Source organism: Pleuronectes platessa, chromosome 20 (assembly GCF_947347685.1).
Source record: "Pleuronectes platessa chromosome 20, fPlePla1.1, whole genome shotgun sequence".
NCBI lineage: Eukaryota > Metazoa > Chordata > Actinopteri > Pleuronectiformes > Pleuronectidae > Pleuronectes > Pleuronectes platessa.
Genome location: NC_070645.1, coordinates 5,260,721 through 5,332,809, shown reverse-complemented (window position 1 = coordinate 5,332,809; position 72,089 = coordinate 5,260,721). Strand labels below are relative to the sequence as shown.

General features: G+C 42.8%; 2 protein-coding genes, 1 long non-coding RNA gene, 3 other non-coding genes and 1 pseudogene across 6 annotated transcripts; 5 read left to right on the top strand and 2 right to left on the bottom strand.

The window, feature by feature from the left end:
• The first annotated feature begins 1,884 nt into the window (after positions 1 to 1,884).
• Positions 1,885 to 7,747, top strand: LOC128425724 (C-C chemokine receptor type 6). Its single transcript, XM_053412481.1, has 2 exons — positions 1,885 to 2,017; positions 6,301 to 7,747. The coding sequence occupies exons 1-2, from the start codon at positions 1,928 to 1,930 to the stop codon at positions 7,351 to 7,353; spliced, it is 1,143 nt and encodes a 380-aa protein (XP_053268456.1). The 5' UTR covers positions 1,885 to 1,927; the 3' UTR covers positions 7,354 to 7,747.
• Positions 7,748 to 15,549: 7,802 nt separating this feature from the next.
• LOC128425641 (C-C chemokine receptor type 6-like) lies at positions 15,550 to 18,517 on the top strand (annotated as a pseudogene).
• A 15,633-nt stretch (positions 18,518 to 34,150) lies between these two features.
• Positions 34,151 to 34,233, top strand: trnas-cga (transfer RNA serine (anticodon CGA)). Its single transcript has one exon. It is a non-coding gene; the product is annotated as a tRNA-Ser (tRNA).
• Positions 34,234 to 34,820: 587 nt separating this feature from the next.
• trnas-cga (transfer RNA serine (anticodon CGA)) lies at positions 34,821 to 34,903 on the top strand. Its single transcript has one exon. It is a non-coding gene; the product is annotated as a tRNA-Ser (tRNA).
• A 2,255-nt stretch (positions 34,904 to 37,158) lies between these two features.
• LOC128425795 (uncharacterized) lies at positions 37,159 to 39,882 on the top strand. Its single transcript, XR_008333176.1, has 6 exons — positions 37,159 to 37,189; positions 37,286 to 37,486; positions 37,920 to 38,011; positions 38,111 to 38,231; positions 38,744 to 38,824; positions 38,940 to 39,882. It is a non-coding gene; the product is annotated as an uncharacterized LOC128425795 (long non-coding RNA).
• Positions 39,438 to 39,509, bottom strand: trnag-ucc (transfer RNA glycine (anticodon UCC)). Its single transcript has one exon. It is a non-coding gene; the product is annotated as a tRNA-Gly (tRNA).
• A 2,046-nt stretch (positions 39,883 to 41,928) lies between the features above and the next one.
• On the bottom strand, positions 41,929 to 62,920 carry jcada (junctional cadherin 5 associated a). The gene is made up of 5 exons (XM_053412361.1): positions 62,820 to 62,920; positions 52,644 to 53,193; positions 49,671 to 50,600; positions 45,279 to 48,907; positions 41,929 to 44,218 (listed from the first exon to the last, which is right to left on the bottom strand). The coding sequence occupies exons 2-5, from the start codon at positions 53,024 to 53,026 to the stop codon at positions 44,184 to 44,186; spliced, it is 4,977 nt and encodes a 1,658-aa protein (XP_053268336.1). The 5' UTR covers positions 53,027 to 53,193; positions 62,820 to 62,920; the 3' UTR covers positions 41,929 to 44,183.
• Between the last annotated feature and the right edge of the window lie 9,169 nt (positions 62,921 to 72,089).

The window sequence follows — 72,089 nt, the reverse complement described above, 5'->3', positions numbered from 1 at the left end:
GACAGATGCATGGCTGGGAGGAAGAAGAGGAGGAGGAGGAGGAGGAGGAGGAGGAGGACTGGATGGACAGCAGCAGGTTGTCATAAGAACAACGTGGACTCAATAAGTGTTTCGGTCCCTGCTTCATGTGTCTGAGAAGAAAAAAACATTACCACCTTGACATTAAGCATCAGTTTAGCTCAGACGAGGAGATGGTGAAGGTGAAGAACTCATCGTCTATGGTCAAGTAATGAGGTCAGAAACAAGCTACCAGTTACACCAGCTGGTGGTAAGGTCAAACTTGAAGTGTTTAGGTGGTGATTTACGCATCACTAAATGATAAGTCCAGTGTGTAGGAATTAGTGGCATCTTGTGGTGAGGTTGCAGATTGCAAGTTACTGAATACCCTACGCCTCACCTCTCCCTTCCCAAACAAGTATCTATGGTTGCCTTCAAGTAATGTTAAAAAACATATAAGACTTTCTGGAGTGGTTGTTTTGTCTGGGCTATAAACTTGGCACTGCAACATGATGAACTCCCTGGAAACTAATGTATATTAGGGCTCATTCTTTGTTTCAGGTGGCTATACAGGAATGAAAACATAAATATAAACATTTCAATCCTAATTCTGCAAGTTAATCCCATAAATCTCCCACACAAAGTAATTCTTTATACCCAGAATAATCCGACAAGATGATAAAAAACTTTAGACTACCATAAATGCTCAATTAAAGACTGGTGAGATAGGTACTCTGCAATATGGTTCTGACACAACACTTAAAATACAACTCTTGAATGCATGAAACAAACATATTTGCATCTACAAAGAATGAGCAGCTACATTTTTTTATCATTTGTACCTTCATTTTGTCAACTGCTTTGAAGCATGGCAAACATAATGTTTCCTAATAAAGAATATATACACCATTTGTATCTACAATACTGTACATACACTGACACATTATCTTTTAAGTTGATATTTTGAAGCAAACAAAGCAAGTTTGCTTTATCCATTATGGTTGGTTAATAAAGGAACTCTTATCAGAACAATATTTATCTTTTACTTTCTGATTTGATACACTTTAGATATAAACCCAGTGTTATATTTGTCTTCTTTGCCATAAGAGACAGAACACGGTCAGCCAAGCTGTGTACTTCAGACTCGTCCGTCCCTAATAAAATGACAGGAAATATAAAAGTATGGCATTATTGTAGAGGAAGTGTTACTTATGAACAAAGTTTGTATGCTTATTTTCTGTGGATATTCAACTATGTATTTGAATATGGTTTTGGATTAAACAGTGCACTATACCAAGACAATTAATGTATAGTATTGAGTTCTTCCACATTAAAAGTATTGTATATATTATTTAATACATTATATATTATGTGCAAAACTTTGCTTTGATTTTTGGTAGTTATGAAAACAGGTCTGAAAACAGGTCTGTTCTTCAACACTGACCTGGAGTCAGTGTTGAAGTGATGACTCTCAGTGTTCAGTCTTGTTGGTTGTTCATCAAATCATAATCATTTCATCTTAGGAAATAGGTGGTGGACATCAGCCTCAGGTTCTCTATGTGACAGTCAATTCTAGTAAAGTTACACTTCCTATAATTTATTTATATATGACAAAAAAATACATTATTCAGCTAATTCCCATTGACTCCCATGTTAAAAAAGCCAGACTTTAAAGCAGAATTAAACCTGTTTACAGCCTGGTTAAAAAACGGTTTCAGTCTCAATCACTATGTTCTTCCTTCATGACAACTCTGAGGGATGAATTTTTTTCTAACTCACTTGTTTAAATTATATAGCAGTTGGATATTATGAATAATTATCACTTGATGGACAGGTGACGTCACAGTTATCTCGCGAATCCAGCTCCTAGGCCAGTTGTCTGCTCGACTTCACCTGAGCTAACCCCCGTCTCTGGACACGCCCTGAGTCCATGGAGAAGTTTCACTTTCATATCAGATTGAATAACACGGATTGCTCACCTGACGGAGAAACTACAGACGTCTTCGCTACCATTTCTGTGGTAAGTTAAGTTTAGTATTTTATTTTTGTGTTAGTAGTGATGAGCAGGAGTACGGGAGTTATTACCGACACACACCGACATAAAAAGACATGAGCCAGTGCACCCAGCAGAGAGAAGTGTTAGAGTTTATGAGGATGAATCTTTTAAACGGAGACAGGAGACTGTTTGTGTCTGGAGAATAAGCTCCACCACGTAAGATATCTAATGTTATGTGAAGTTGTTTCACTAACCAACTCATTTGACTTGACTACGTTATAGTGATGGGAAGTTCGGATCTTTTTACCGACTCGGTTCTTTGAATCTCGTTCAGTAAAATGAACGAATCTTTTTTCAAGTCATTCGTTCATTTCAACGGGGGGGGTGATGCAAATGATCCAAAGACTCGTACCCGGCAGATGAACGAATCGTTCACCCCCCGACCGTGTTTCCGGATCAATGATTCGTTCATCGTTCAGATTCTTCGGCTTGGACACACAGAGCGAGCTCATCTCGCTGCTGACCGCCGTGCGGGCGGCGGACCTGAAAATCGCTCCCCGGAAAAGCAAGCCGAGCTCCGGGGCGGCGGGGCTCGAGAGCCCCCCGGTCACCTACATGCACATCTGCGAGACGGAGGTGTTCAGCATGGGGGATGTTCCTGCTGAAGCCGCTGCACGACCACCCGCACATGAACGGGAATCTGCGGAGTTGCTGATCCGCAGGCTCCCTTCCAGCGCATCCAGCTGGCCCGCCGCATCCGCGCACACAGAGCTTAAACTGCTGCTGCTCCACTTACTATAACAACGCCGCATTACTACACTTATATGTAGCGCCCTTCTAATTTGATTAAATTAGGTTTTCCTACATGTACAGTTTATGCTAAATTGTCACTAATGTGGGCCTGAAATGGTAATGATGTTGTTGACATGTATCTGGTTAATTTGGGGACGTTTGTGTTAGATATAGAAACGTCCTATGTTTTAAAGAGCCCTTGAACCCCTCAGTTTATTTTTATGGTTTGGATTTGTTCAGGCAGGTGTCAATCATTGTATTTGTCATTGGGGATTAACCTGTCGGATGGTCAGGGGGGCGGGGAGAGAGAGAAGCTGCGGGAAGAAGCTGAAGAGACTATGTTATATGGAAGAAAACTTAAAGTTAACTTGAAGAACAGTTATACTATTAACCGTTTGCAACCGGGCGTTTGCGTGAGGGTTTGTTTATTTTGCTTAAGAGTGTAAACGAGCGTGCTTTAGAACTGTGGCTTTTTGCTAAGGGGCTAACGCAAGCTGACCACGAGTACGGGACTGTTTTGCTAGCGGTTAGCATAACCAACTGCGTGTACGGGAGAGGCCAGGATAAGGACGGACTTTGCCACGTGCTGCAGCAGAGGAGTTGGTGTTGGACCGAGCATCTAGACGGGTTCCTGATCGTGTTGCTGCCTCTTGGAAGAGGTTGCCTTTTCAAGGAGTTTACCGTGTCTCATTTTTTTTGAAGAGGATTTCTGTATGAGCTCCAACAAGCGCGCCAACACTGGTACCAGTAACTGAATCTTTCAAAAAAAAACCGGGGTATTAGTATAGGGTTATAAAGCTGTGTTTTCATGTGTTCATGGGTCAATCTAAGGTAAAATGAAAAAGAGAGCTGAGTTATATTGTTTAGAAATAAAACGGATTAATATTGCTCTCAAATCTTGTCTTTCCAATGTTTTTCATGTTGATTGTATTGTTTCATATTGAATAAGGGCTATAGTTACAGTTGAAATATACTGCATGGGAAATCAATGCTCATTGCCAGTATAGATACATTAATAGACTAACCAGGCCTCTTGGCATCTTAGCCAGAGTCATCTTTGAGTTGTGTTTAGTGTACACCATTCCAGAAAATATATTTCGTAGCTCTCACCATTTCACAACCCATGCAGTAACTTTTATATGTTAAAGGGACATTCTATAAAAGTAATTTAGTCAAACCAGATTTGAGTGAGAGGGCTACATATAAAATGCAATTCAATGTGGAAGTAATTCAAGTATTCAGAATACGTTACTCAGACTAGTTAATGTAACGGAATACGTTACAGATTACATTAAATATAATTTAAATGCCAATGTGATAATAAATGACAATTTAAAACCATACAAACTGTCATGTTTTACTGTATTTAATAGAGGTTTTCTTAAAAAAAATATGATCTGCCACACAAATGTGCAATTCAAGTAAAATGGTCTTATATTATATGGAAAATTCTGTGTACACAGTTCAGACAGTTTGTATGGTTTTAAATTGTCATTTATTATCACACTGGCATTTAATTATCAAGCCAAACAATTACACTGCACTTAACTGTAAGTGAAAGTTTAAAGTGAAAATAACAAAACCAGTCAGTATGACGAATATCATTCACGTCTTTCTAAAACAGCGGTCACGCGAAATGGAATGAGGTAGCTGTTCCTCTTCTGAGCCTATGCAGGTCACGTGGAAAATTATCCAAAGACTCGTACCCGGCAGATGAACGAATCCGTTCACGAGTGATTCGTTCTTCTGCCAACAGAGTCTTCAGATCAGTGATTCGTTCTTCTGCCAACAGAGTCTTCAGATCAGTGATTCGTTCTTCTGCCAACAGAGTCTTCAGATCGGTGATTCGTTCTTCTGCCAACAGAGTCTTCGGATCAGTGATTCGTTCATCTGCCGGATATGAGTCTTTGGATCCTTTTTCACGTGACCTGCATCAGCCTATGCAACAGTCCCGATGCGCGGCCACGAGAAAATGAACGAATCTCTCTTTGAGAGGACTCGTTACTCCCGAGTCCTTGTAAGGATTCGTTGAAATCGAACGAATCGTTCACGACCGACACAACACTACTACGTTACACAGGCCTCTGCCCATCTGACTCTGGTTCAAAACAATATGGTTGCAAGATTGTATCTTTTTCTCCAGTAGCCATATTTCTACAGAGGTAATGGATGTATCATATGTATCTATGTAAAGAGCCTTAAGATCAGTGTTGGGAGTAACGCAGTACAAAGTAACGCGTTACTGTAATTCCACTACTTTTAGCGGTAACGAGCATGTAACGAGGTATTTTTTTAAATCAAGTAACGCAGTTACAATTACTGAAATTTAAATGAGTTCGTTTCTCGCGTTCTACCGGTCGACCGCGAAGGAAGTGTGGGTCGATCGCACTGGACAAGAGGCAGTCATGAGGACGCTCCGGCGCACGTAAAAGCTCTCTTTCTTTTTTTCGCCCCCCCCCCCGCCACATGGTCGCGCGTTTAGATTTCTCATCTGCTCTCTGTATCGCTCACGGCGGAGTTCCATCCCGATGCGCACACACACAGGTGAGCACACTCCCACTAGCGGACAGAGAGCTTCCGCGGCTCCCCCCCCCCACCCAAAAAAAGCTGTAAACCTAGGGGAAACACTGACAGCGTTGGCGTGTCTATTAAATCTGTCCGCTCTGTGAGAGCTACAGGCAGGTACACTAGGTGAGCCTGATTCTCTCTCCAAAGAGGAAATAGGCTCTCAGATCATAAGTTTGAGAAGCTTCTCCTCACTTTTATTTCATTGGGCCTAATGTGATAAAAAAAACACTGTTAATTGACTGAGACAGTTATTTTGTATTAAGTTAAGTATTAAAAGGGATTTTTGTACTACTGCTTTATTTGAAGGCCTGTTGCCCTGTTGATTACAAAAAATATGTTTATTGTGTTTAACTGTTCAGTACTATTCATATTCATTACATTTAAAAAGCAGACATAAAAGTAACTTAAAATTTTCCCTAGTAACTAAATACTTTTGATATACAGTAACTGGTGAAGTAATTCAATTACTTTTAAAAGAAGTAACTAGTAACTGTAACTAATTACTAATTTTCAGTAACTTGCCCAACACTGCTTAAGATAATGTTTATTATGATTTGGCGCTATACTAATAAAACTGACACGTCTGTTCAACCACAACTGGAACCTGTTTACCAGATGTACACGCTCAGAACTTACAACGTGACACTTTTTCCACTTTCACCACATTTTAAATTTCAGATTTTCACATCTGACTTGAAAAGGTACGAATTTTATTGTCTGATTCACCGATGATAGTGAAAAAAAAATTAAGCTGAGACACAAACAAGCTCCGACCTTGTGTTCCTGCCCCACAGGAACACAAGGTTATGTGTTGCTTGATTAATAGGGCGTCACTGCCTCTCAAACGATGAAGTTAAGAAGCTAACAGGGGGTCTCAAGTGTCAATCAAGGGTCTCTGGGGTATTTCGCACCCAGAGTTTGACATTCTCTATTCTCTTTGTTCACAGCCGGAGAACAACAACATGGATTACCCTTTGTTCAACCAGTCAGATTACGATTACAATTACACAGATTACGACTACGAAGAGGTAGCACCTTGTACTTACCAGAACCACCACAGTGTGCAGCTGTTTGTGGGTCGGTACGTTCACTCCATCATCTGCATCCTGGGCTTTCTGGGGAACAGTCTGGTGATCGTTAACTACGCCTTCTACAAGAGGACTAAATCCGTGACAGACGTCTATCTGCTCAACGTCGCCATCGCTGACCTGCTGTTTGTGGTGTCGCTGCCTCTCATCATGTACAACGAGATATGGTCATGGTCAATGGGGCCGATAGCCTGCAATCTGCTGAGCGGCTCTTACAGTGTGAACCTTCACAGCGGCATGTTGCTGCTCGCCTGCATCAGCATCGACCGCTACCTCGCCATCGTCCAGGCTCGCCGCAGCTTCAGGCTGCGCACGCTGCCCCACAGCCGCCTCATCTGCGTCATCGTTTGGATCTTTGCTTTTCTTCTGTCCGTCCCAACTTTCTACTTTTACAACTGGTACGACCCGACCCCCGAGTCCTTCATGTTTGAGGAACACGAGAGGAATCTGACCACCAGATCTCCACAGTTTGTCTGTGAGTTCGGGTTCATGAATGAAAGCCTGGCCTGGACGACCAATGTAGCCGTCGTCAGCACCCAGCTGGCCCTGGGCTTCTTCCTGCCACTGCTTATCATGACCATCTGCTACACCGCCATTATCATGAAGCTGCTGAGTGTCCGAAATTTCCAGCGGCACAAGGCATTCTGGGTGCAACTGGCTGTGGTGGTGGGTTTCGTCGCCTGTCAACTACCTTACAATATTGTAATGTTTTACGACAAAACCATCATGTTCCAGATGACGACTTGTGAAGCGTCCGATGCCCTGCAGGTTGCCAAGACAGTAACGCAGACCATCGCCTACCTACACTGCTGCCTGAGCCCAGTGCTGTACGCCTTCGGTCGGAGTGTAGTGCAGGAACCACTTCAGAAGGATCATCCAGGACCCGGGCCACTTCTCCAGGATCCTGTCTGAGGTCTACGTGTCCACTCGCCGCTCGGTGGACGGATCCAGCAACAATGGCTCATCTCTCACCATTCGACGACAATTGTTGTGGACCTGACGTTACCGGTGGTTTCAGTCCAAGGCAGCAGGTCCAAACTCAAATCCCCATCTTCATTTTAATGAACAAAATTAAAGTTTTTAAAGGGTCCCTTTTTTTTTGAAGATTTATTTTGATGAGGCAAATAGTTTATCATAATCACACAGGAAACAAGTTCAGTTTAGATTCAGTAAAATCAGCACATTCATAGATTTTATAACAATAAGAGTTTTATTTACTTTCACTTTTCATAAGATCACAAGGTTTGAATTCAAATGAAATTAAATCATCATGTTTTCAAATAAAGTTGTCAAAATGAAAATAATCGTGGAGACTCTGACATGTTTTAATACTTTTTATTTTTACATGTAACAAAAGTGAAGGTGTCAGTTGGCCAGGATGATTTCATACTGTCGGCAATCAAACCAGCAACCGTTCACTTCTTTAGATGTTCTGGGACAGGAAGTCACTCCTAAATAATTATTAACGATGTTTTGTAATTAATTCATCTGATCCGTGTCGGATGAGTTGTCCCTGGTCAGATGGTTTGTCCCGGGTCAGATGTATTGTCCCGGGTCAGTGAGGTACTGAGATAGTTTAGAGACAGCGACAGTGAGACTGTTCAGGGCTAGAATTTTGCACCTTATAACTGTCTCGCCATTCTTTGTGAGGGAACTAACACAAAAGAGGGGGAAATGGCATCGTTGATCCGCCTTTAGAAGAAGCCAAGGCAGTTACTAAGCTGGATCGACATCTGTGTAAAAGCATAAAACAGCATTGGGCAATGCCGGTTGAATTTCTTAGTAAGAAATGGGAAGATACAAGACAGGGTAAACAGGATACGGTTCAAGCTGGAGGACCAGAGATTCTGCTGGAAAAGCAGAAAGGAGTAAAAACTGTGAATAAAGAGGGGGAAAAAATCAAACCGCCGTGGGATATGTCTACCGTCCCTCCAAGAGCTAACAATTGCTTCTTGTCAGGTGTTCCCGTTCATTACACAGTTACATCACACTGTGTAAACATTTAGTAACTAAATGCAACATGAGAACTGGTTTGTGTTGCAGGCATTTTTTACATTACATTACTTTACATTTTATTTAGCTGACGCTTTTATCCAAAGCGACTTACAATAAGTGCCTTCAACCATGAGGGTACAAACCACGAACAGCAAGAATCAAGAAAGTACAATTTCTTCAGAAAAGCAAAACTACAAAGTGCTATAAGTAAGTGCCATTTAAGTGCTACTAAATTGTTAGTTTGAAAATTGTATTCAAGGTAGAGTCGCAAGAGCTGTGTTTTTAGTTTGTGGCAGAAGATGTGTAAACTTTCTGCTGTCCGGATGTCCATGGGGAGCTCGTTCCAACATTTAGGAGCCAAGACAGCGGCAGAGCGGAGTAGTGAGTGAATTTAGGTTGGTTAAGACCAGTCGAGCTGCTGCATTCTGGATGAGCTGCAGAGGTCGGATGACACTAGCAGGTAGACCTGCCAGGAGGAAGTTACAATAGTCTAGGCGTGAGATGACCAGGGCATTTTTTTATTTGTAAAACTCCACGTAGTTAAGACTCACTTTAGTACAAGGCAGAGTTTGAACTTTCTTGATGCAACCGGCTCTGGTGCTAAAGTCATTACTATTATTATCCTTTATTTAATAATATCTATGCATTACTATGAGTTTATTAATATATTTATATAGAGGAGAAATGGTCTTCCATCCATTATACAGCATGGCAATGTTACTGATTTCAACCACTGAAACTTTAAATAGTGAACAAATAAATGCAAGGCCTGCTACCTGCTTTGATATTAAAAAGAGAGATAAAAGATTAAGAAGAGGTTTGTTTGAACTATATTTAAGTTTGAATTAGATATTTTATTTGCATTATAACATAGTTTTAGATCAAAAGCACTTGAGTCAGAAGTTAAATGTGTTTTTCCTTGCTCTTGTTGAGTAAGGGCAGAGGATGTCACACCATGTTAAAGCCCTGCACAAGACTCTGTCGCGGACTTTGATGTGTGATGGGAAGGTAAGAGAAAGATGGAGTAAACAGATGGTGGATAAAATACTAATTTTGCTGGAAGAGCAAAATTATATTCAGTATCTGGAGAACAGGAGCAGGGAGAAATGTGCAAACACATCAAAACTTCGGAATGTGGAGACAGGAAGTGAAATTGTTAAACAGGACAGAAATTTACAATGTTGAGACACTTCATGAAATACACACACACACACACAACCACATACTGACTGTGCAGCTTTTTTCTAATCTCTCTGCTACAGTATATACTGTGAGAGGGTAAAGTAAAACACAGAATGGAGTAACTCAAAGCCTTTTTATTTTAATGTATGCAGACGAAGAAAGAGTTCTCTCACATCCACACAACCAAATCCTAGATATACTACAGTGGGTACGGAAAGTATTCAGACCCCTTTACATTTTCCACTCTTTGTTTCATTGCAGCCATTTGCTAGAATCAAAAAAGTTCATTTTATTTCTCATTAATGTACACTCAGCACCCCATCTTGACAGAAAAAAAAAAAGAAATGTAGAAATTTTTGCAAATTTATTAAAAAAGAAAAACTGAAATATCACATGGTCATAAGTATTCAGACCCTTTGGTGTGACACTACATTGGAGTCCAGCTGTGTTAATTAAACTGATTGGAGTTGAAAGGCACACACCTGTCTATAAGACCTTACAGCTCACAGTGCATATCAGAGCAAATGAGAATCATGAGGTCGAAGGAGCTGCCCAAGGAGCTCAGAGACATAAGTGTGGCAAGGCCAGAGTTGTGCATGAACGAACGCAAAAGAACGCGTTCATTGAACACGTTCACTTTTGTGAGAACGGTGAAGTGAACGCAACTCAATGACAAATAATGAATTTGAATGGAGAGCACATATTTCAGCGTCCTCGCTTATAGACGACAGGAAACTCCTCTCTTTATGTGTAACTTTATTAAAGTCCAGCGAACACGACACACTTCTTGTTGTAACTCCGACACTCCTATCATCCACCACTGTGTTCTTCACTCCCCTTCCTCATTCACCATTGACATGCCAACTCATCAGCCAATGAGAGCCTGTCATGCCAGGTAACTCTCCAGCCATTGGTCTAGAACTGTCACTTGCCCCACCCCGACTGGTTCACTGACCCTCTGGAAATCCCAATACTTATTGACATGGTGTAGTTAGCTGAACATAAGTCATAACTACGGTGGCCCTGAAAGCTCAACGAACGGCAACTTAAGAAAACACATGCAAGTTGACAAAACACCAGCAAAGTAAAAAAACATCTAAATCAATTTCACAACACAACACAACACATTACAGCAACGAGCTGCAACTAGAGAAACGCGCAGCAAATACCGGAACGTGCTGCAAATACCGGAACGTGCTGCAAAAAGCCAAACGCGCAGCAAGAAGAGGCCACAACACAACGGAAGTGTTTCCAGTAAAGTGGCCGCCACACACACACACACACACACACACACACTCGCCCGCTCCTGGTATTTCATGATGGCCTGATACGGTGATGATTTAAAAAATGTACGTGACGTTCACTCACGTTCATCGTTACGTTCACGTTAATAATATGAAAACTGATTCGTTAAGTTCAGCGTTCGCGAAACATATGCACAACATTGTACTGTACAGCCACTGCAGAGGGGCCGAAGAGCCGCGGGTGGCCGAACCCTGTGTGGAACCGAATTTCTATGGTGTATTGGACGTTTTTGTGGCAGCAGTGTCCATCACTTTTAGCTGTCCCATGGAAACACTTCCGTTGTGTTGTGGCCTCTTCTTGCTGCGGATATACAGCAGGAGCAACACTCGCATCACCTCTAGGTGGTCCGTGATTTCTCGTTATAAACACACTTTTAACGTCTCTTCCCACAATACCCAGGTGCACTACGTCACACACTACAAACTTTCCTAAAAGGGGCAGACCATACCTGCAACACAACAGCTCTGGCCTCTTACAAAAATTGCTCACTTTCCACATTAAACTATGAAATGAACTGAACTATGAACTAGTTCAGAATTTAAATGGTGAACTATGAACGTGAACTATTCATATTTACTTCTGTGAACTGAACTTTGAACTAGTTCATGAGAGGTGTGAACTTGCACAACACTGGGCAAGGCACAGATCTGGCCAAGGTTACAAAAGAATTTCTACAGTACTCAAGGTTCCCAAGAGCACAGTCGCCTCCATAATCCTTAAATGGAAGAAGTTTGGGACGGCCAGAACTCTTCCTAGACCTGGCCATCCAGCCAAACTGAGCAATCGTGGGAGAAGAGCCTTGGTGAGAGAGGTAAAGAAGAACCCAAAGATCACTTTGGCTGAGCTCCAGAGATGCAGTAGGGAGATGGGAGAAAGTTCCACAAAGTCAACTATCACTCCAGCCCTCCACCAGTCGGGGCTTTATGGCAGAGTGGCCCGACGGAAGCCTCTCCTCAGTGCAAGACATATGAAAGCCTGCATAGAGTTTGCCAAAAAACACATGAAGGACTCCCAGACTATTAGAAATAAGATTCTCTGGTCTGATGAGACCAAGATTGAACTTTTTGGCGTTAATTCTTAGCGGTATATGTGGAGAAAACCAGCTCAATACAATCCCAACAGTGAAACATGGTGGTGGCAGCATCATGCTATGGGGGTGTTTTTCAGCTGCAGGGACAGGACGACTGGTTGCAATTGAAGGAAAGATGAATGCGGCCAAGTACAGAGATATCCTGGAAGAAAACCTCTTCCAGAGTGCTCTGGACCTCAGACTGGGCCGAAGGTTGACCTTTCAACAAGACAATGACCCCAAGCACACAGCTAAAATAACAAAGGAGTGGCTTCGGAACAACTCTGTGACCATTCTTGACTGGCCCAGCCAGAGCCCTGACCTAAACCCAATTGAGCATCTCTGGAGAGACCTGAAAATGGCTGTCCACCAACGTTCACCATCCAACCTGACGTAACTGGAAAGGATCTGCAAGGAAGAATGGCAGAGGATCCCCAAATCCAGGTGTGAAAAACTTGTTGCATCATTCCCAAGAAGACTCATGGCTGTACTAGCTCAAAAGGGTGCTTCTACTCAATACTGACCAAAGGGTCTGAATACTTATGACCATGTGATATTTCAGTTTTTCTTTTTTAATAAATTTGCAAAAATTTCAACATTTCAGTTTTTTTTCTGTCAAGATGAGGTGCTGAGTGTGCATTAATGAGAAATTGAATGAACTTTTTTGATTTTAGCAAATGGCTGCATGAAACAAAGAGTGAAATATTTGGAATGGAATGGAACTCGTGTTTTCATTTGGTACACACAGCCATATTTTCAAATGACACACACATACCATTCATTGGGAACACACAACTAAGCATTTGCTTGCACACTACCAAGCATTTACAGCACACTGAAGTGCAAAATTGTAAACACAATCATCAAAATGGAACACACCATATGAATGAATGAGCCATTTCTCCTTTTGTAAAATGTCTCAGTGTAGGCCTACTTTTTTCATAGTCAAACATAAAACAGCACACAAATATGCAGCATAAAAAGGTTTATTTCGGTACACACAGAGAACAGTACAGAACTGTAAACCGGCCTACTCAACCCCCGCCCACCCTTCACAAAAATTACAGTTTTTCACAATCGTTAACACACGTTTTTCAAAACAATAACGGCTTTCTCAAAACTGCACACAGAAAACTAAAAACCTCACACACACAATGCTGACAGGCCTCGACACTCACGTCGCCACAGGCCTCCTCCATGGCCTGGAGCAGTGGGACCCGGTCCTGTGGGTTCTGTTCATATACCTTCCACCTCCAAGCTGAAAATAATTCCTCAATGGGATTCAGGAAAGGAGAATAAGGTGGAAGGTATAGAATGGAAAAATGTGGGTGGTCCTGGAACCACTCCCGCACTTGAAAGCTCACATTGTCCCAGATGACTACGTGATTGATCCACTGTGGGTCATCTGTCTGGCCAGGTGGTACCAGCAGGTCATGCAGGCCATCCAGGAAGATGAGGAGACGGGCAGCGTTATAGGCCCCTAGGTGGGCATGACGGTGCAACATCCCATGGTGATTCATTGCAGCACACATTGTGATGTTCCCACCACGCTGGCCGGGGACCTCAATAATGGCCAGCTGGCCAATGACGTTTCTGCCCCGTCACCTCCTCTTCACCAGGTTGAATCCCACCTCTTCAATAAAGATGTACTGGTACAACACATGAGCTGTGTCATGCTCCTGGATCAGCATGAGAATGCAAGTTACAGTATGGACACAGAGAGGTCAACACAGTGGGCTACAGTGAGACACTGTAGAAAAGGAACAACATTGGATTACAGGTACAATACATGCATGTGTCAGTGCTGAATGTACGGTACTTACAAGCACAAACTCTCACCATAACTCCTTGATGGCTGTGTTCCGTTCAAATGGGACCCTGATCACTTGTTTCATCAGCATGGCATTCCTATGAAGAATATGGTCCAATGACGGTCTGGACGTTTCTAAATGTAGCATGGTCAGCTAGGATCCTAGTTTTTATCTGTCTGAGTGTGATAGAGTTGTTCTCACGAACCATATCTACAATGTCAGTGTCCTGTTCGGCTGTGTAAATGCTGTGAAATTGCTCAACAGACCTGAATGTTTAGAGATTTGAGTATTTGTGTGTTGTAGGTTGATGCTTTGAGATTTTACTTGAGAAGTGTGTGCAACAACTGAACATTGTGTGCAGTGTTTTGACAACAAGGTGATGTGTAATTGACATCAGAGTGTAAACAAGGAAAGTCAGTCTAATGCAGATAAGGGAGTGTGAAGTAGTGCCAAATTGGGTCGAGCGATTGGTACATGAAGTGAAGGTTGTGCAAATTGTGCCGAATTTTCGCTTTTTGTGTGTTAACAACTGAGAAAAACTGTAATCCGCATGGCAGTCCTATGAAGAATACGGTCCAATGTAGAGAGGCTGACGGTCTGGACGTTTCTAAATGTAGCATGGTCAGCCAGGATCCTAGTTTTTATTTGTCTGAGTGTGATAGAGTTGTTCTCACGAACCATATCTACAATTTCAGTCTCCTGTTCGGCTGTGTAAATGCGGTGAAATTGCTCAACAGAACTGAATGTTTAGAGATTTGAGTATTTGTGTGTTGTAGGTTGATGCTTTGAGTTTTACTTGAGAAGTGTGTGCAACAACTGAACATTGTGTGTAGTGTTTTGACAACAAGGTGATGTGTAATTGACATCAGAGTGTAAAGAAGGAAAGTCAGAGTCTAATGCAGATAAGGGAGTGTGAAGTAGTGCCATATTGGGTTGAGCGATTGGTACATTAAGTGAAGGTTGTGCAAATTATGCCGAATTTTAGCTTTTTGTGTGTAAACAACTGAGAAAAACTGTAAATAATATATACAATACTGTTAATGTGGAAGAACTGCATACTGTACATTCATTTTCTTGGTAGTGCACAGTTTAATCCAAAACCATATTCAAATACATAGTTGAATATCCACATAAAATAAGGATACAAACTTTGTTCATAAGTAACACTTCCTCTACAATAATGCCATACTTTTATATTTTCTGTCATTTTATTCGGGACAGACGAGCCTGAAGAACACAACTGGGCTGACCGTGTTCTGTCTCTTATGGCAAAGAAGACAAATAAAACACTTGGTTCTTATCTAAAGTGTATTACATCAGAAAGTAAAAGATAAATATTGTTCTGATAAGAGTTCATTTTTTTAACCAACCATAATGAATAACACAAACTTGCTTTGTTTGCTTAAAAATATCAACTTAAAAGATAATGTGTTACTGTATTTACAGTATTGTAGATACAAATGGTGTATATATTCTTTATTAGGAAAACATATTTTTGACATGCTTTAAAGCAGTTGACAAAATTAAGGTACAAATGATAAAAAATGTAGCTGCTGATTCTTTGTAGATGCAAATATGTTTGTTTCATGCATACAAGAGTTGTATGAAGTGTTGTGTCAGAAGTGTTGTGCCCTTGTTTGTCCAACACAAGACCCCCACCACCACCTTGAAGGCCCCCCAACAGCACCCTCAGGTGAACAAGGCAACCCGAGCCGACCCCTGCAGAGGCAGAGTTGAGGCACTCCATGCAAGGCGGTTACACTTCCCTTTCTGTCAGCAGTTTTCAGTGTGTTCACTGGCGCAGCTTTCTCCATTATCAGTCTTCACCCGAACGAGCGACAGCAGCCACATCCAAACTCAAACTACAAACTTGAAAGCTGTGAGTCCTGATTTCATTTTCGAATTGGATTTATTTTCTTAAAATTGTGTTTGTTCTTATTCAACATCTGCTCCGATTCATGTTTCCTGTTCATCTGGACGATGACTGATAATATCTAGAAGATTTAGAGTCTCAATCATAAACTCATTTAAATGAGACATACAGAATTAATAGTGAATGATTATAATTGGGATTATTACTAAACAGTTTATTATTATGCTCTCCACCCGTCAGGAGACGATGTCCACCTATGTTCAACAGGCAGAAATAGAGAAAGGGATGATGATGCATTTGAGGAACCGTGTTAGTTCAGGTGTGCCACCTTCTCGTGAATGAGAATAGAACCTGGGGAACGATCAGTACCTGTGTTTGTTTTATAATGAAAAACATAACATGCTTATCTTCCTTTGAATGTAACAAACAGGTTTTGCTCGAGGTTCATCAAGTTAAAGAGTTTTTACTCTCTCAGTTGTCATAGCTGCTTCTATGTAAAGAGCCTTGAGATAATGTTTATTATGATTTGGCGCTATACAAATAAAACTGACACGTCTGTTCAACCACAACTGGAACATGTTTACCAGAAGTACATCCTCAGATCCTACAATGTGAAACTTGTTCCACTTTCACCACATTTAAAATGTCTTATTTTTACATCTACCTTGAAAAGGTACGAATTTTATTGTCTGATTCACCGATGATAGTGGAAAAAATTAAGCTGAGACGCAAACAAGCTCAGACCTTGTTTTCCTGCCCCAGGGCATCATGGGTAGATCAGAGTAAGGAGGACAACAACAGATTTGTGTCATCGCAGCAGTGAACATTTCACATTTTTCCAGATGTTGGTTTTGACATTTGTCAGATTTTCTGCCCCTGAAATTTTCATAATTTTCCTGACGTGTCGTCACTAAATTAAAATGTTTAAATATTTTCTGAACTGATTTGATGTCTTTCTTTCGGGGGGTTAGGGTTAGTAATGTCACAAAGCTCATTAGTTTAGCTAGTGTGCGTAATATCCAGTGACACTCGGATCCTAGTGCTCCAGTGTTATGTTTATGTTAAGCCCCCCTTCAGATCGTAATTTGACCCCCGAAAAAAGATTTGATGAACAAATTAAATTGATTAATTAATTGATTAATAGGGATTATTTTATTGGGATTATTTGGGTTTGTATGGTGAAAAACTCTGTTTATAGACTTAAACAAATCCAGGCGGCGCCTCTGATGTTTTCTAATCAATGAGACATAGAACTCATTTTTATAAAAACCTGTTGAATTCAAGTTTCTGTGTTGCTTGATTAATAGGGCGTCACTGCCTCTCAAACAATGAAGTTAAGAAGCTAACAGGGGGTCTCAAGTGTCAATCAAGGGTCTATTGGGTATTTCGCACCCAGGGTTTGACGTTCTCTATTCTCTTTGTTCACAGCCGGAGAACAACAACATGGAGATGTCTTTGTTCAACCAATCAGAATACTATTACAATTACGTAGATTATGACTACGATGTTGTAGCACCTTGTACTTACCAGAACCACCACAGTGTGCAGCTGTTTGTGGGTCGGTACGTTCACTCCATCATCTGCATCCTGGGCTTTCTGGGGAACAGTCTGGTGATCGTTAACTACGCCTTCTACAAGAGGACTAAGTCCGTGACAGACGTCTATCTGCTCAACGTCGCCATCGCTGACCTGCTGTTTGTGGTGTCGCTGCCTCTCATCATCTACAACGAGATGTGGTCATGGTCAATGGGGCCGGTAGCCTGCAAGCTGCTGAGCGGCTCTTACAGTGTGAACCTTTACAGCGGCATGTTGCTGCTCGCCTGCATCAGCATCGACCGCTACCTCGCCATCGTCCAGGCTCACCGCAGCTTCAGGCTGCGCACGCTGCCCCACAGCCGCCTCATCTGCGTCATCGTTTGGATCTTTGCTTTTCTTCTGTCCGTCCCAACTTTCTACTTTTACAACTGGTACGACCCGACCCCCGAGTCCTTCATGTTTGAGGAACACGAGAGGAATCTGACCACCAGATCTCCACAGTTTGTCTGTAAGTTCGGGTTCATGTATGAAAGCCCGGCCTGGACGACCAATGTAGCCGTCGTCAGCACCCAGCTGGCCCTGGGCTTCTTCCTGCCACTGCTTATCATGACCATCTGCTACACCGCCATTATCATGAAGCTGCTGAGTGTCCGAAATTTCCAGCGGCACAAGGCATTCTGGGTGTTACTGGCTGTGGTGGTGGTGTTCGTCACCTGTCAACTACCTTACAATATTGTATTGAATTACGACAAAACCATCATGTTCCAGCTGGAGACTTGTGAAGCATCCAAGGCCCTGCAGGTTGCCAAGACAGTAACGCAGACCATCGCCTACCTACACTGCTGCCTGAGCCCGGTGCTGTACGCCTTCTGTCGGAGTGAAGTGCAGGAACCACTTCAGAAGGATCATCCAGGACCTCTGCCGCTTCTCCAGGATCCTGTCTGAGGTCTACGTGTCCACTCGCCGCCCGGTGGACGGATCCAGCAACAATGGCTCGTCTCTCACCATTCGACGACAATTGTTGTGGACCTGACGTTACCGGTGGTTTCAGTCCAAGGCAGCAGGTCCAAACTCAAATCCCCATCTTCATTTTAATGAACAAAATTTTTTCTTTTGATGAGGGAAAGAGTTTATCATAATCACACAGGAAACAAGTTCTGTTTAGATTTAATAAAATCAGAACATTCACTGATTTTATCACATTAAGAGTTTTATTTACTTTCACATTTCATATGATCACAAGGTTTGAATTCAAATGAAATTAAATCATCATGTTTTAAAATAAAGTTGTCAAAATGAAAATAATTGTGGCGACTCTGACATGTTTTAATACTTTTTATTTTTACATGTAAAAAAAGTGAAGGTGTCAGGATGACTTCATACTGTCGGCAATCAAACCAGCAACCATTCACTTCTTCAAATGTTCTGGGACAGGAAGTCACTCCTAAATAATTATTAACGATGTTTAGTAATTAATTCATCTGATCCGTGTCAGATGGTTTGTCCCTGGTCAGTTACTAAGCTGGATCGACATCTGTGTGGGCAATGCCAGTTGAATTTCTTAGTAAGGGTGTGTTATGGGAAGATACCAGACAGGATAAACAGGTTAGGTTCAAGCTGGAGGACCACAGATTGTGCTGGAAAAGCAGAACGGAGTAAAAACAGTGAATAAAGAGGGGGGGGAAATCAAGCCGACATTGGATATGTCTACTGTCCCTCCGTTCCTTACACATCAGACTGTGTAAACATTTAGTAACTAAATGCAACATGAGAACTGGTTTGTGTTGCAGGCATTTTTTACATTACATTACTTTACATTTTATTTAGCTGACGCTTTTATCCAAAGCGACTTACAATAAGTGCCTTCAACCATGAGGGTACAAACCACGAACAGCAAGAATCAAGAAAGTACAATATCTTCAGAAAAGCAAAACTACAAAGTGCTATAAGTAAGTGCCATTTAAGTGCTACTAAATTGTTAGTTTGAAAATTGTATTCAAGGTAGAGTCGCAAGAGGTGTTTTTTTAGTTTGTGGCGAAAGATGTGTAAACTTTCTGCTGTCCGGATGTCCATGGGGAGCTCGCTCCAACATTTAGGAGCCAAGACAGCGGCAGAGCGGAGTAGTGAGTGAATTTAGGTTGGTTAAAGACCAGTCGAGCTGCTGCTTTCTGAATGAGCTGCAGAGGTCAGATGGCACTAGCAGGTAGACCTGCCAGGAGGAAGTTACAATAGTCTAGGCGTGAGATGACCAGGGCATTTTTTTATTTGTAAAACTCCACGTAGTTAAGACTCACTTTAGTACAAGGCAGAGTTTGAACTTTGTTGATGCAACCGGCTCTGGTGCTAAAGTCATTACTATTATTATCCTTTATTTAATAATATCTATGCATTACTATTGTTACGGTTTGAAGGAGGAGATGGACCCAGGATGCAGAGGTTATAACAAAAAGGGGATTTAATATATAAAAACGTCTTTAACAAGACAAAAACAAAACAAGAGCACTAACAAAAGTAACACTGGCGACAAGGCGCACTGAGAACAAGGAAGGAGGAAGCAGGAGAAGCTGGACGAAACAGCAGGAACAAACAAACCATCTCTCACGACGTGTAGAGAAAACAACGAGTACAACCCGACACCAGACAAAGGGAAACAGAGGCTTAAATACAAAGCAGGAAGGCCGGGGCAATTACACCAGGTGAAACACATGAGGATTGGAGATCACAATCACAGACAGGAAGTGAGACACCGAGAAGCTGAAACAAGACAGTGAGAGCAAGGCTACAAAATAAAACAGGAAATAGAAAACACAAGACAGAAAACCAGAAACCTAAATGACTGAGCGTCACAACTATGAGTTTATTAATACATTTATATAGAGGAGAAATGGTCTTCCATCAATTATACAGCATGGCAATGTTACTGATTTCAACCACTGAAACTTTAAATAGTGAACAAATAAATGCAAGGCCTGCTACCTGCTTTGATATTAAAAAGAGCGATAAAAGATTAAGAAGAGGTTTGTTTGAACTATATTTAAGTTTGAATTAGATGTTTTATTTTCATAATAACAGTTTTAGATCAAAAGCACTTGAGTCAGAAGTAAAATGTGTTTTTCCTTACTCTTGTTGAGTAAGGGCAGAGGAAGTCACACCATGTTAAAGCCCTGCACAAGACGCTGTTGCGGTCTTTGATGTGTGATGGGAAGGTAAGAGAAAGATGGAGTAAACAGACAGTGGATAAAATACTAATTTTGCTGGAAGAGCAAAAATATATTCAGTATCTGGAGAACAGGAGCAGGGAGAAATGTGCAAAAAACATCAAAACTTCGGAATGGGTGGTCACGTGGGACCGCAGGGAAGATGGCAGCACAGTAGGAGAGCTCCCCATGACCGTCAGTTAATTAAGTAAATTTGGAGACACACACTTCGTTTTAAGTCTGGAAAGTGAGGGGTTGTGTTAAAGATAAGAAGTACTACCAGTTTCTGACCAAAAATCTGTTCGTTCTCCGTCGAAATGGCAAACAACGGCAAAGCTAACTTTTTCAAAGGTGCGGCGACGAGAAGTAAGCTAACCTCAAAGACCAGCCCGACACCTGAACCCACCTCGCCGACAACGTCAGGTGACAGCGACCCTAAACCTGGAGTGTCTGACGATACACCTATGTTTGAGGAAATACGGAAAATGAGTGCCACTCTTCAGGTGGTGGCGACAGATGTTGTCTCAATCAAGGAGACAACAAAGAGCTTAAAGACGCGGTGGAGAGCATACAGATGAGGCTGGGAGAGGAAGAACAGCGGATAGCGGACGTGGAAGACGTAAATACACGGATGGAGGAAAACATGGAGAAGTGTCACAAACGACTGGAAACACTGTGGATGCGTGTGGAAGACCTGGAAAACCGCAGCAGGAGAAATAATGTAAGAGTGGTGGGACTGAAAGAGGGCAAGGAGGAGACCGGGAAAGTTAATCAGTATGTGGAAAAGATCCTATCTCAGGGGCTCGGGCTATCTGGCAGCGAGTTTGAAATTGAACGTGCCCATCGCTCTATGGCACCCGTACCGGGCCCGAATATGTGTTTAGCTGTTGTTGAAACCATGGTGAGAGAACTGAGGTCAAAGAGTATTTACAGGTCTAGAAATGACGGCTAACAGGTACATTAATATAGTATCATGGAACATAAATGGATGTGGGAATCCCATTAAAAGGAGGAAGGCTCTGACATATTTGAAATCCAAGAATACAGATGTAGCGTTTATTCAGGAGTCTCATATGATGGGGGACGAAGAGGCAGGGAAATTTAAAAGAGGCTGGGTAGGGAAGGTTTTCCATAGCTCATACTCTAGTAAGCAGAATGGGGTGATGATACTCATTAATAAAAATCTGAGTTTTGTTATGATAAAACAACACAATGATAAGGAGGGTAGGATTATTTGTATTGAAGCATTGATAAATGGAATCCGGACAGTGCTATGTAATATATACGCCCCAAACAAGGAGGAACCTGACTTCTTTCATGAGGTGAACAGAGTGATAGGAAACATGCAGGGCCGGGTGATACTGGCAGGGGATTTTAACCAGGTAATGGACGGGATAGTTGATAAGAGTAAGCCCAGTGCTAAATCTTCACCCAGGGACAGAGATGCAATTCATATGCTGACAGAGGACTTGAGTTTGGTGGACATATGGAGATTGGTGAACCCACGTGAGAGGGAATACACCTTTTACTCCCACTGTCACAAATCTCATTCAAGGATTGATTTTTTTCTGGTATCTAACTCATTAATAGACTCAATAGTGGACTGTGAGATAGGAGCTATTGCCCTTAGTGACTACGCCACGGTGGAGTTACAGGTTGACCTGAACACAGATAATGTGAAAAGAGGACGTTGGAGGCTCAACACTGTGTTGCTACAGGATGGGTCATTTAGTAATATGTTAGCAAAAGATCTTAAATCTTTTTTTGAAATTAATATTGACTCTACAGAAACAATATCCCCGGTTTGGGAAGCATCTAAGGCTTATATAAGGGGGAAAATTATTGCCCACACCTCAAAAATGAAGAAGGCGAATGCGAAGAAAGAAAACACATTAGACAAAGAGATCCGTAAGCTAGAGAAAGAACTGGCAAGTCACTATTCAGATGATTTATACAAAACAATTTGTAAGATGAAATATCAACTACATGACAAAAAGGCTGAGTATGCCTTATTTAGGCTAAAGACTAGTTTCTACGAAGGGGGCGAAAAGAATGGCAGACTGTTAGCGAGACAATTGAGACAACAGGATAATTCCAACAAAATTCCAATAATTAAGAAGGATAATGGGGTTGTAACCTCATCAAAGGAAATTAATCAGGTTTTTAAAAACTTTTCTAAAAATCTTTACACATCCTCCTGCGCACCTAATCAAGAAGACACAGAGTCATTTTTCTCAGGTCTTAACCTGCCTACTGTATCTAATGAGCAAAAAGACATGCTGGATGCCCCAATAACAGAGAAAGAGATTAGGGCTACTATCGCATCCATGAAAAATGGGAAGTCACCTGGTTTGGATGGCTTCCCGATTGAATATTACAAGAAATATATTGATATTTTGGCCCCCAAATTGCATAAGGTGTACATGGAGGCATTTGAGAAGGGCTCACTGCCTGGCACATTTAATGATGCTTTAATCTCGCTCATACCTAAAAAGGACAGAGATACCTCAGATCCGTCTAATTTCAGACCTGTGAGTCTTCTTGGGGTTGACTGTAAGATTTTGACAAAGACCTTGGCGTCACGTTTAGAGAAGACACTACCAGACATTATACACGGAGTTCAAGTAGGTTTTATTAAAAAAAGGTCCTCAGCTGATAACATGCGAAGGCTCACACATCTGATGCATATGAACTGCTCTAATCCGGTACCAGTGGCGGCTTTTTCACTTGATGCTGAGAAAGCGTTTGACCGGGTGGAGTGGGGGTTCCTCAGGTCGACTCTCTTGAAATTTGGGTTGGGTCCTGGTTTTTGTAACTGGGTGAAGATACTTTACTCTAACCCAAGAGCAGCTGTGCTAATAAATGGGCTGATATCTGATCTTTTCTGTCTTTCCAGGGGGACAAGACAGGGATGTGCCCTTTCCCCATTGCTGCTTACTATGGTTCTTGAACCGTTAGCTGTAGCAATCAGAGCTGATGTGAGGATTAAAGGTGTGCAGGCGGGGGGTAGAGAGCACAAGCTATTTATGTATGCTGATGATATCTTAGCAGTGTTAGCGGGTTAGGGTTAACCCTGGGGACTCCCTGCCAGCATTACTTGACTGTATCGAGTCATATTCTAGATTATCAGGTTATAAAATAAACTGGCATAAATTCAGTTGTTTCCATGATGCTATCAGTTAATATAGCGCAACAGCTGTTTAAACAATATGATAGAATTATTAAAGACTTTTTATGGGATAAAAAGAGACCAAGGCTTGTAAGAGGGATACGCAAAATAAGTGACCTATATGTGGATGGAGTGTTCATGTCGTTTGCTGATATTATGCAAAGATATAATCTGGAATATAAAGGTAATTTTTGGAAATATTTACAAATAAGAGACTGTATCACAAAGGGTAAATTTAGGCTCAACAAGAATACATTAATGGAAGTTCTGGACCTACCTAGGATAACACAGAGAGCAGCTACGTTCTACAAGACATTTAATGGTATACGAGAAGACAAGTATAAAAATCTGAGGATCATTTGGCAGAAAGACCTAGGGTGTGATCTGAGTGAGGAAGACTGGTTAAATATTTTATCAAATACAGGGAAACACATGAGAGAGGCCAAGGGGAAGTTTATTCAGTATAAGATAATTCATAGATTTTATTTCACCCCCTCAAAACTGCACAGAATGGGCTTAATAGGAAATAATTTATGTTGGAAATGTCAGAATGATATAGGGACATTTTTACATGTGATCTGGGGATGTAAACTAGTGTACCCATTTTGGGAGAAAGTACTGGAACATGTGAGTAAATGGCTGGGTGTGGCGGTACCTGTATAACCAAGACTTTTCCAAATATATCTAAATATGATCGGGTAGTTTTAAAAGTCGGGATGGTCACAGCTGCTCGAACGATTCTCAGAGTATGGAAAAGTACAGTTGCCCCAGATGTTAAAAAATGGATGGAAATGATGTCAGAGGTTGCATCTTATGAACGCATGTTGGCTAGAATGAACAATGAAGAGGAAGATTTTAGGAGGGCCTGGGACCGTATTTTTTGTAGATAGGGCATATGGAAAATTTGTAGACATGGTGCTGGATGTACATTCTGGTTGTTTCAACAAGAAGAAAAAAAAAGAAAATATCGATTTGCAGGAGGCCTTTGTATATATGGTTGTATGATGGGTATACTGTCTGTTGATGCTGTTATAAATGTTGTTTTTTGAGTTTGATTGTATGTTTTTATATGCATGAATAAATTAAAAAAAACTTTAATGACAAAAAAAAAATTCGGAATGTGGAGACAGGAAGTGAAATTGTTATACAGGGCAGAAATTTACAATGTTGACACACACACACACAACCACACACACTGACTGTGCAGCTTTTTTCTAATCTCTCTGCTACAGTATATACTGTGAGAGGGTAAAGTAAAACACAGAATGGAGTAACTCAAAGCCTTTTTATTTTAATGTATGCAGACAAAGAAAGCCTAGTTTTTAAAAGAGTTCTCTCACATGCGCACAACCAAATCCTAGATATACTTTATCTTAAGATAATTGTTTTAAGGTTTCACTTTATATACCATTCTTTATACATAACTTGTGGGAGGACCTTTTATTGGGCGGCTGTGGCTGAGGGGTAGAGTGGTCGTCCTCCAAACTGAAGGTCGGCAGTTCGATCCCCAGTCTGACCCATCTGCATGCCGAAATGTCCTTGGGCAAGATGCTGAACCCCGAATGGCCCCCCCAGAGAACAACAATGTGCTGCGAATAGATGCATTGTATGAATGTGTGTGTGAATGCAAAACTGTACTGTAAAGCCATTTGAGTGGTCATCAAGATTAGAAATACAAAACCATTTAAGATAAAGCAAACACATTTACAGTCTGAGTCTTTACAGTGAGCTGTAGCAGCCGAGGGAGAAACACCATTATCAAGGTTGTTAAATAGTTGCGACAAATATATGCCGATACAGCTATAAACTTAGCTGCTGACAGGTGTTGTGCTGTGCGCTGGTCCAGCATGAGGAAGTGAAAACTGTGGCCCTCAGCAGCAGAACAGAAACCGACAGAGTTTTCATTACATCGGTTCTCATAGAACCAGTTAACACTCCTGTTACTGGTAAGTGCGTTTCCTCAACACAATGACCACACCGCCACTCAGGGAAGTGTTCATGTTCCCAACAACTCAGGGAATAACCCAAGTCTGTGAGCTGCAGCAGATGTTGTGTGATTGTGTGTGCATGCTCAGTGTGTGGACACTGCAGCGAGCCCCCCACTGAGAGGCAGCGTGAGCAGCTGCTGGTCTGGCCGGTGGTTGGCTCAGTAGCAGCAGCAGCAGCAGCAGATAGCAGCTAAATGAGTGTGTGACAGGGCGGCATACAGGAGGAGAAGCGGCCTCCAGCAATCAATCACACAGCAGTTAACCAGCTAATACACTCAGCCAACAATACAAACAACTGCCGACACTAAATCTGAGTCAGGAAAACTTAACAAGGCAACTGGTGGAAAGAGAATCAATCCTAATCTCGAAAGGTCTCTTCGCCCGTGTTACATTAAAAACAAAGCACTTGAGACGTATTTTCCCATTGACGTCTGATGTTAATAGGTGTAGGGATAATGAGAAATACATTTCAGTGCGTCCTCATGGCCCACTGGTTTGAAGGCAGATCGTGAATTAGCAATGTTCTAGCTTCAAGTGCAGCCGGAGACCTTTGTTCCATGATATCTGTAAACTGTGGATGGTGTTGAAACCAGTTCTGGACCAGAGCACAGCGGTGGAATGACCCATTGTCCCAGATGACAATGTATTGCATCTGGTGCATGTGGTTTAGTGCTGTGACGATGTTGTGCAATCGGCAAACAAATGTGAGAATGTGAGTTGTGTTGTAAGGGCCCATATTGGTGTGACAGAGGAGGACCCCATTCTGTGTAATGGCAGTGCAAAGAGTATTGTTACCCCCATGTTGCCCTGGGACATTGATTATAGCCCCGTGGCCAATGATGTTTCTGCCTCTCTTTCTTGCTTTTGTCAGGTTGAACCCTGCCTCATCTATGGATATAAATTCATGTGGGTTTTCCTCAGCATCCATCTGAAAAACTCTCTGAAATACAGTGAAAGACAAGATTGTGTAGTTCAGCAGAGGTCTGGGATAAAGTACATTTACATTATAAATGTTACGTGTGCAGTATGCACCATCACAGTGATAAGGTGAACAATACATACCTCTCCATACTCATGCCGCAGCCGCAGCCTTCTCCTCCTCCGTGGATTCCCCCTCTTACCCTCACTCTTCTTCTTTTTTGAGCACGAGCTCCATTTTGGTTGAAACAGGTGAACTCAGCAGCTGCATTTGTATAGTGCTTAAACCTGATTGGTGTGTCTACAATTAAGCAATCATGTGTTTAAACACCTGATGGCTGTTTTGAACCAATTGGCTCATAGGGGTGGTCATTTGACAGTCAGTGCTTAGGGATTGCAAGGAAGTGACTTCTTGATATACTTCTGTGTCTAATGTTTACAAGTGTGTTTAATGTTTTGCAGATCACTATGTGTATTGTTTTGCAAAAAGTGTGAAGCTGACATTGTGCTTATAGTGGTGCAGATCTGGGGTTTTGCTCCTTGAGTGTCACGTTTTGATAATTGTGTAATACTTTTACTTGTAGTGTTTATGCAGTCGAAAAAAACTGTAAATGATGTTATCACCACCAGTACATACTGGTTAATCAGTGAGAAAACATTACAGGTGCTCTTTGTTGGCCAGTGGCTGTTTAATGAGCTGTAATGTGCACAGTGTGTTTAGACTCCATATTCAATCCTCCCTAATACTCCTTCTCCATTCGGACCCAGCCGCAGCAGACAGAAGATAAATCTCCACGGGAGCCGCAGAATATGCTTCCTTGTTGTTAATTGAGATTAAGTGCTTACATTAACATTCTCGGGCAGTGTTTGAAAGCTCAGGTGCGTGCCAAGTCCTCTGGAATAAGGATTAAAGTTACAGAGACAGTAAAGTAACTATGGCATGTCCTGTTGAATCCAGCCTGCACACCCTCCACCTCCCCTTCAGATAGATCTCTCATTTCACCTGTATTTACACAGACAAGACTTGCACTTGGGTTCATACAGTGGAGAATAAATAGTGAGTCGGATTGTCGGCTCTGTGGAGTTTCATGGGAAACGGGGGGGGGGGGGGGGGGGGGGACTGGTTTGAGTTTCAGAGAGGGAACTCAAAGGAAGTCATAAAGCTAACTATCTTTAATGTGAGACAGTGGATGATTAGAGCTAAATAAACAACGTGGGAAGTTAGAGTTTGACTTTTACTGGTTGTGTGGCCAAGTAAGGGCACTGAATCAAATTTATAGATTTTTCAGAATATAATAAGGTATAGTACATTTTCTGTTCTCATCAGTGCAGTTTGGATTTGGAATAAATTTTAGTTCTACTTACAACAGTCTAGAGTAATCTAGCGGAATACGTTAATAGGTTGCATTAAAAGATTTTCTAGCGAGGTTATGCAAAAATATGATGCCAAATGTGATAGATAATCTAAGTTTCACAATAATATTGCCATTCCCATTATACTTTAAGTAACACTACAGGGCGCCTGCATGTCTTAAACAATTAATGTAAGTAAAGTTTAAACTGCACATGTCTAAATTCCATCAAGATGCATCAATTTGCACACACTCATAAATATCAGTCCCCTAAATTTGCTGTCGCTTTGATGAAAATCCATCAGTTACTCCCTGGGAAACCAGTAAAATGGGTAAAGACCTAAATAAAAGGATAGCGAATACAAATTGCCGTGTGAGGAGTTCGTAAATCTAGAAGGATGCTCAAACTCAAGTATACCCACTGCCTCTTTACTTTGAAAGAGAACAGTTGAGTTGATTCGTTCATTTGATCAGGAAGCCTCCCTGTGTGCCTTCCATTGGAGGTCTATGGGTGAGCCCAACTAAGAGGACACCCGGGGGTAGACCCAGAACCTGCTGGAGGGACAACATATCTCATCTGTCCTGGGAACGCCTCAGGATCCCCCAGGAGGAGCAGGATAGCATGGCTGATGTCTGGAACAACCTACCAAATAGTGCCTCTTTAATGGTGCTGTCAATATGATATTTGTGTGATCACAGTCTCTTTCAAATAGTTTTAATGGATTTTCTTTTGCAGGTAAGTAGAGAAAATGACCCATCAGTTCATTATCTGTACAGCTTATCCTTTGAGGGTTGTGGGGGGAGCTGGACCCACTCCCAGCTGGCATCGGGAGAGAGACAGGTGTAAACCAGGAAAATGAAAATGTACATCCTTTACATTTAGCTCATTCATGTCAATTTCCCCAGTTCAGATAATGGGAAAGCTGTGTTCATTGTTACACATAGAGGCATTTTATATGATCTTTTGTTGCAAAGGTGACCCACCAGTTTCTATCAGTCAATCACTTCCTGTGATTAATCTGTGTCAGCTAAGCTGTTGCTGGTTGTAGGTGCTGTGGGTCTGCCACAATCAGACAGGCTAACTGTGAGGCTCCGCAGCAGCTTTCTCTTGTCTTCCTTTTTATCAAGGACTCCATGACAGAACCAGGATGTTGAATGAGCCTTTAAACTCCAGCAGTTATCAGCTTCATGTCAGAATCTGAGCCACTGGGCCCCCACAGTAGCCGTCCGTGATAGTGATCCTGCCTTGTGTTAGCGTTTATGCGCGCGCTATCCATCTCTCTGGGTTTCTGCGGGGCCAGTGGTCGCTGATCGCTTAGAGCTCAGGAGAGTTTGCCGGAGCTCTGTGATGAAACAAACACAAAGCAGGAACACCTTCACCACACAGCAACAAGGGGTTACTAATAGGGATGGGCATAATTAATCGACGATCGATTAATTGATCATTAAGAATTTCCTCGATGAAATAATTTTTTCATCGAGGAATTCGCTAATTACACATTTGACCACGGGGGGCAGTGTTTGAAAAAAACGCCACAGTCCTACTCAGTTACCTGCGACTGGCTGCGAGTTACCATGTAGTTCCATTTCCAAAGTAAACATGAAGAGGTCACGGCGAAGTGTTGCATGGGACCATTGTGAGTTAAAAAATGACTTGGTTCACTGCCAACACTGCGAAGCTATCCCAGAGGCTGGGGGAGACGAGGAGCCTGCGTTGTCTGACACGGACGAGGGCAGCGCAAACACCGGAGCCGCGGTCAGGCTAGCCAAGTTAGCACGGAGCTACCTGTGTATCACCAGTTTTTCGGCGGCTGGACTGACGGCCACCAGGCTGCGTTCGCCTCTGACCCCAGAGCATGTTAACATGCTCATCTTTCTCAACACAAATCCGTAGGCTGGTGCTGAAGTTGTATGTGAGTTACTGGTTATTTTTATGAAGCTTTCTCGACTCAGTACCTTGTTTGATAGTTTTGAGTTACATTTGGCAAAACCTGTCAGACCTAAGTATTACATATTTGTAGTTGTTGTTTAACATTATGTTTTTTTATATTATTATTATTTTATTTTGGAGAAAAAAAAAACGAGGGTCAGTTGTGTTTAGTAGCACCGACTTCTAGCTGTCGGCTCCGCTGCTGAAGATTACGGCAGCGCATATTTTGTTCATCTTGTAATAAAGATCCCAATGAGGAAACACGCTTTTTTTTCCCACTGCATTTTAATGTAGCTTATAAATAGTGAATTTTTTATGAATTTTTTAACTTGAAAATATTAATGATTAATCGAAAATTCGTCATTAACTCTCCCGACGATCGACGAAGACAATTTAATCGAACGCCCATCCCTAGTTACTAATGTGATACAGATGGAATCCATACTGGTGGCTTGATGAAAGGTGGCCTGTGATTGGAAGAACCAAATCCCTGGTAGTCTGGACCACAATTAAATAGCTGCATCCTCCGTAACTGTCAGTACTCTTCCGATTGGATGTTTGTGGTGATTGGGAAAAGGTACCTGGCAGACATACGTGAACTCTACTCTATACTAAATATATCTGAAGCGTTTGAATGTGAAACCTTTGAAAAATGTTATTACAAAGAAGTGAAAGTGAAAAATGCCATGTTGCAAGGACCACACATGGTCAGCGTGAATCATTCTTTGAGGAATTGTATGTAATTTTGGGCAAGCTGATGTCTGTGAAACTCCTCTCCGTGCAACAAAGGATTCATTTTCTGATGTTTGTTGACTTAAAAAATATCCAGATTAGTGGCTTGCCAACATGACAGTCACCCTGGTGTCACTGGATGTTAACTCTGTGTTGCAGATATTGCCAGGGACAACATACAATCTTCTACATGGTGGCACGCAGAGTGGAAAAATCAGTTCAAACCACCAATGAAGTCTTTAAAAGAGGTTGTGTGTCAGCGCAGCTCATGTGTCTTTGTATGTGACACAGAAAAATCTTCTGGTGACAGAGTTTGTTGTCTTTTTATTTGACTGTTCGTGTGCTGTTCTATTGTGTTGCTAGAAGTTTTAAGGCCATTGAAACACACACACACACACACACGGGTGTAAAGTCACATCTTGAACACAAAGGCCATGTCAGGGCAACACCAACGTTGTTTCATTTGAATACAAGCAGCATTTCTGTGGTAAGGCTTTGACATTTTAGGCTGTTTTAGCTCTCCTCGTATCCCCCCCCCCCCCCCCCCCCCCCGAATATTCCTAATCATCATTCAGTGCGAGCTTGGCAAGACTACCAGCGTATTCTTCTTGGCTGTGATCTTGAATTTGATTTAATTTTCATACATTGCAGATGTTGAACTCACATTTCTTTTGGTGTGCCATGGAGGCAGGAACACACGCGGTTTATTAGGAACAACTTGGGTTCTGCTTCGTTGAAAATTACCAGTCCACCGACCTGTCCTCCAGGGATGTAGCCGCGCAACGCCCCTTGCCTTCCCCACCGGGCATCCATCCTTGCCCAGAGGCCCCAAGCCAGGAGAGCCGGGCAGAGCCAAGGAGTGTGGGGAAAGTCACCTCATAGAATATGTGTCATGTCCTTCTCCCTTATTCATGCGAGTCCCAGCCTGGTGGAGGGTAACACAAACAGGCGAACAGCAGGGGGCCACTGGCGCCAAGACAAACAAAAGGGGTTGTGTATTCGCTACAAAGCTGCTAACGCATAGAAATGCACAAAAATATACTATAATTCCAAAGCATGCGTATGATTTTATAACCAAGATTGTCTCTGAAAAACTCCCAGCGCAAAATGTACACAAGAGAAAATCCTCCGCCAAACAAACGTAATCGTCACAGTCAACATTGCAAACCAATTTGGTGAGAGGAAATAAACCGAGTGAGTGAGGTAAGCACATAACCACTGACAATGTACACATGAAGGTTTTTTGAGAGAAGCCATGAGCAGGAAAATGAGCCACATAAATTCACTCACACTCACACCCACACAAGCCAAGTCATCTACTTCATCCCAAGGTGCAGCTTCGGGTTTCGTGGAAGGAAAAGTGTCTTCATGGTGGAGCGTCATGTAAACGGCTGTTGAAATGTCAGTGGCTGAATGTGGTGCTGTCATGACGCAGCAGTGCCCCACTGGCCTCCTTCAGGACGGCACAGATACAGCTTTGTGGTTCTGGCAGAGGAGACCTGCATGGAATCCATATTTGTATGTGATGATGGAGCAACTCAGGCTCAGATAGAAACTGCGACCAGATCTGCTTCAAATGGCTTCTTCAGTTGTTTATTTTTAGTCAGATACTTGATTTTATTGGTTTATTTACCGTGGAAATCTTTCACTTAAATAGTAACAAGTAGAGCCATTATAGCGAATAACACCCATTAATGTTTTGCTTGGTTACAAAGAATCCATGGATCGTTTAAGGTGAACTGACCAAAGAACAGTATAAAAATCTGTTAATCCTCAAAAGGTTTAAACATGGTTAATCGTGGTTGGCATGCATACAAACAAGCTTATGGTCAGACATGCCGCCACTTAAGCATGTGCTGATCCACACACACACATACACACACACACACACACACACACACACACACACACACACACACACACACATGCAGACAGGTCCGAGTTAGCGCACTGTACTGACTCTGGTCAGTCTGAGGTCTGGAGCTGAGTTTTCACCTGCTGCCTCTGAACTCAGCACAAAGACCTTATTGTGACCAGTTAGACTTCACTGTTAATCATAGCTGAGATTATAAGACTTTGATACACACACACACACACTCACACATACACTCATGAGTGGGTTTCTTCCCCCCCCCCCCTCTAACACGCTTTCACACCAGCTTGAGCATATGCAGTAGACACTTGCATGCTAGAAGTCATGTGGAGGCACTCACACACCCACACACACACACACACATATACTGTATAACACTGCCTCGGGAAAGACTTCTCACAACCTGAGCAATATGAGCAGCTTGTACCAACCTAATTCAAAGAGTGACGGCTGCTCACTTGTCAAAATACACACACACACACACACACTAAAGGCAAATCTTAGTGTTTTGAAAGAGGGTCAGAAAGTGAGCGCCGGCCAAATATCCTCACTCAGTGTGTTCTAGGTACTAACTTCCATTCATTGTGGACAGTCTAACCAAAACCTTAAACATGACCTTAACCTTGTCCAATTCATGCTATTCCTAAATTTAACCTAGCCACAATTCACGTCTTAAGACGGACCTTAACCAGGAGCTCAAAACAACGTTTTGCCTCATGGGGAGCAGGCTACTGGTTTTGAAAATGTCAGTGTTGATACTGGAAAAGGTGCAAAACAAGTTCAAGCACACACACGCGCACACACACGCGCACACACACACACACACACACACACACACACACATACACGCATGCACTCACACACAGCAGTGCAGGCTTAAAAAAAACATAGTTTTGCCAATATTTTATTCATAGTTGCCTTGAAGACGTAAAATGTGATATTTTGCTGAATAACTTCAGAAATGTGTCATGAACCATTTTTGAAGAAGGGCCATAGGTTGGGATGACCAGCAGGCTTATAGCACCACCTGCTGGAGAAAGCATGAGAGGCACTGGCCCCCATCACTGTGCTGTCACATCATCACATTACTGTAAAATACACATGGTATAAAAACTACTTTGAAAATGTAATTTCAGAAAAAACACAAAAAGATGGTGTGCTGAATAAGTTATATATCCAAAATAACGGTATTATATAAACTTCCTTTGTGAAACAGATTTACTGACTGCACGACTCATACATTATTCTCTCGTATGATTTATCCTGTGCATGGATGGATCATGTAACCTCATTACTCTTGTTATTACATACACAGTCATAGAAGTAAGGAAGCAGCAGTCAGCCCCCAGCAGTGCCCCACAGTACTCCCTCAGTATCATGTAGTGCAGTGTATTTGTAATAATGTAAGGATGTAAGTTATGAACTTTAAGAACTGGATCAGGAGCAGTTACACAATATTTCCTCTAGTTGGCTCCTGGCAGTGAAACATTCAGATGATATGACGGCTTCCCTGTGATTCAAGGATTGTGTTACAGTCAGCAGTTTGTATAGTCATCTCATTCCGTGCACAATCGGTGATGTGCACTTTGTGTACATGATGCAGTGAGGAAATTCTCCATGTCTGTCCTCTCCTTACATAAAAGACAAATAGACTGAAGCCTAAGGAGCTCTGGGTAGCTTGTGTTAATATTACCTGATAATTTGTTGGAACTATCAATTGATACAGAATGTTTACAAAGTTTTCATCTGACTTGTAAATTAATTTTCGCTGTACATGGAGTTGTTGTGGCCGAGTGGTTAAGGCGATGGACTCGAAATCCATTGGGGTCACCCCTGCACAGGTTCAAATCCTGTCAACAACGATCCAGCAAGTAATATTTGTATAACCAATACTCACAAATCACAATTTGTCTCCTAGGCCTAACCAGGTGCTACACCCGATGTTCTTTACCCGCAACAAGAGCAAGGAAAACTCCTATGAACAGTGAAAAAAAACTTAGAAACCTAAGAGAGAGAGCCACATGTGAAGGATCCCTCTCCCAGGATGGACAGAAGTACATGCAACAGAGAACATCAACAAAATAACAGTATTCAGGATGAATTGAAAGAGTCCGATGCTGTTTCCATCTATGACATCATGCTGGAAGACCAGAGCCCTTTCTCTGAGATTCGATTACAATTTAAACGAATACAAATGTGTGGAATTCTTAAACACATCCTTAAGAATGACTCTTCAATCACGAGCACTTATTGTATTATTATCCATAGTTTTACAACAAATTGAAATAGTTTACTTCCCATTTAAGGGACCTGCAAATGCTGCATTGCACCTTCGCTTTTGAATTTCCTAATGAAATGGAAGCAGTTCACTGGCCTTGTTTTTCATATATTGACCTATCATTAAAAGCCTCCGAAGTTGGTTCTCTATTTGGTTTTCAAATGTTGTGTAGTTGTTGTGGGCGAGTGGTCTAAGGCGATGGACTCGAAATCCATTGGGGTCTCCCCGCACAGGTTCAAATCCTGTCAACAACGATACATTGAAACCTAAAGAAGATATTGATATGGTTTCTAAGTAATAATAGCCACAATCTTGACAGTTCTATGTCAGACTTTTCTCTGCGTTAACACACAACAGCAACACTGTGTTGGAATGTCTCCTTTTAGACTCAATACTGCGTCTACTTCCTTGCTCAGAAGGCCCAGCTCCAACACCGCCTGTTGTTTTTAAAGACCTACGAGCCAGATAACACGTAAACAGTTCAGGGTGTTGGTCTCCAAATTCCTCAGATCCCAATTGGTCAATGTTGAAAAGGCCTCACAATTTTCAGAACTTAAAGGATCTGAAGTAAAAATGTTGGTGTCACTGTAACTATTCTTAATAATAATAATCAACTTTATTCACCTACTTACAAGAAATGCAGTTCTAAGAGCTTTACATACAATATAGATTTTTTTAAACATGCATCAATGTCATTCAAAATAAGTAGAGGACACATATTAAGAAGACATAGAAACATGGTAAAATTACATTTAAAAGACAAGAAATGAAAAAGAAATTTAATGAAATTTAAAAAATGCATAAAAACAGAAACGTTTTATGTAGGAGAGGACAACTTTCTGAGTTTCTTCAGCTCTGAGAGACTTTCTGCAGATGCTCTCAGTGTTCCCGACGGGACATAGTTAACTAGAGAGTCAGCTACGTTGGTCTCAACCCATTCAGAGCCTTGTGAATTTATGTGATTGGATGTTTTGGGGGTTTATGAGGGACCCACTGAACAGAATTGGGATTGAATAATGGAAGTCAAGTGATTGGGAATATTTATAAATATAAATCTGCGATGGCTGGGAATCGAACGCAGGTCAACTGCTTGGAAGGCAGCTATGCTCACCACTATACCACCATCGCCACGTCTGTACAGAAAAATGCCTCATAATAAAAACAGGAGAAGAGAAGAGAGGCAGGCACAGAACTCTGGGCCTTGTTTTTCTAAAACACCCATTGTCTTTTCAAGTTCATGTTCTATTTTTAGAGCTTGCTCACTGTATTAGATTTAAAATGCCCTTTTTTCTGCAGCAGATGTTGCTCTTACTGTTACATCACATTACCAGAGGCTGAATATGAATGGTGAGGAATGACATACTTGTTAGCGGTTTTCCTGTGTGACTGCACTGGAATGGTGGAATGATCGCATTGGTTGGTGATCAGCTTCCCTCACTGGACAAACTAAACAAATATTATATTTGGATTCGAGGAGTGAGGTGTTAGGTTATAGTGCGAACCAAATAAAAACATGAGGTGCTTTTTTAAAGATGTGCTGAGGTGTAATAACCTGAGCTCATCTGATAAGAATGATCTGCACAAACATGTATCTTCTTTGAAATGTGATTTTTGATGCCTCTCCTGCATTGGTCATTAAGACATGAGCGTTTTCAGTAAGTAAATAAGTCACAGGTTGTCAGACTGATTGTTTTGTTAATGTCAGGCATCATTTTATTCTGAAAATCAAGTATCTGTTGGACCAACAATAGGGTCATGTCTGCTGAAGACTCATTCTGTGCTTGGGACGGCTGACCTGATGTGTTCACTGCTACTTCAGTGGACATTCATGAAGATGTTTGACCCCCTGGTGGCAGTGGCCTCTTCCTGCAGACACTTTCGTAGAGAAGCCTACGAAATGTTCCAAACGACAAGTAGGCCTGCGCAGACCTCTGCCGCGCTCTGATCAAGCAAGATGGCTGAGATTTCTGTATTCTTGGTGGAAAACGCTATATTTTAGCAATCTTTCTTAATAAAAATGTGTTCCGATGATATTTATGGCGAGATATGTGTGTTTCAGCTTCAATATTTTCATTCAGTGAACCTGTACGATGTTTGGTTTGTTAGTTATTACGAAGATTTTTCACGTGTCTGTCGTATCTAAGGTGGTTGCTATGGACGCTTTTGTCGCTCCTTGCCGTCAAACCGTAATCCTTTGTAAATTGCCCCTGTTACTATCTTTCCATATAGTGCAAGGCATCTGTAGAAGAATGAAACACACGATGTGTATTGAATCAGGACAAAATGCCAGTTTATTTTCCTCCCCTCATCACTTCCTCGCTCTGCAGTCCATAATCACTTACTAACCACACACCAACTTCCACATTAAAGCCACTAAATAAAATAGCTTAGAATAATAACATTTTCCATGTGTGAACTAGTTCTTACCTAATCGATTATTTAATATCAAGATGTTAGTTTTTGTAATTTTTATTGATTTTAGTTTCCGTAACAACAGCAGTGCGCCGGACGTTGCGTCATTCTCCTTCGCCCCTACCCCGGTAAGTCCTCGAATTTATTTTAACGCAAATTCTAATACTTACGTATTCAACGTTAAAAAGCTTTCTTTTGACCATACTCTCATCACTGTTCTACAGATAACCTGTCCCTTGTGCCTAACTCCGACCTCAACCAAGTCCTTTATAAATAAAACAAACGGCCCTTTTAAGAGCCAACATCTGTCTGTCGTTCTCTCTCTTTGTGTGAGTCAGCCACTCGTTTGTTTGTGTGTGGTTTTTGTTTGTCCCTCTCCCTGTTGGACCTGTGACCCCAAATTTCAGTGGCATACTAAGTCTCTGGTAAGTAGTTCCGTATACACAGCTTCAAAAGTGACCATAAACTTATAGGAAGTTTAAACAAGGGGGGGTGGATGCCCCTCTGCCTAGTTGCTTGACTGCTGCAAAGCCTGTTATTTTCTAATCTATTTATAAACAGAAATTAGCCTGGCTCACATGAAAGTTAATGGTTTAAACCTAAGAATTTTCAGATGAGCACTAGAATCCCAACACAATTGTAAAACCACTTGTGTGCCAGGGGATGTACATGTTTATCCTTAGCTCTTTATTTTCCATATACTTATAGTTTGCAAACATTTTCCTTTGCTGTATGTCTCACTAGCTTAATGTTTCGATATCAAGAACAAAACACGTTGTATTCAAGATCTAGGGACGCCTGGCTACTGTGGACCTGTCATATACAGTGGCTTTAACATGTTTAATCTGTATTGTTTAGGCAATATGTCATCACTAGATGATGCAGAGGCTCATCTTGAAGAGATGAACAAGGTAGCACTATCTATGATCAAAGAGCTCAACGCAACTCTGGTATTGTAGCACTTTCCATTTGTCTATTTTTATTAAATGATTTGCTATGCCAGTCGATATGGTTTTATTTTCTTTACTTTTATTTTTTGTCCTTCTTAGTCACCTAAGAAAAAGAGAAAATCAAAACCAAAACCAAAACCTTTGGTTCGATGGAGACAACGGGACAAAGACGGCAACATTGTTGCCCAAAGACGCAAGTCCTCCTCATCAAACTCATGTGGTTGGTTCAATACTCAAATTGGCATGCTGCACAAAGTATTTGCTGAGAGAAAATTGCTTGAGTTTGTTGTGAAATATTGCACATAAGCAAAGGTAAGCCATAATTAAGTAGAGTATCTTCTAACTCAAACAGAAGTGTTTACGTCTCAATACAACCCTAAACTTCCTCTCCTCACTCTTCAACAAATGCAACTAAATTTATCTTGAACCAAGGCACACACTTTGGCTTGGTATGAAATATTGAAACATTGTATTTATTATTTTATCAGGGACCATTCACAATGACACCTCATACATTTTAATTCCGCTATTTCCAAGAGTACTTTTAATATACTCTAATGTGAACGCTGTCATAATGTCTGTCTAGAAGGACATACTTGGTCCAGAAGGATAAACAGCAAAGAGATCCACAGACAGGGGCAGTTCCATTGGGAACTAAGAAGATTAGTATTGATTGACATTGACACTGCAATGAAATGTTGGCATTCTTCACATTAAACTTTCTCTTCTTAGCGAAACGGGTCAGATCATCCACTCCCAGTGTTCCTGAGGGGACTTCCGCACAGATGCCCGATGACCAAGAGGAAGGACTTTGTAAGTGATCATAGTTTCTATATTTATATTTCTGTGCCATGTTTGATTGGCAAACAAATTTGATGGCCCAGCCCATACTTATCCTTATCAACACCATTTTCTCTTCCTGTAACAGAAAATGGACTAAAAGAACTTGAGTCTCCTCAGTGTTGCACACGATGACACTGATGTCATACATGATGCCAGCACAACAACAACAGCCAGCGACTGGAAGACATGAAATGGTGCTCAAAGTGCTTTGCATACAATAAAGTTTTTGAAATAACATGCTAAAATGTAACTCAAAATGAGAAGAGGACATTTGAACATTTGAACATGTTCAAATTACATGTAATATATGTATAAAAAAGGAAAATAAATTAAATTGTATAAAAAAATGCATAAAAACAGAAAAGAAAGATAATGATTAAAAAAAAATTGTATATAGCGTCTGATAGACTTTCTACAGATGATGTCAGTGTTCCAGAGGGGACATAGTTAACTACAGAGTCAGCGATGTAAGTCAGGTGAAACCCATTCATAACCATGTGGGTTTATGTGACAGTTGTTTGGGGGTTTATGAGGGACCCACTGAACAGAAGGAGGTGTTTTGGCCTATCTATAAACATAAATCTGCGATGGCTGGGAATCGAACCCAGGTCAACTGCTTGGAAGGCAGCTATGCTCACCACTATACCACCATCGCCACATCTGCAGGAAAAATCCCTTAAAATAAAAACAGCAGATGAGAAGAAAACAGAACAGAAGAGAAGAGAAGAAAGCATGTAACACTAAGCCCTGTTTTTTCTAAAACACCCATTGTCTCTCCAAGTTCATGTTTTATTTTTAGAGCTAGCTCAATGTATTACATTTAAAATTCCCTTTTTTCACAAGCAGATGAGGCTCTTAATGTTACATCACATTACCAGAGGCTGAATACGAATGGTGAGGAATGACATACTTGTTAGAGGTTTTCCTGTGTGACTGTACTGGGATGGTGGAATGATTCTTCTACTTGTGAACCCACATGAGTAAAATAAATTCCATGGTAAAGAGGAAAACCAGCATGATGACCATAACACGATACTGTCTCTGTGTTCACTTTTCAACAACAATTCACATCCTGCAGAACAAACCAGTGTCCTACCACGTTGAAGTGCATAAGGAAACACATGAAACAAACAACCTGCCTGCTGCAACAGTCTTTTTCCTACACGAGACATTAAAAAATATATATATGTACAGTGTGAGATTATGTGCAGTGAAACAGATTAAACATACGCCATGAATTGCAGAGGCAGGAATTATTATTGCAGTTAAAAAGGGAAAATTTAATAAATCCTGAGATCTTTCTAAAATGGTTACAATTAGTGTGTGTGTGTGTGTTCAGTCTTTACAAACATTCGATTGGTGTTCATGCTCAGTGGTCCTCTGTGACAATACTTGAATTAGCCGAAAGGTGGCAGTAGGCCATTTAAACTGAATATTACCACTATTACAACTTTTAACCAATTCTGTATTTCACATTATATATTTGATTTCATATAAAGTACCTGACTTACTGCTTGATATGTGAAACACTGGGTTGATATGCAGAAGATGACTTTGTGCTTTTCTGTTCAGGTACTGTATCAATACATCACAAAACGTACTGCAACCATCGTTCAGTACTAGTACGGCATTTTTGTTGATAACCAGCGGTCAGAGAGAGGATTTACTGCAGTGTATATTTGTACTGACCAGAGAGAAAAAGACTGCTTAAGTAAAGTCACTAATCAAAGATGCAAGGACTAGATTGGAATAAAATATAGAGGTAATGTACTTTAATGTAAATGAAAAGTTAAATTACAGCTCCAGTGAGCGTCAGCATCGAGCGCTTCAGAGTAATCAGTCATTTTTTTATGCACTCAAGTGCTGGGACGCAGCCAGGAGCAGCTGGAAATACCGTCATCCATCTTTACAAGGGTCCTGTGATTTGAATTATAATTGAATTCATAAAATCTATTATGTATATATATTCATTTATCCTACTACAGTATTTGATGTAAACCACAATAAATTGCAGCTCTTTTCTTGGACGTCACACAGAGCTTCTTTCTTTCCATGGGAATGTTTTACTCATCGATTTAAACTGGGATTTAATGCTCACTCGCTCAGTTGAATAATCTTCTTTAATCAAATGCTTTCTTTGGGTAGTTATTGTACAGCTTATGTTTATTGTAATAGTTGATATGTTAAATGCAGCATTGTAGGTTATACATTGGTATATTTCTCAGAATCTGGGCCTCATATTGAGACCAGTAGAGTTGCAGCAGGGCAACAAGGGCCAGTCACAGAGGTCCCAGAGATTCCAGGTTCCCTACACGTCGAAGGGGTTGATGAATTTGATCAAGTACAAATGTTTTGGGGGGAAATATTGACTGAGTTCCAGAATAGATTTCCCTTAAACTAATGGCTTGCATGGTCTAAAATTAAAATGTCAAGCTCCAATCGATATTTTGAGTTTAAATTCTGCTCACATGGGACACGTTCTACAGAGTTTTACACACAGCTTTGTGCACTGTACTTTGTGGCAGTGGTGGGATGTAAGTACATGTACTTTGTACTAATACATTAGTAAACTTTTCATGTATTTATACTCTCCTTAAGTGAATTTATTTTGGGGTTGTTTTTGCTTTTACTCCACTACAGCTTCTAGAAAATATCTCTACTTTCTAATCCACTAGATTACATGTTACATGTTCTCATTTTTTTTTAAGTTGAATGCTTTAAAGTATGTTTTTATCAATAGATTCGTCTATTTTGAAGATTTAATTTTAAAGTTTTTGCTGAGCTTTTTCTTAACTGCATATATTTTTATTTTTATTTAAATCATGTTCGGATTAAAAACCTACCCTTTAAACTTATTTATCTGTATTTTCACTTCAGTAAATATGAACTCGAAGGTAACAGGACACATCACCTGAACATGTTAACACAACCATGGTTACAAGAAGATTTTCCGACAAAAACTGAATATAGTTGGCCTTTATTTTTTACCAGTATTCTTCTTGCATAACAGTCCTTTGTCATTGCATAAAATAACAAATCATAAAAATGAGTGGAAGAAAATCAGAGGCAACATGTTTCATGCAAAGACTTTTATTTATGAATAGTCTGCAGTACTGTACAACAGCACAAACTTGTCTCTATTTACGACCATTTTAATGATCATAGCAAATATAGACAAATGTTGTGCCTTCAAAAACAGTTCCCTTTTCACAATAAATCTAAAAATACCTTGTTCTGTTTAAATATGTAGCTTAACCTTTGAAAATAAAATATACATTATATGAAATATAACACTCGTTTATTGGATAGACTATATAGTACCAAATGCAATTATATGCAAATACACCCTCTCTCTCTGTGACGTCTTACGCACTTCATGCACGAAAAAGGAAAATGAAAGATGCCGCGCATACAAAAGAAGCTGTACATACTACTGTATGAAAATAGAAAATATCAAAGCAAGATGTGCACCAATCGTCTATATTATGTTACAAAGAATTGCAGTACAAAAAAGACCTATGAGCCAGATAACACTCGACCTGGAACACAGAGGTACGGGTACTGGGTGGGTAACAGGACAAAAGACGAAACCTCAGACCGACCTTCCACTGGGGAAGCCGAGTTCGAGCCACTGCCATGCACGTGTCCACAGCCACATCCGACAGGTTCAACATCATATACAGCTGGATCAGACAGTGACAGGGTCAAACGAGCACAACCACTTCCAGTTTACGCTTTGAATGTTGGTATTAAACCCAGTGAATGGTGATGTCCAATGCATAGCACAAAGTTTTGTTTGGTATGTTTTTTTTTAATTACTTGTATTGCTACCCCATAAGTGACGAGAGTGTAAACCAATTGCCATTTATGCCCACAACTTACAAAGCACTGATATGTCAACATTAAATTATTTATCATGTTCAGATACTGTAATATTCCTACAGCTATGTTCTGTACAGCATCAATACTAAGCACCTTCAGCTTAATATCTATTATTATTGCCAAAACAACTCCAAATGTCTCTTTAGTTGGTGAAAGTTAAATGAATCATCGATGTCCAGTTTAAAATAGGATTTGTAAACGGACAACACATGAAGAGTGACACACAGATGAAGTTCTCCACAGAAACAGTGTGTACAAGGCACACTGCGATCAATATAGCTACATCTATCGTTTCCTGCAAGAAAAGCACTTCTGAAACTAAGATATGAACAAAGGAATCCCCACGGTTAAATATAGACTTCTGTAAATGCCACAAAATATAGATTTTTCTCTTTGAACAGTATGAGGATTAACAAAAATAACACTTAAATCAGACGTTTCTGAAACATGTCTAGATCGCTGATGGCACCGCTGAGTGTGCGAGAGCGCGAATCCCTGGGAGTGTAATCTCCGAGTATTTGAGGAGATTATCAGGTGCTCACTGGTGACATAAAGCCAATAATCTCAGCAGTGCGAATCTAACACTTGTACCAAAAGGTAGGGCTTCAAAGCAAACCTTTAAATAAGATCAGCTCCTTCAAATGGAGATTTACCTCTCAAATCATGTCACAGACGCCCGAACACAACATCTATATTGCTCTTGAGTGAATCTATTCAACGACCACAGTGTTTCTCATTGCAATCCCGGCTCTCTGAGTACATTCTCTATCACACAAGTACAAGAATAAAGAGCAGGGGGTTTCATTATTAGTAACACACCCAAAGACAACACTTCCAAAAATCTAGTCTTTTCTTAACATAGATAAGAAAATATACATTTCTTCTGCAATTATATGTCTTAAACTGATTTTTTTATATTCTTAATAAAATCTAATAACTCTTTCTTATTTACATTTGGTGTAGGTTAATACTGATTGTAATGCAATACTGTTGCCTTCTAGTTTACTTTCACTGTTACATTTCCTTTGTTTGCAGAGCAGAAGCACTTTTACATTCATATTTCAACACCCGAGCAATCGAAGGAGCCCAAGTGCAGAATGGGAATAATGACACGCATTTTTCCAAAAGCAAATAAAGACAACTTCAAAAGGAGGACGTCCACCTGCTTGAGCAAATAAACCTTTTCGGGAGGTGGAGTGAGGGAAGGACGAGGATGACAAGGTTGAAAAGGCCTGGAGAATGGACACCAGTGGTGCCTTTATTTGGCTGTGGAAAAAAATGCTCTCGCAGCACCAGGACAGTCAGTTCCGTGAGAAGTAATGCGTAACAGTATTGGAGGGGTCACGGCAGACAAAGCCATGAGGTGAGATGAAAGCCTTTGTTGTTGGAAAAAGCTGTTAACTTGAGAAAGACAGGTTTCCCCAGCGGTGAAGGGAAGTGTCAGAGGTTACACTCTCTCCACCCGACTGGGGTCGTAGGCGTCTGATGAGAAAATAGAGAAAAGAAGAATTCAGTCAACACCATTAAAGATAGGTCAGAGTGTCAGAGCCAAGTTATCTCTCTCTCACTGAAGTGGACCTTGAAGGAAAAGTTCAACATTTGAAAATCATGAAAAAAGCTATGTCAACACGTCTGCGATTTAAGTACGGAGCAGAATACAGTTAGTGCAGCTCAGCACAAAGACTGGAAGAAGGAGGGAAACAGTTACCCAGGCCCCTCACTGTTCTGAAACATGTGTAACAACACTTCTTAAAGCGCATTAATGTTCTGTGCATGGCTTTACAATATGATATTTTCAATACAATATAAGACTTTACTCATTTGAAAAAAAGAAAACGAAAAAAAGAAAAGTTGGTGCAATCGGTTCATTATGAAACTGGAGCAGGTCAGCGGATGTAAGCTGAGTAGGTGGTCCTCCTCCATATGTGGCACAGAATCCATTTGCATTCACACAGCTGAAATAATTTGGTCACACAACCACCTCCCGATCTCGCCTCTGATTGGATCTCAAATGCCTCCTCAATGTGTTCACACCTTTACTTAGAGCTTAACACCACTTGTGAAGGATCAGTCAGAACAGCTGTTCACACCAGATGTGAGAAGGATTTCTGGGATTTACATCTGTCCTGAGGGATCCAATCGCAACGTTTCACAAATGTAGTTGAACTCTTCTCAGTGTCCATATGTTTAATTGCTTGTTGCCATCGCCACATTATCAACAATGACCACCACATGAATGATACTTTTCTTTCATTGGTCAAATCTATCTTCACAGCACATGCAGCTAAACGAGATTCATTCAACAACCCCTATGACTCCATCTCTCTCTCTACCCCTTTTTCTCGCTTGCTCGCTCATTTCAACACACAGAGACATCGGATCTCTCGGGATGGATGTTAAAGCAAAGCTGTGGATGAAAGGTTAGTGCACTCATGTGTGCATGCAAAGTATGGTAAGCTAAGCAGCTAGCCTAGCTACGAAAAATAGCTTTGCAAATAGGTCATATCCATTATCATTCAACTCCTAATTCCTTGGTACCCACCTGAGACAGGATGCATTTCCTCATCCTCAATGTTCGAGGGGCCACAGATCCCAGAGCTGAAGCTGAGTGGCAGCGTTATCTCTCTCTTGGGAACACTGCGTGGTTTAGGAAGCAGAGGAGGCTTCTGCAGCCGGGTGCGCTGCTTTGGTTTGGGCAACTTCTGCCTCTCTGCGCCTTGTGTCGATTCAGCTTTCCTGACCTCCTCTGCATTCTGTCCGTCTTTCACTTTCTCCAAAGGCTTCTCTGTATCATCCTCCACGATTTTCAGCTCCAGCTCTCCTTCAGACTGTTCGGCTTTTAATTCAACATCGACTTCTCTACTCCCTCTATTGTCTACTTTCAGTGCAATCTCCTCATTGATTTCTCCTCCTTCCTCTTCTTGTCTTTGCTCGTCATTACATATCCCTTTTTTCATTTCCCCTTTAGGCTCACCGACATCTTCAGGGTCTCCTGACTTGTCACGTCTTTCATGTGCATTTTCATGTTTATCTGAGTTTTCCACCTCCTCCCTTCCTGCTTCCTCCAGTTTTGTTTCCTCCTCTTCTTCTTGCTTCTCCTCAACTTCCTCCTTTGCCTCTTCTTGGACCTCGCTCTCCTCGCTGTCTACCCTTTTCTCCTCCAAAACAACATCTCCTCCAGACTCAGAACCTTTGAGACTGAGGCGTCTTATTCGGGACACTGAGTCCAGCTCTTTCAGGCGTGTCATTCTGTCTGTGGTCGATCTGCTCAGAGATGTAGACGATGAAGAAGCAGAAGTGTTGAGCTTGTCTTGCAGGGATTCGATTAGTTTGCATGCCCCACCTCGCCCCTTCTTCTCCACATTACACATGCTCCGTGCTAGCTTCTCGTCTGTTGTGACAGGCAGGGATAGGGTAAGCTTACTGGGTGGAAACTCAGGCAGGTCAAGAGCTGCGGTTGACTGAGTCTCAGGATCCTGGTTGTGTTCACCATCACTGTGGTCATTGCTGTGCTTTGGTTCGTTCTCTTCCTCGTGGTCTAACCCTAACCCTGTCTCCTTCACCTCCTCTGTCTCTGCCCCATGAACAATCAGGGACTCCTCTTTGACTAGCTCACACTCTCCTATCACCTGCTTTGCCTCTTCACTTGGACTTAATGATTCCTCGGCCACTGTGGCGTCAGTTTCATCCTGGTTGTCCTCAGACTGTTGGTCAGCCACTCCCAAGGCCTCCACTGGAACAGCTATACCCAGGATCCGTGCTGCCCTCTGCTCAATGGACTCATTCTCGGGAATACCTTTTGCACATTTGACCTCATACAGGTTGCTGAGGTCCTCTGCAGGCAAAGAATTGGCCTTCTCCTGAATCAGTAAGTTCTCCAGATGCTTATCGGCTATTGTTGACTCATTCTTATAGGAGATATGCTCAGAGATGGCGTATCTCTCCGTATCGTCATTGAACACAAAGGAAACCTCCCTGCTCAGCCTTTTGATATGTGGTGAGCCTTCTTTCTTGGGCGATCTGCTGCTTTCGCTCCTGCTTCTACAGATGCTTAAATTCACATCACCCCTGCATAGTGGAACACTGTCTGATTTAGCTTTTCTCTGTGCATCCACTTCAGCTCGATGGTCTTTATTTGAATTGTGCTTGGGACAATCACCATTTTTAACAAGTGCTACCCTACTGTCCCACAAGAGCTGCACTGTCTGACTAAGCTCCTTGTGATTGAGTGGAGACGGAACTGAGAGTGATCGCTGCATCGGCTCCCCGGGGCCACCAGGGGTCTCTGTGTATACTGTAAGCCCCACGTCCCTCAGCAAGGACTCTTCAGGGACTGGGATGTCCTGTCTATAGAACGGTATTGAGTCGTTGTGTAGGGATAGTGAGGACAGGAGGCAGTTGTCTTCTAGGCCTGTGTTGGGGAGAACCGAGAGCTCATTTGTTGGTGGCATGTTGTTGGCCTGTGGCCTGGAGAATGCAGTCCGTATGTCCATGCAGTCTAGATCAGCGGTAGAAGCCAAGGACTTTGATCTGACTTTTAAATTTGTGGGTTTTTCCATGTGCAGTGGTGGAAGACTGATTGCTTCCCTGCCTGGTTCTGGACCAGCAGTGAAATGTACTCCTGTTTTTAAGTGGTCAAGTCTGTTATTCCCCCCATCCGGATAATCAGCGCTCTGACCTACATGGGGTCTCTTGCTGATTGTGTCGTCCATCTCCTTATTAATGCACTCCAGTTCACCAATTGCATCAAACGGTCTTCGGTTCACTGGCTTTAAGAGAAACTGTCCAAAGGCCAGTTGCTCTTCACTCTCCGGTGGACAGGAATTGCTTTTCCTTGGAGAGGATGGCTGCTGGTCTCCCTGATCACGGGCCCTGGATGGGGAGGACGGCTCCTGCAGTAAGGGTTGCTGGGAGGGTTGCATTACTGGTGCTTGTGTTGGGCTGAGACTGAGACTGGGACGGGAGAAGGCGCTGTTACTGGAGGGATGAAGGTTTTTCTGGCCCGCCATAGGGTAACCATAAGAGGAACCACCGTCTGTCCCCACACCACTGTCTGGGGTTGTGTCTGAGGCAGACTGAACAGGCTTTTGTCCTCCAGGCGGACTCTGGGGTTCTGGACTTTTTACCACCGTCAATGGTGAACCAGTCTGTGTTTCCTGATTACGGTACTGATTTCCAGGCCAGGACCCGGCATAGCACAACTCTTTGTCTTCCCTTGCTTGGAGTGCCCAGGCATCAATTATCTCCTTCCTTAAAGGAGCCCTCTTATAGTTCCTCATTGAGGATGTGCTGCTGGTGTGATAGTGAGAGTAGTGGGATTTGATGGGCATCTCGTTCACAGACTTGCTCCGGACGCTTTGGCTCTCTCTGAGGCCTACAGCAAAGGTTTCTGTTTTAGTGACAGTCAGGCTGGGCATTGTCTCATTGTTGTTCTGATCTGCTGCCAAGTCTTTATTAATGTTTGTTGGTGTGTGAACAGGGACGGACACAAGACAGAAGATTGTCTCACTCACTCTTCTCTTTGTGTTCCTGTGGTTCTCTGGGCCTGAATCTGGGGCTATTTTCTTCACCTGTGTGATGGTTTCTGAAAACACTTGGTCTGAGTTGGACCCCTGGCGGGAAGAAGTTCTTGATAATGGGGCCTGGAAGGTTGCAGAGGGCGATAGAGGAGGACGTTGGTTTTTGGGATATCTGTTGTTGCAGTTTTGGTCAGTTGCTGGGAAGTTATCGACAGTGTCTTTGTGCAAATCACTGTGCCACCTGGTATTGTCATTGTCAAACCCGCTAGAAGACGTCTGGTTGGCATCATCGGCCAGTTTAGCGGCGATGAAAGGCCCCAACGGTGGGGGCAAAAAGGCACTGTCGTCGGACACAGGCTCCGACACGGTGACGCTGGGAAGCTCATTGCGAATGTGGCGGATCTTGTCAGCGTCCGTCAAGGAGTTGCCGGCCAGGGCTGAGGAAAAATGGCGGATGCGCGGGTCATCAAAGGGGATATACTGGACTCCTCCACCAGGGTGCTCCTGGGACATATACACCGGATAAAGCTGCTTCTGGCAGGACAAGCTCCTTTCTCTCTGGGGATCAGGCCAGGAACCTACTGGATGTCTGGTGAGCCAGTGAGATCCATCTGGAGCCACATGTATCTGCTGGTACACATCCCCTCGGTACCTGGAATTAAAAACAACACAGATCCACTTTTATTTCAGCAACACTGACTTCAACTAGACTAAAATGAATAAAACAATAGGAAACTATAAAAACGGTTGTGAAAAGTGATGTTAGCCAACCAAACATGGCTGTATGCTTGGATGGTGAGAGAGATTGTAGCTTTATTGCACTGGACAGATACAGTGATAGCCATCGAGAAATATTGTTACCGAATCATATAGATTGCATTGACAGCAATTTGAGAAGACTGTAGCTTCTCCAATGTTAATGAAGATCCTAAAACCCATTCTGAGAGATAAATCGCAGGGCCTAAAATCTAAATAGGTAGTCTTAATAATGCTTTTTCACACTTTTTTAAATTTTTAGTCCATTAATACAACAAAGATCTTGATCATGAACACTTAGAGATTGTTTTTTTAATCTTGTAGTGCATATAAGCATTGTTCAAAGCACTTTACAAATAAAATGCATTATTATTCTTCATTGTCCAACAAACAACTGTCATTTTAATGTTCGTATTCCTTTCTCATGCAAATGTATTACAAATAATTTAAATCTAATTTCTTGACATATTTGGTAGAAGTGATAAAAGTAAATTCCTTCATGTATTGCAACTCTCTCCATTATTATTATTACTACTATTTCCAGCATTAAGAATAAATATTTGTGTTAGTCTATTAATTCAGAAGATATTAGTGTAATGTAAAGTGAAAACATTTCTTGACTGTATATTTAAAGATAAATCAAAAAAAAAAAAAATTACCTGTAGTCTACAGCAATTTCACCGTACCCCCGGTGTGCCCCTGCCATTATAGGGGCTCTTTTATAGGATGGGGGAGGGTTATATCCTGGAGGTCCAGAGTCCTGTGCATAATAGTCCAGCTGGGGGTCACCTGTCCTTAATATGGGAAGCGGTGTTCTGTCCCTGGACTGGGGAATGACAGAGTCTCTCCCAGACAACAACTCACAGCTTCCCCTGATCTGCTGGTGCATCTCATAGGAGGGTGGTCTGGGGGGTCGGGTGAAGCGGGGATTTGGTGTCATTGAGAGTTGGTTAGCACTAGCCGGCCTGCCGTTATCCTGCCAGCGGGGGGTCCTGTAAAGGTCATGGTGTGACATCGGGTGGCCATTGACCCGCCTATACAGTTCCTGGCCAGATGAGGCTATTTCGACATATTGCAGGTTCTCAGGCTGCAACATCCTCGGCAGGGACTGGGATTTGGCTTTGGTCCTGGGGTGGACTACCATGCCTTCCGGAGTCCTGGCATGGAGACGCTGCTGCTCCTGTGCCCAACGCTCACCCTCACTCTGTGACAGCTGGCGGCCAAAGTTCACGGCTGGACGCCACTCATCTGTCCCCAAGCTTTGGCATTTCCTCTCACTCGCTATCTTCCACTGATGGAGAGCCGCATCCCTCTCTCGACAGCGGGCCTGAGCTTGGGCCTGTGCCTGAACCTGCGCCTGGGCTTTCCAGTGCTGCCTCTCCTGAGCCGCCCTCTGACGCTCCTCTGCAGACATCTCTTGGCCCCTAGCCTGCTGTGGGCCCTCTGGCCTGCTGTAACCCCCCTGTCCTCCTCCGTGGGGATCTCTGAAGTTAGCGTAATCCAACAGCACAGCAAAGTCCTGGCCTCTTCTCCTCCAGTAGGCCACGTCCTTTGCCTGTGGCTGTGGACCTCTGGTGCCATCACAGAACCTGAGAGGAAGCATAAAGTAGATGTCAAGCACTGGTGTGAGATTGAATTGTTTCTCAGAGGTTAAACAGCCTCTTTACTCCTTTACCTTTTTGAAGTTACAATAGAGGAGCTGCGTCAAACTATTTCTGTGACTCTCCAAAACCCCCATTGTGAAAAAAATGCTGACACTTGACTGGGCTACACACACTCACAATCATTCGGGTAAGGCTATGACAATTCTAAATATCCAAACAATAAAATAATTAAATTTATTGACAAGCAGCTGTTCAGGGCCATTAAAATACCATCAGGTCATGATGAAGGGAAAATTAAAAAAAAATTCTACGCTGTCATTTGGAAAGATTAAAACACTGAATTCATATCCCACTAGATGGCGACAGATGACCACGAGTAGCAGGGCAGTGCCTGGTAATTGTGATATTCTATGGAGCATAATGAACAGATTACACAATGACACACAGTGGCTGCTAGTCCCAGATGTCATCCAAGAAAGATCAACAATTTAGAGGACGTTTCATTGACAGTCTTTCTATTGCTCTGTTCTTTAGCTTAAGCTCTGAGAAACTAAGTAGCGTCTCACCAAACCAGAGAAAGGAAAGCTCCTGCGACACTGTGTGTGGATGGAAGATGATGTTAGACGGCAGAACTGATGGGCTACAACGAGATGCAATGGTTGATCGTTTTCGGTCTATTTGTGGAGTGACTGACTGACTGACAACGGAAACAAGACGCAAGCACATGTGTACACACCCGCGAGGCCGAGGCCACTGAACGTCCTTGACATTTCCGTCCATAGTCATCACTGGCCAGAGATGCTTGTTGGGGGAGAGGGGGGGTAGCCATGCCAATTTACTAAATCTGAGGGCATCTCATGTAAGATGAGTTACCGTCATTAGTCTAATTGGGTCTAAGTTGCACTTCTCAATCCGAGCTCTACGTTAGGCCTGTTTCTTATCTACACTACGGCTGCCGGGCAAACCGGGTTTGGTTTGAACAGGAGGATGAACAAACAACAGACTGAAATTCCAGAAAATATGTCTTAGCAATTCCGACATTCCCAACAGAAAGCTCTAATGGGACTGGTGGAGCAGAGACATGAAAAATGAGGGATTACTCATCTCAAAGAATAAAAACCAAAAAGTGACAAAATAAAACACTGACACACTAATCAAGGTCATTGGACTATTTTCAGATGCTCCGTCACTGGCTGGTGGCGAAAAGGGATTAGGGGGGAAAAGGAAAGTCGGCCAAACAAAATATAAGGAAAACAGGGGGGAAAAAATATCTGACAAGGCTGCCTAATTGTGTGGACATTGGAACAGCTGTATTGACTTTGTCTCATTTACAGCACACTAACCCCCAGAATTGGTGCAAATAGGCAAACTAAACAATCCCGGTTTGAGGAAAAAACAGATTGGCTGCAGACAGGCGACATCTCTGGAAATATCATGCGGTCCTTATCCGAGAGGGTTTCAATTACATAACTCCAGACGAAGCTAAATATAGCCTTTTCTCCATATTCATATTTAAATAAACCCTACACGGATCTTGTATTATTGATGGTCAATGCATTATATAAGTAGGTGTAAAGCCTTTGAAACAGTGGACGCCGGCTAGGAATGTGGGTCATGTATGGGGGTAGAATCTGGAAGGGGTTATGCCAACAAACCTGGCAACCTGCATGTGTAAGACTGGGCATACTCAAATGGGTCACATAGGTTTTTCCTAAAAGCTATTTTAAATACAACTCCAAGGTCCCATGTGGCAGATTAAGACTCCAGCACACATTATCCCCTCTCACTCTTCCCCTCCTCAAGACCTGACTGGGAAAAGGAAGACACACAAGGGGAAAGATAAAAGTGAGGACGAGATGGCGGAAGGGACTGAGCGGCGGTGTTAAGCACTTCAATAAATGTTATGGTGTGAAATCCTCATGGAAAACTCCTTGACAAGCTTAATTTTCATTCACGTGCTCCAATCAGGCACCGTGACAATTACAAACTCTACCGATCAATCAATGAAGTGTGAGGGCTGTGTCTTACCCACTGTCCGAGGTCAGCGATTCTCCCAAAGAGTAGGTGTCGATGTGGCTCCGGCTCTCAGCCTCCCGCCTGGGCTGGCTCCTGTCTCTTGGCTCGTTGTTGTTGTTGGTGCAGCCGCTGCTGTACGGTTGGGGCTGTCTGGTTCCACTCCCGTTCCCGTAGGGCGCCCCGGGCCCCCCGGGCCCCCTTTCATAGCCGTTCACTGTCCTGGGGCCGGGCCTATTCTCCAGGATTTCGTGGTGTTTGCTGTAGGCTGGCGGTGAGGATGAAGACGCCTGGCGGGACGAGGGCGCGGGGGCTGGGGTAGGGGTGGAAGAGGGGGTGGTGGTGTGCTTGGGCAGCTTGTATCCATGAGAGATGAGGAGGTCCTCCACGCTGTACATGGTCGCATTTGTTTATGCTGGTGTGGTTATATTTTTTCCCCTCTCTCTCCCTCTTTTCTTTTTTCTTTTTTGAGGAGAGGAAGGTAGGTCGGTTGTCAAGGCGTCTCTGCTTCTTCCCTACGTGCAGCGGCAGGATCACCGGCACAGCTGCGCAGCTGAGGCCATTGCTGGGGAAAAAAGAAAAAAGGGGGATGACATGAAGAGACAAGAAGAGAGACAGAAAATAGGAGATGACGGTAAAACCATTATCCCTTCCACCCGTGTCCAGTTTTTGTCAAAGGTCCCAACCCGTGTGGACAGCTGAAGGAACGAAAACAAAAAGAGATCCCCGGACCCAAATTCTGAGCTGCCATGCACGACACAAAACCAAGATCACCCGCCTTCACCATCAGCCTTTGCCTGCCTCCTCTTCTTCTCCAGTCCTCCTAGCAACAACCTTCTTCTGAATCCACTCGGAGATCACCAGCACCTAAACCCGTCCAGACCTAAGTCGGACTGGGAGGTAAAACATGCACTCTTAAATAAAAAACCAAGATAACATGATCGTTGGCGGCAGCAAGACTTTCAGAAGGTTGCTGGCGCTGCAGTGAAAGCACAAAATGCCACTCTTTACAGTGGGCTCCCTGGAGACCTCCATACAGTGGCTGTTAGCAGCCAACCGCTACTCACATTTTACATCAGTGAGCCAACTAGGGGATTGTATTCCTCTCTGCTCACCTCTGCATTATCTCTTTTTACATCTCTTCTCCTTCAAAAGGGATGTTACGGTTAAAGTCTAAAAGGATGAAGACATTTTTTTTTCAGCCGTCCTCTAAATATATCACTGGGTTGGATTAAGGTTAGGTTGTATTCACACAGCCCTTTGAAAGTAATAGAACTTAAAATTCATGTACAAAGTATGGAATTGTAAAAAGATGCGTATATGATTTCACATGCTCCATGCCTTCTTTTATGGCGTGTTTCCATAAACAATTAGCAAAGCATTCAACTGACAGAAAAACATTCTGACATTTTACTCTACTATTGCATTTTTACTTAAGTTGTCAAGTCATCTCTTTATCAAAATTTCAATTGCTCCTCTTTTTCAAATATGAATATTGCCGATTTTCAAACCGTTTATGACGAGTGCAGTGCCTGTTCTAAACCTGCCTGTGTGGAATTGGCTGTTAGCTTGGCCTGAGGTAACTGTGGTATCAGCTTTCTTTCTGAAACTGTTAAAGTGACCTGCAGTAATTGAACCGGAGCAAGTCCAGACTGGCTGCTGGATTCAGTCAGTGGCTGCTCCGCTGCTGCTGCACAAAGATCCGTTCACCTGTTCATTCAAAGTTCAGAGGAACTCGCTGATGAAGACATTGTGAATGTGCTGTTGTCATGAATCAACGTTGTAAATATTGTACGTTTGTTGATGTGGTCTGCTACACGTGGCATCTGCTGCACTTGTGTCCGTCCTCGGAGTGGGATCCATCACATGTGGCTCTGTCTGAGGTTCCAATGGTTGTTTTTCTGGTAGTTTTGTCCTTACTCTTGTAGAGGGTCAATGACGGATGATGACGTACATTGTTAACCCCATGAGACACATTGTAATTTGTGAATATGGGCCATACAAATAAAATTCGATTGATCGATTGATGATTGACAAAATAAAATACGCTTTTGAATCCTAGCCACTGCTGCTCCAGAATGCGAGTCATCTGTTTATTCAGATTTTATTGTTAAACGCGTCATGTTTCCAAAATTACACCACATTTGACTGCACTTCCTCGGGCCCTTAACAAAACAAATGCCAAATGTCAAGGCGTTAGGAAGAACAGTCCTTGAGCATTCCACAGACAGACAGGCAAACAGACAGTAAATTGAATATCTCAGTGTTTTCGACTCTTGTTCAGACATGACAAGTGATGTGAAGAGGTTATTTTGGGCACTGGGTAAATGTGAGAGGCTATTTTCTGACACTGTGTAGACTACACCATCTGCACACTAATCAATAACAGGTAGCTGTAGCCCTGTCTGTTACATCCCATTATCTTTAAGTGTTTAAACCAAGCTTGAAAATAGAACAGCTGGAGAGGGACAGCACAAACACAAAGCGGGTAATCTGCGAAGACTGCAAAGGTTAAAAAGTATCATGACATTTGCCTCCTGCCCCCAAAAAAGACTGCAAGTGGCGTCACGGACCGACGAGGAAGTGGATGATGACACCCAGGGTGCATCTGCTCGTGATGTAATGCCCTTGATGAAGTCACGCGTGCTGCCTTGTCAACAGGACAGATGCTGCTGCAGCCCACTCATTCAATACTCTCCAGCAAAACCGGCTGCCACCAAACCTGGCTGTCCTTAATAAGAAATGGCATTCAGGAGCAGCAGTGTGGGACTTGTTGCCAGAATCAAACGCTGTTCAGACAGTTTAAAAGCCAATCACACTATGATTGTTTAATGGCACGAGTCAAATTGCTTCTTTTTTTTTCGGCTCTAGAAAACAGACGGCCGAGACAGAGGGAAATGTATTCAGCTACAAGCAGATTAGCATATGTTTAGCTTCTTGGCATTTGTTTAGCCATGATAGCGCCATAGAGATGGAAAAAAAATCCATCTATAAATGGAGCCCTGACTCAGAGGGCAGCATCAATACCCGTGTCTCCTTCCTCCCTGCTCCCTCCCTTTCCTATAGTCCTCCTTGTACCTGAACCGTAGGATAGCCCACTAGGTGATTAACAGGATCCAAGACTGTGAAATGCCGCTCCCTTTGTATGTCTGGCTCTCTAATACGATTATCTTTTTTAATTTAAGACCTTAAACCTGTTAGTTTTGGAGGATTGGCTCTTGGCGCTTGCCCAGTTCATATTTTTGTTGAGTTTAACTATTTCCATTTGTGTTTTTGAATAATCTCCTCAAGGAGAGGTTTGAGTCCCGAGTCTGGTTGGGACGTACTTGTCAACAATGTCACTGGGATTCAGAAAAAGGGTTTTCTCTGCTTCATTTTCTTCATGATGAGCATAGGAGCACAATTCTTCATGAACTTCAGTTGAACTTGTGCTGGGAAACAGGCCAGTGAATATGGTCAATAACTCACACTGTGATCCTGACAGAGTGTAAATGGCAGCAAAATGCAATCCAATATGGTCGTTTTGCTGCCATTTGACACTTCCGATTATTCACTTAAACTCACATGACCAACATGAGCATTTCTCTGAAGTGTGAACATTTTCGTCTGTACTTTAAATTGAGAAGCACCAGCAGGTATCCCGTTGCAGGAACTCATTTCAAGCTTTGAGATCAGACACTGGTATCATTCCCTTTCCTTCCTGTGGATGAGGCTTATCCCTCCAACCAGGCAAAGGCTTAATTAAGTGAGGCTTTGGTAAAGGGTTATTATTTATTAATATGATAATTCCCTTTTGTTATGATATTAGCAGATAACCTGTCTTATCTGAATATCCATATGCTGTCTAATCGAGCTAAGTCCTTAATCTCAGTCTTGGTGTCATCACCAAATGAGGATTATCGCCATCACCATTAAAAGTAAGGAGTTACATCCCGTAAAAGTGACCTGCCCTCACCCAGCAACCCCCCAAACCCTCCCCCAACATAACCCCACTCCCTCCTTCTCATGACAAGCTCCGTTTAAATACTGCTAATGCTGTTACGCAATGGAATTACCCATTTTATTTCAAATAAAACCTCCGATTCAAGCAGTGGTATCAGACAATGGTCGGCTTTCATTCCCCGCAAACACAACAACATTGTGTTTCGCTACAATGCCTTCTTGTGTGAAAAAAAAAAAGATTGGCATTAAAGGCGCTAGAATTTGGCAACCGGGGGGAAGAAGAAATAAAAAAGTGCAGATCTGCTCTATTTTTAATGCCACTCCGGCTTGCTCAAAGAGAGAAATTAATGATATGGTTTATGGATAACATATGCTGCAAAGTAAGCTAAAAATAAACAGAACCACACGGGGGCTGGCATTTCCCTACAGACGACCCTCACACCAGCCCGCACTTTTCCTCTAATAAGTCACTGTACAGTGCTACTGTAACATCATCGTTTTTACATTTAATATCTACTGAAATATGTAAGACCTCAGAGACCACCACTTTTCAGGTCAAGTGAAGTCATGTCAAGGCCTCGGCTTGTTTATTAAAACGGATACAAGCAGTTTTTTTAGCTGTGTGAGAGTTTAGGGGGGGGGGGGGGGGGGGGGCGTGCCCTTACACTGGTGGCTACACCAGCGGCAGGCTGCAGGGGCATGACGGCTTGCAGGTTGACAGTTTGGTGTCAGCTCCTTATTCATGACCCAACTGAGATGAGGGCATGGTGGAGAGGTGGGGAGGCGGGAAGGGAAGCAGAGGGACAGCATGGGTGGCAGACAATGCAGGACAGAGACCTTCATCAGGCCTCGGGGAGGACAGAACTGCAGCGTTAGAAAATGGTCCAAACTATATGGGTTACAGGCAGCGGAATAAATCCCACTGCATATCCGTAAATAAACTTTTTAAACAGTGAAACGTCATCATTGTCCATGAAATAAATGACCAGAAGTGACGAGTTCCTGAACTGTGGTCAAGACAAATGGAGCAACAGTGATAAATGTTTCTTCCTGAGGAGGACACAGAGATGTGTTAAAATAGCACATCCCTGTTAAAAGTGGAGAACTACAGACAAAAACAATCTGGATTTAACAGGCTCCAGAATAAAGGCCCCACTACAAAAGAAATCTCCAACGCCAGTGCCTGGAACCAAAAAGACGATAAGTCTGCTTCCTAAAATATTCCGCAAGAGCCGCACCTCCCCACCACATTGTTCCTTGGATCTATAACAACTGAACCGAGTGGGTGTGTACTTGGCTCGTCTGTGGCCTGCATCTGTTAGGGCTGTGCACGCACATGGGTTTCTCAGGGATGACAGTCCATCACATTCAGCAAACAGCAACGGGCCGCAGATTGTTTATCTATGTGACATCACTGTGTCCAGCAGAGGGGCCGCCTCTCTTCCTGAGGAAGTGCGTAGCTGTGAGGACGGAGGAGAGCCGACTGTGTCGCAAATGTTTCCAATCAGGCTCTCTGCAAGCTCCTGTTTGTCCTGGGGAAAAGAAGCTGCACGCCTGCTTCTGGCTGAGGCCGGAGGAATAAACGGCGAGGCAACCTCGAGCCATATTTTACCCATACTGACCTCTAGGAAGCACAATGTTCTGCACATCGGTGGACTGTAACTCAGCAACATAAAGTGTGGGCATGTTATCTGGGGAGCTTTCTGCCCTCTGGACACTGGCAATCCATCAGGAAAAACCCACTGGACTCAGCAGCCATGCAACTAATGTAGGCCGATTATATCCTGCTGCAACAACCAGAAACAGGTTGTAATTGAATTCCAACAGGTGGGCATGTATTTAAATGCAAAGATGTCCCTGTCTAGTACATGAGGCCCATCACCAGGTTGCAACCCATGTGTTTTCTGCAGCATCCACACCTTCCTGCTGGAGAGAGTACACCAACAGGCAAGGCCCATGCATTGTGAGTCAATTAGCTCATGTGGAAAGGTTTAGCCAAAAATAACACCCACTCACATTATTTTGTAGAGCATTTCCCATGGCAACAGTTGTTTTTCGCTTTTGTGAATGGCAGCTCGCAGACAATAGCATGTGGGACGCTCAGATATTCCCGCTGCATTGCCACAGTCCAAAACTTATTGCAGTCAGACTCCACTGGCAGCGAAATCAAAGGAAGGATGGGGGTGGGAGTGTGGGAGTGTGGGAGGGGGGCCAGAGGGGCAGGGGGGTGCTGGTGTTGTTTTTATCCCATCCTATTCGAACACATCGCAGTCTGCAGCACTGTGGCGTGGTTTCAGACCCATTTTCAGATCGTCAAAAAAGCTGAGCAGCCCAACATTCGTCATCGGAGTTTCGTGCAAACATTTCCGTCACAAGTGAGTCGCGCGTAGGAGCCGCATAGCTAATGGCTCATTAACGCATGGGGCAAAGCTGTACAGCAAACATGAGACACTGCCGACGTGAAGGTAATTACATCAATGGACTCATTTTCTATTGTAAAGAATGCTTAGCTCAGTTCAGCTCAAATGCAGGAATTTGGCGTCATGAGATTTTTCTTCAACCGAACGCATCCAACATTCATGCATTATGTGCAGAGGAGATTCGGGGCTGAGCATTTGCTCCACAGATCGTGCCAGCGTTTTCCGAATCATCACTTCATTCAGAGGAAAATAACACATAAAGGAGGGGGCATGTTAAGCGCACTAATCCAACGAGGCACAGTGCAGCTACACAGTGGGCTCCACCTGCACTGAGCAATTCCCAGGCCACGCTGCTTCTGAGCCTGCCAAACCTGCTTCATGGTAATTAGTGTCTGTCAAGGTCCGAGCATTGCTTGAGATGACAGTGGCATGGTTTATTAGCCAGGAACACAGTGATCAAAGGGTTAGCAATACTCTGGCTTGCTGCTAATCAGACGTGCACTCAGCATGCCTCCTGCTCCTTATTACAGAAGGAAAGGTGATAAACAACCTAACATAGACAAGAGAATATGCTACCACGAGGAAGCTTAAACACATTTGGCGCATGATAATTACGGACAGCTGAAGGGAGGCGGCAACAGCAGTCTGTGAGGCAGATTACAGGTGGGGTGAACGGGCTCTTCCACACGATGTAACTGAAGTGTTGTCGTGATGGATGGCCTGACGAATGTGGAAAAAACGGCTATGTAAACACATGAAAATGAATGGTCAGGGTTATCTCAAGGGCTTCATCACTGCATGGGCATAAAATCGAGGAGCATAAAATCACAAAGCAGGCAGCTCAACCATCTGCCAAACATATGGACATCCACCAGGCTAGCACTCAGGCAGGACATAACAATATATGCACGGATAGTGCTTTCCACGTCATTTCATGCCTCCGATTCACCGCTCTGTATTCACGCTCTGAGAGCCGCACTGGCAGATGTCAATAGATTTCACACGTTTCTGGCTGGCTTCACCCACCAGACTCCTTCCTCCCGCCTGCGTCACCTCTGCTCTGACATCACATGTGACATCAGGCAGCACCTCCGAGGGGATCCCTGTAGCCAGGCAAACATCAGATGACTTTCAGAGGCTTCAGCTGCTGCTACCCAATGGCAGAAAAACTCATTTTCTTGATGTGACTGGCCTAGAAATACAGCTCAAGACTGACAGACAGGGAGAGGGAGAGAGAGAGAGAGAGAGAGAGAGAGAGAGAGAGAGAGAGAGAGAGAGAGAGAGAGAGAGAGAGAGAGAGAGAGAGAGAGAGAGGAAAGAGAGAGAGGAAAGAGCTGTCTACCATGAAAGATGTTAAAACAGCTAGTGCACACACGCACACACACCAACCCACACACGCAATAGTGGAAAGGGGAAATCTAGCCCTAGGATAACCAGACCGGCTGCAGCACCAGGAAGTAATCCCGTTCCTTACTTATCGCTCTCCGTTCGGACCACTCCTGAAAGTTAAACTGGTGTGACTCATTTCATAGCTGTGGAGGGCCCCTCCAGTTTTCGCTGACCGACCCTTTCCTCGGCTGCTGGAAGGAATTAATGAGCTGCTTCCCTTTCCAATGCGCTCCCCGTCCCACCGCACTTCCCCCCCCCCCCCCCCCCCCCCCTCGGGGCATCTAGCAGGGGCCTTGCGTTCACACACCATCTCAATCTCGAGGATATGTGACAGACCCACCACAAAACACACATGCGCCCACACACACTTAAGATTTCTCTAACTCTTTTCTGCTCAAATTGCATTTTAGCCGCCGCTGATCCGGACTCTGTTTTTGCAGTATGTTTTTTTTATTTATCCGTCAGCTTCTGCTATCCACAAATCCGGCCCACTCTGTCTAGAAAACGTCCATATGCTGACATTTACTGACAGTATCTGATGGAAGCTCACTGAACTATGAAAGGTCTTGGCGAGAGGGAACGGCTCACTCCTGGGCAGCGTTAACAGTACTTCCACAAATACAATAAACAACTCGACCTAGAATAATCATACCTGAGGGCCTGAGAGAACAGCGTTAATAACAGTGAGTCGGATTACTACATAGGTGGAGGTTGTTCGCTGCAACAACATTGTGATAACTCAGTAATAACGTTACCTTGAAGCGATCAGATCTTTGACAGTCTCTCCTCTGGAGGTCCCTAACCCACGAGCGGCAATGTTACGTGCAAGATCTAAAATTAAAGCCATTAAGCAACTGAAATCACTGTGAGGTATGAAGAGCAGTGGCAAGTGTTAGATCCATTGAGGGCTGTATATGGGCTATAAAATGTAACTACACCATAAAAACCTCTTTAAGGTCAGCGTCCAATAGTCCCCAACGTAAATCTGAGCACATAACATTCACCAATTTGAGCCCTAGTGACAGCAGGAGGATGGCTGCTTGTGACAGTGGATCCATGCAAGGTTATAAAACAAGGCGGTGCGTGCAGGAGGCAGCGTGTGTGTTTTTGTGTGTGTGTGGGGGGGAGAGAGAGATAGAGAGGTCAAGCAGCAGCAGCCATCATCGTGCAAACATGCTGCAGGTGTGACAAAGTGACAGCATGCAAACATCACAGCGACCTGAACTTGGCAGACCATTTGCCACAGGCTGCTCGCAGCTCATTTGCATTGCCATTTGGTGTTCCCGAGCATCCGTGCAGAATCGAGGGCTGCCCGCGTTTCTGGACCCGATTCTCATCATCACCATCACCACCATCATCATCATCATCATCATGAAATGACTGACAGGCTGGGCATCATGCTCGCCCCATGCGGGTTGCTTTGGTAGCATTTCTAGCCCGTAGCCCCCGATGCGCGCAGCTCACAGATGCGGGAGGGGGGGAAGCAAACAGGAATTCCTTTAAACATCTGCCTGTTTAAAGTCTCGCAACGATGCAATCCAGGTGCGGGGCTGTTTTCACAAGACCCCACACCTTCTATTGATCAACAGAGGTCCTCGGTTAAATTCGGCTTATAAATGATCCACTACAAAAACTGCATTTCAATGACAACACTGTTTTATAACTCCTGCTGCTAAATGTCTCCCACCACAGCTCACCGTGGATGGATCAGCACTCAGGAAAACAATATTCTACAAGTTGAAATTCTATAAGAGTAATTGATAGATGTTTGGAGTGACCCAGAAAGCAAACCGAAAACAAGCTATGACCACAGTATTTCGCTCGAGCGCTCAATTCGTGTTCTTCTCCATCCGGATCCCCTCTCGTCAGCTAGGACGCATAAAACTGCGTAATTTGGACGGAGTTTGGCCTCTCTCTCCCCCGCAGCTCAGACAGCGGCACCGCGGCGCTAACGCTAGCCCGGCTAGCTCCATCAGCAATCTTTAACCTTCAGCTGACAGGAGAGCGCGTCCGCAAAACTGTGGCAGCCGCACACGCTTCAACTTAAAGAGGGAGGAAAGGTAAATAACAGACCGCCATCCTCCCACACGGCTTCACCTTCTGCACGTCGCGTCCGGAAAGTGCCACGGCGCCGTCCTCGGTCCTCTGGTCCCGGGCGGAGGAGGCAGGGACGAGCCGGACACGGGAGAGGAAGAGCGCGGCGGAGGAGCTGCTGCGGCTCGGCTGAGAGTTGAGTGAGGGAGCCGCTGGAAAAATGTTGGAGCGCAAGATCCCAGCCGCTGTCTGCCCCGCACGCACACACACACATATACGCGCGCGCGCTCGCACACACGCACACACACACACACAGCAGCTCGTCTCCTCAGCATGTGTCGTCAAATTAAAAACACTGAAACAACGCGCTGTCAAGGGCTCCAGCAGAAGCCACTTTTTTCTTTACCTGTGAAATATGGGGTCGCGGGGCCGCCTAGTCTCCAGTGGTCCTCCCGGCCGCTGCTGTGGACGGACTGAGCTGAGATCTGCTTAGGGAACAGCCCCTGTGTTCACTCGGCAGTGAGGAGGCTGCCCTCCTCTCCAGCGGGGAGGCAGCTGGATGCTGCTCACACAGAAGGTCACTTCACACTCAGCGTTTCAACACACCCCGCACACACATGCTGGAGAAACATGGAAACATTTGCTTGTGATTTGTACTTAATCCTAAAATAAGAGTTTGAATCTAACATCTGTGAAAAATAGATATCCTCTCTGTCGTTCTCAAGGATTCCTTATAAATACTGTTAACCCCATGTCTCTTGTTCTGTCTATCTATTTATTTATCTATCTATCTATCTATCTATCTATCTATCTATCTATCTATCTATCTATCTATCTATCTATCAACATCGTCTACCTACATAGTCTAACCATCTACCTTGGGAACCGCTTGGTTTCTCTATAAACTTAAGGTCAAGACCTTAAGTTTATAGATCTGGCTCTTAAATTGGGGCTGAACAGAATATCTTTTATTACAATCGATTCTTCATTTTGCCGTTGACTTTTGTGTGAAACACTTTGTAACCTTGTTTTACCAATTCTAGCGAACTACCTATACCTACATAGTCTACCTATCTTTACTAAACCTACCTATGTACCCTATCTGCCTGCCTACGTGAAAAGTATAACTAATGTCAGAAGGTTGATGACTTGCAAATAAGAATGCATGTCACCTTCACACAGCCATGTCTGTAGGCTATTTATGTTAATATATACAGTATATGGATTACTATAGGCTTTGTATGTAGGCTTTGAAAAGAGATTATAATTCAATTTCCTTCAACATTGGCACACATGACAATTTGCTTCTTTGCTCATTTCCTTTCTTTCCTGTGTTTCCTCATAAAAACTAGATAGATGATGTCACCTTGGGCCTAATAGAACAATAATGGACATGTTTGTCTCTTTCTTTCTGATGTTTTATAGTTTAATTGACAATGAAAATAACTTGGAGCTAAAAATGCATCTGGGGGTCTACATGGGAACTGGAGTAATTTAATTTCTGTAAATATTAACCTATGTACAACTTTGTTATTTAGAGCAGTTTGTTCAAACTTGAAGTCCACTGGTTTTTGAATGTTTTCTCTCCTGTGAGCTTTGCCAAATCCTATCCTTTACGTCTGTCTGGCTCCAAGCCTTCACAGCTGAAAGTTGTACTCCGTTTCCAACTCTTAAAAAGAACAGAGGAGCCTGAAATCTCCATAATATTGACACAGATGTTGCATATAACTGAGTTCCCCTGAAAATAAGGGAGGCTGGTAGGCTTCTGTCCGCCCTGGCTTGTGTATTCCCACAGTGGAAATAATTTCAGTGGACTGCCCAGTGTCTGACCATTGACATATACATCCTCTAATTTATTTGAAATGTCTGCTTTGGCTGTCCACTTTGCATGATCCCAGCTGTTGATGTGTTCTCTGGTTAATAGCCTCCAAGCAGTGGTGGATGAAGTATTCAGATATTTTACTAACATGAAACTACAAACATGGCAATGTAAAAATAATACATTACAAGTCCAGCATAAACATATTCCATCTCCTATTTAGGGAAAAGCAGAGAAGTGTCATGATTAAAATGCAGCTAAAATAATGGCTTGGTCCCTGTGACTGATTTATTATAATATATGACATAATTACAGTATTAATACTCAAGCATCAATCACCATGCGCACGCAGCACGTTACTGCTGCCAGAGGTGGAGCTAGTTAAAACTACAGTTTAACACACCGTTTTATTCACCAGATAAATCTGATGAGCAATGAGAAGATTAATGGAAAAAAAAAGAAGAACAGATTCAGTTCCGTTTCATAAATGTGTTTTCAGTTTCTCCAATCTTTGATTTTTTGTGAGATATTGGATCATTGGAACATTTATTGAAATGAAACCATGTGAGTGGAATAGAGAGAAAAAACGCTCTTTGATGAATTTGTTAACTCATAGAATGAAATGTGACCCTGCGTACGCAAGGTTGGATACCACTGGTTTCATCTTTAAAAAGGTGTTATTATTTAAAAGTGTGTTATATTATCCATGGTGTATAACCTTCCCCTTAAAGGTAACTGGTAACTGAAGCAGTCGAATAAATAAAGTTGAGTAGAAAGTGTATTTCCCTCTGATATGTAGTGTGGAAGTATAAAGATACATGACATGATAGTCAAGTACCCCAAAGTACAAGATCTATTGTACTTGAGTAAATATACTTAGCTACTTTCCACCAATGTCTCCAAGCTATCATGGTCATGTTTACATAAAGTCAGCTTAACTCTGAATTACCCAATCGATGACTATCTCTTTTCCCGTAAAGTCAGCCATTGTTCCAGTTGTTGACTTGGCGTGTCCCGTGGACTTAATGAAGTCAGACAGACTATGTCTGAGCTCCCTGTGGCCGCTGAACATTTCAATGGCAGAGGAAGGGACTCGTGACACACTAAGACGAGGAGTAACTGAGAGGAACCCGATAAGAACCACGGGAGTGATATGAGATGCTGGAGCTGCTGTGTTACAGTAGGTTGGAAACAGCATATCACTTCATTTGGCCTGTGACTCACTGGCATCTGCTCAGGATCACCGACGGTCACCACTTCCATTGCTCCCTGCGTTAACACAGTGCAGTGCACCCCCCCCCCCCCCCCCCCCCCCCCCTCACTGCACAGCACCCAGCAATCCGTGTCTGTTTTCCATTGTGCCGTACATATGCAGCTCGTATGCACTGCACTGAAATGTGGTGCAGAGTCGCTGATGTCACCACTCCGGTTGCCAGTTGCGGTTTTGAGGTTGAGTGTTTCTGAGCTTGGTGAGCAGCGCTGCCCGCTGTGGGCTGCCTGCTGTGGGCTGCCTGCCGCCTGCTGCAGATGCCTCTCCCCAATTTCCCAATAAGTCTGGTCTAACATCTTGACTCTGTAGGTGGTGGTGGGGGTTTATGTTGATAGCTCCCTGCTTCTCCAGTCAGTGAGCAATACCAACTACCCAGAAAACTCTGTCATGAATTCATGAACTCACAGAGCTGAAGTCAGAAAAGCAGAGTTTGAACAATGTTGTTATCTGTAGCTTAAACATATTGTATGCATGGAAACTAAACTGAATGTCTGCTCTGTCAGAATTGCTTTGAAATGTGTCTCTGTCTCCTGAGAGTGTGTTTGCATGTCCTCCCATGTGATTGGTTCAGATTTAATACATCTATGCTATAACATGTAGAAAACTCGTCAATGTCCTCACTCTCTATTGCTACAGCTCCTTTTTTCAGCCTCTGTCTGAAATAATTGGTTTTAGCTCCTGTCTCTGATAGAGCCTGCTGTCCCACTTTGTTGTGATTGGTCAACACAGCTGTTGTTCTTTACCTGGCTTTGTTAGAGGGCGTGTCAGAATACCTACTGGCCGTGGATTATGCAAATATATACAAATATGAAACAGTCAGACTTTCTACTTATTTGTCAAAAAAGTCAAACATTTGGTTTTGTTCTATTTATATTCACTCATCTGGCAAATGGTTTTATCCAAAGCAACTGTAAACTGAAGGGCAACATTAAAGCCGCAAGTAAAGTACAGCAGGTGAGCTTGAAGTAAGTACTGAGTGCTAAAGCCGATCATTAAGTCAAAGTGCAGGAGATCAGGTAAAGAAGCGCAACCAAATGGTAGCACAATAAGTGCTAGTTAGGCATGTTAGGGAGTGAGAGGTGTTAGTGCTCTTGGAAGAGATGAGTCATCAAGAAGTAAAGAGGGACGCCCCTGCTTTGATAGCGCTGGGGAGCTTGTTGCACCATCTGGGAACCAGTAACCAGAACAATCTGGACTCTTCTTTATGTGCAGGGGTGTGCAGAGATGCCTCGGAGGAAAACAGTTGCAGAGAAGGAGCATAAACCAGCAGGACTTTCAACGTGAAAGTAGATAGGTGCAGACCCAGATGTGGCTCTGTAGAATGTGGGTAACCAGTGGAGGACGATGAACAGTAGACACATGGAAGACCAGATGCAGTGCCACATTGTGGACCTCTGATTTTTCTATTTGATCACATTCAAATATTTTTACAGTAGCCTTTATTGGAATAGCTCCTCTATTATATTTCCAACGTATCATTAGTCCCTATTTGATGGTCTCAGTTGTTTTCGTGGCCTTTTTCCATATTGTTAGGAATTAAATGAAAATACCTGGTTTATGTTATCGTTTAGACCTATTTATATATTTAGACCTATTACCCTTTTTATATATTATAGAATATTATATCCAAATCACTGAAATTCCTTAAAAGAAAAAGATCACATCGACGCAACATCCTGAGCGTTAGCTACAGAGAATGCCATATAATTATGCCCAATCACTGTATATATGCTGTATTGTATGAGTTACCTCTGCTGTGAATTTCACATCAAAGGCTGCTGTGGAGAGAGGTTGCTACAGTAGCTTTAAATAGATCAGCAGGTAATGGGCTTTGGAAGGCTGTAATTGCAGCGACTGAGGCCTCCTTTTAAAGCTTGGCATGGGCCAGACAGATTACCATCAGGGGTCCACGGTGCCACCTGGCAAAAACCACCCTCTCTTTGATTGGTCTAATTTACGGCCACAGGAGCGGGCTCACAGGCTTTTGTCTCAACAATCGTTTTGGGTTGCGCTCTAACAAATAACTGGTGATGATTTAACTCTCTTCTGAACAACAAAGAAAAGAAAGAAACCTTGCCAAGCCTTTTGAAAACAGCCGAGGTTGTGAAACCACTTTCAGATGTATTCTTTTTAACGTCACCTTCATGGCTTGCTTTCCAACACAATGCCAAAGAATGGTTTTATGCAGCTTCTCGCCTGTCTGGCTGGTTTAAAAAGTTACAGAAAGAATGTGCTAAACTTGGCTCGACTATAATAACTGCGCATTTGTGGGCCTTGTGGACCAAAATTGTCCATTTCCCATCAGAATCCCTCTGCAGACCTATAATTAGGATTATTTTAGGAACACCGAGAGTATCCAGTGGTCACTGCATGATCAGGATCTATCTGGCAGAACCACAGGAGCTGCCCTGAACCCAAACAATTGCACCACAGTGTAAACCTAAACAAAAAACTGATTCTCTGTTACATTCCTCTATTCCTCGAATTAAATTGCGACTCAACAGCAGGAAACCATTGTCAACATTTGGGGCATTGTTGGGCGGTAATTGCGAACATGTGCTCCTTGTTTACTGCTCGGTAACACTGTTGTCTTTTGTCTGTAACAAAACGTCTGAAAATATAATTGAGCTGAACCTACCACAAGCTAAGAGAATAGACTGAGAAGGAGTGAGCTCACTACATTTTATCCCAACATTGGTTATCTAATCAACTCAGTGTCTTCCTCCGGAGAGTTTGTATTTGTCTAGGCTGTGGTCCCACCGCCACTGGTCAGCAACTAGCTGAAACAGCAGAGTTTGGGAAAAAGCTGTAATATTCTTGGCAATTACAAACACTAAGGTACAGAATCTTCTCAAATGTTTTTTCTAAGCATTTTCCCAAGTAACACAGCCGTGATCAAACCGATTCCAACGAAGCAAATCCCTAAACAGCTGGGTTTGACAGGGTAAAGTGCCTACCGTAACACAGGACAGATGTGGACGGGGCCCGACTCTATGAGGTCTGAGCCTCCCCAGCAGTATCACACCACCCAGAGGCATCTGCTCAGGAGATCTGAGGGGCCGACCGGGGATTTTTTTTTGTGTTCTGGTCCGGCTGTGGATTGTGGTTATTGTTTTAAGGTAAGAGATCTGTGGGGAAGAGGGCACGCAGGCCACTCTCAACACATGGGGATCATGTAAAGCCCCCTCACCTCTGAACCGATGGTGTGAACAGCTGCCTAGTATTGATATAGAGATTCACTTTGATCCACCTTGATCTGCATTCAAGCAGACAGCTGTGTTCATATCATGTCGGGGAGTTACTTTTGGAAATTGCACGCTGTGCATTCGACCTCTTTTCGTTATCTACCTGTATAAATGAAATATTCTCCCAGCAGGGCCGGATTAAGCCCCTAGTGGGCCAGGTGGCAAAAAGTGACCTGTGGGCTGCTACTGAACCCCCACATGTTCTCTAACTAAAATAAAAACAGAAGAAATGTGAGTCAGATCTTTAGTAAATAGGGACGTCATACATTCTGATTCTATTTTAAATAACATGATGTTATATAACAGCTAATTTATCAGTTGTATGTCATAATAACATATAAACTTATAAAGGTTGTAACATCTTAAAGTTGCTATAATCAGTATATTTCAATCAATGAATCATAGGACATCATAAAAAAAAAGAATGTGATAATGAGAACAAGATCTTTTGCAGCGAAGAACCTACCTAGAATTTCCGTTCTTCCATTGGTTTTCTGGAGCTTTCTAGTGATTTTCAGCTCTTTCAGCTCTTTACCGGTCCGGACCACAAGTTTCCTGTTGTTGTTCACTCTCACCAATCTCTTAAGCTGCTTTCAGACATGAATTCCTCCGAATTTTCTCTGGAGGAGGTGCATGTGTGAACACTAATGTCTGCCGACTTTCCTCGACTGGCCTCCTGCTATAACGTCCGTAGAAATCCAGGAGAAGTCTATGTGTGAACACAGCAGGGGATCCCCCGCTGGATCTCTTGTGTGTGTGTGTGAGTGGTTGTGTGTGTGTGTGTATGTGTGTGTGTGTGTGGGGGGGGGGGGGGTAGATGACAGACGCAAAAATATAACAGAACCTCCATCTTTGTTGTGTATGTGTGAAAGGCAAACAGCAAGGAAAGTCCTGATCCAATTTTCTGGATTTTACCCGCAGGTCATGTCTGAAAACAGCTGCAGTGTTGTACCTGGCCCCAGTGGGCACTGGCAGCTGATTCCACTAGTCCCATGTTTGAGACCCTGTGCTGCAAACGATTGTGAGGAATTGCTAGTAAGCAAGTAAACAGCAAGGTTAAAATGGTGTCTAAAAGTAATAGAAAAACCCATTGAAAAAATGTTTAGAACCTGAATCATGTCTTGTATGAATTAAACTGTATCTATTTACTCTATTCTATCAATAGTTGTTAAAGATGTATTTAAAAGAACACACATAGAACATGAAAGCTGTTGTAAGTGGTTCTAAACAATGACCTTTATATCTACAGTGAGAGAGTGTTAAACATGGTTAAGAAAAAGCTGATTAAATGTTGTGGCTGCAGGTGGAGAGAAAGTATAATCTCATGAACTCAAGGTACTGTACGTCAAGGATTTACTTTCTTTTCTCAAGAAATCCTACCAACAGAAACCCAGTGAGAGAGAGGCTGTCCTCGCACGGCTTGGGGGAAAAGAGACTGCGTTGCACTGAGGAAGCAGTTTGCATCAATACAGTCCTTGCAGTTAATTGATTGTTTCAGTGGTACTCAGATATTTAGCCCAAGACTGCAAAAAACCCTGAGCCATCTGGCTGCGGACCTCATCAGCTTCTCCTCATTGCTTCGCTAAGATTTCACTTAATCTGGTTTAAGCTTCTTGTTTAAAAGCAGGGAAATAATTGGTGGGAGTGAAACCATTGAAGTAATGATACAGCCATTCTCTCCTCAGGCTAATTGGTAAATTAAATTAATCCGCTTTCCATTCGGCTGTTGCAAGTCTGACATTTTTCTAAAAGAGCCTTCAAGGTCACTGGACCCATTTTTGTGACGACCTCTCAATTTCACTTCACGACCAAGCCTTTTGCCGACGGAACCAGAATCAGATTCAGAATCAGAAAGTATTTATTGCCAAGTAGGTTTACACCTACCTGGAATTTGCTTTGGTATATAGGTGCATACAATGAACATAAAACATGAAAACACAATAAGTACTACACATAAGAAAAAAAGAAAAAAAGATATAAAAGATATAAAAAGTGAAGTTAAAAGTAAAATGCAAAGATGCAAGTTGATCAGCAATTTTATGTTTTGCTCAAAGGCGAAATAGGATGGACGCATCAGATCAAACCTGTGACCTCCAGAGGACTCATAAAGCGCAGGGTACTTGCCTGCTGCTTCATCTGTGACACGTCACATTGTTTGAATGCAAAAGTATGTCCTCCATTATCAGAATTAGATAAGATAAAGATGCTTGGTGCAGGCAGGGCATGAGGTGCCCGCCGGCCAGATATTTGACCTCTGTTTGGTATATGAGTCATGCAGATAAATGCTTTCATGCAGACATTGTAGCTAATTTGATATGTCCAGGTCGGGCCTGCTCATGCCAGAGATGACATCAGGACACACTGCGGAGGGGACGATACACGGGGAAAAGTCTGTGTGAGTGATGGCTGTCATCTTCTGTGCTGTCACCGACGAAATATCAGGGGTTTGCTGATCCAGTCCACATTAACCATCTGCAGCCATGGATCCCGAGTCCCACAGCAGAACACGGCCCTTCTTCAATCATTATGTTTGATTAATTTCACCACACGCATCATCCTGATGACAGATCTGCTCGGAGCATGTGCACCGAGATGCATCATTCTGGGAGAAGCGCTTGCCAGACTTCGTTGACTACCCAGTGAATCACTCTGTGTGTGTTTGTGTGTGTGTCCATTTTGTCATCCCTGTGTCTTGTTTGTACTTCTCCTTACTCTTCTAAGTGTCACTAGGTTGTTATACAGCAAAATGCACAATCCCAGTAACACACACACTCACACACACACGGTCAAGTAATACAGGCTGTCCGTAGTTTCTCATGGGGTCTGAGTGGAGTGCAGCAGACATGCAGCAGACAGCCCCAGTGAGCCAGACGTGGAAAAGAGAGGGACGGAGGATGGAAGAGCCCCAGGGGGGAAAATACAGGCTTATAGTGTAGACAGTGCAGTGTTTCTAATCTGCAAAAAAGTTCACTGTATTGTGTAATTACCACACAAGTCTATTATTTCAGGGTAAGTGGTGGATGATATGAGGGGGGGACGGAAAACTGTCTCACATTATGACAAACACATTTTCTTGCGTAACTGTTCTGGTGTCTATCCGAGCAGAAAACAGATCTTTTTATTTTTTTATTTTAATTTAATAGTGAGATTAAATCGGAATTCATTTTAAATGATAAAATGTGTTTTTGAGACTGTGGCTACATCCACACCACTACGTTTAAAAACAAGTCAACTCTGCAATTGATATGCCTGGCGTCACCACTGCTCCGTAGCTTTAGAGGCCCTAACCCTAAGTCCGGGGCAGAACGGAGATGTTTGGAAACAATCACGTACACACTCACC

Excerpts from the sequence above, each read along its gene's own strand:
- LOC128425724 (XM_053412481.1), top strand. The coding sequence starts at position 1,928 with ATGGAGAAGTTTCACTTTCATATCAGATTGAATAACACGGATTGCTCA. Across the intron at positions 2,018-6,300 it reads TCTTCGCTACCATTTCTGTG|CCGGAGAACAACAACATGGA; the intron begins GTAAGTTAAGTT and ends CTTTGTTCACAG.
- jcada (XM_053412361.1), bottom strand. The coding sequence starts at position 53,026 with ATGTACAGCGTGGAGGACCTCCTCATCTCTCATGGATACAAGCTGCCC. Across the intron at positions 50,601-52,643 it reads TCGCTGACCTCGGACAGTGG|GTTCTGTGATGGCACCAGAG; the intron begins GTAAGACACAGC and ends GCTTCCTCTCAG. Across the intron at positions 48,908-49,670 it reads GAAATTGCTGTAGACTACAG|GTACCGAGGGGATGTGTACC; the intron begins GTAATTTTTTTT and ends TTTTAATTCCAG.